The sequence below is a fragment of the Sminthopsis crassicaudata genome, chromosome 2 (assembly GCF_048593235.1).
Source record: "Sminthopsis crassicaudata isolate SCR6 chromosome 2, ASM4859323v1, whole genome shotgun sequence".
NCBI classification, from domain to species: Eukaryota; Metazoa; Chordata; class Mammalia; order Dasyuromorphia; family Dasyuridae; genus Sminthopsis; species Sminthopsis crassicaudata.
The window spans coordinates 494,121,450-494,193,538 of NC_133618.1; the positions used below are offsets into that span (position 1 = coordinate 494,121,450).

Below are 72,089 nucleotides of genomic sequence, written 5' to 3' on the forward strand. Positions count from 1 at the left end.
TTTCGTTTATCACATTTCTTTGATTCTCATAAGGAAAAAGGCAGGATCATGGCTTAATATCCCCATTTAATAGATGAAAAAATTGAGGCCAAGTGATTTCCCTAGGTCACACAACAAGCTTGTAGCCAAACCAGGGATCTATCCTAACTTTCATGTCTCCCTTTCTAGTACTAAACCAAGCTGTATCAAGTATTGACGATAGTGTCAGGGTGCAGAAAAATCTTGACAGGTTAGGGTGCTAGATGCAATCTAGTTAAGGCAACATTTAATAGGCAGAGATATAATAGGCATGTAGATAAATTATCTATAGTTAGATATAAAATAGGCATTTTACTTGGTTCAAAAAATCAACATCTCAAGTTGGAGGCAGATGGAGGAAATATGGTTAAATAGCAGTCCACTTGAAAAAAAAATCTATATTTATTAGTAAACTGCAACTTCACAGGAGAGGGGAGGGAAGGGATGATCAATTATGTGATGGGGAAGGCAAGGAAATAAGCATTTATATAGCATTAACTATGTGCCAGACACTGCGCTAAAAACTTTACATGTTGTTATCTCATTTGATCTTTATAACCCTGGGAAAATGAGGGCAAAGGACAAGTGACAGTCCTTTGGGAACCATTCCATGGAGCATTCCTGGTTCTAGATTTTAGGAATGGCTTCTAGCCACTGGTGAAAGGATTTTGTCTTTGGAGAGGACATAACCAATTCTGGGTAATTCCTTGGTTCCTTGCCCTATGACAGTAGCAAGAGGATGGAACACTTTGTCAGTTAAAAGACAACTTCCCCCTTCTTTGTTATGACTGGCACTTTCTATTGTAACTTACTTGTGGCAAGAAGGGCCACCCATTAGTTTTGTGGCTATGAGCAAGTCATTTCACCTTTGCCTCAGCTATCTATAAATGACGATAATTATATGATTTACATCCCAGGGTTGTGATGGAGATAAAGTGAGTTAATATTTGTAAAGCATTTTGCAAACTTTAAAATGCTATAGACATGCTAATTTTTCTGTTATTTATTATTAGTACACTGTTTTTAAGAAGGTATGTGACACTCCTTCCCTCCATTCCTTAATTGCTTTCCACTGGAGGATAGACTCAATTAAACAAGTTTGTGTCTAATGTCTTTTTCTATTTTTCCATTTTATGTTTTCTTTCCTGACTCAATGTGATTCTCAAGGTATGAATGTTCAGGCTTGGAAGCAACTTTGTGAATCTGAAAAACCCAGAGGTCCTGGTCCAATGAGAACTGTTGGTTTGGGCAGGAGTGACAGATATTCGGGAGAAGAAAGACACTCAGAAAATTGATCCAAGTCTGACCTAAACCAGGTCTGGTTTGATGCTAGGATGTGCCTGGTAATAAATACTCAATTAACAGTCATACAAACTGCTTTACATTTTGATGAGATTTAAATATCAGCTTCCTAGCAGTTTGTAACAACAATTATAATTGAAAGTGACTATACTATTTAATTCCTTCTATTAATGTGTGCTAGGAATAAATTACTGTCCCATCCCTCATTCATAATGTACATTGACTATCTCCTTCCCTCCCTCTCTTCTTGGGGAGACCTTAGATGTGAACTAGAAGTAAAATAGCATCCATGATACCCAGGTTGGGATTTTAAGGAATGAAAGAGGCTTCCACAAAGGAGTTTTAATTTTCTTTTAGAGTCTTAGCTCTCTAGGTCTGAACTTTATCCAAACTACACGGCTAAGTATAGAACAGGGAGTGGAACAGTATCCTTACCCCACCCCACCTTCCACTCCGTGCCGTGAGCTCAACACCTATTGTTCAAGGTTAGAAATGTCTTTATCTAGATCTCAGGGATAGGTGTATGTGTATACACTTCAGTTCTCTGAAATCTGCAATACAGTAGACCTATCCTTCCCCACTGTACACAAAGTTTGAAATCCCATTGTTGTGTACTCAGCTAAAAAAGCCTCGTTGTGAAATGAAAGTTGTCTTTAGACTGCCCCCTAAAATGTTTCTGGGAAAAGCCAGAGACCACATTGCACTTTGGACCTGTCCAGTTCTAGCTCACACGGAAAGATTTAAAAAGCCATTTCCCCACAAAAACCCAGAGAGGGAGGGAGTGCAGAGCTCTGCTCATTACCCCCCTTTTTTTTATAGGAACTGAAGCTCAGGCAGGTAAAGGAAAGTCATTCAGCTACTAAGTGGGTTGCTCTGGCCCTCAGACTTGGGTGGTTCTGGGTGGATTGATGGGGAAATATGGGGTAGGGGCTGGGGGCAATGGAAAGGGTGAGAAAGAAAATTCTCTTCTGGATATACCCACCTCTGGGATTCAGAAAGATGTTGCAGGGACTTTAATGTTATTTCAGATCAGATTGTCTCACCTGAAATTGGGATTAATGCAAATGGCTCTCCCTACAGCCCCTGTTTCACTTGGACTGTTTGCTCATTTTAAAATTTTTTTTTAAGCTTTGCTTTTCCACAGCTGGGGACTGAAAATCTACCAGCTTCCTGGTTCTTTCTGCAGTCACACCTGGCCCTCAGCTCCCATCTCTCCCTCTGACTTAAAGCCTGAGCTACCCCTCTCACTCACACAGACACAGGCTCAGACCTGAACTCTACCAGCCCTAGGGGACCTCTCCTGTACGAAATCTTGAGCAGGAGCTGGACTTTCCCAGGGGTCTACTGGGAAATTTGAGATCTCCCTCCCCCCTTCCAACATCCCCACCCTAATCTCACTTCTTTGCCTACTTTCCTGTACAACTTGAAAATCCACTTTTCCTAGAAACATTGTTTTAGGAGGTGGGGGGGGGGGGCTGCTTCTAACATTGGACCAATAAAATTTCCCTTTAAAATTTCCATGCTGTGATTTTGAAATTGAGTCTGCAGTGTATCATGTAGTGCCAGGGCCATTATGCTAGGATGAAGGATTGGGAGGAGGGGAGGAAGCTTTAGGAAAATGAATCATATTTCCTCCAAATGAGGTTGCATAAATTCTTGCTTTTATTGTCCTGCAACTAGTGCCAATGGATGAATCATAAGGAAGCTTGGGAAAGTCAGCTGAAGATCAGTGAGATGGAGAAGATAAAGGTGGGGAGCAAGGGGAGCAGTGAAGCTAACAGGAAGAGTCACAGGAAGACTGGACTCCCCTGGATAGTTCTTACTTCTAAATACGTCTTTATAATTAAATGTAATAAATGTAATTCCCATCTTTCCCCCTTCCTACTCCCTATCAGTGTAACCTTTTTCCAGTTAATAAAATGAATGAAACTAACATTCTCTGAAGCTACCTGAAACTCCAGGGAAAGGGTAATATCAAGACAAATGCAATATTTTTGTGTGCTTGTTTTGAAGACAAGGAGTGAAGGAGATGATTCTAGAGGGATCCTAGTTGACTTTCCCAACTCTGAGTTTCTTTTTCTTTTCTTTTCTTTCTTTTTTTTTTTAATTTCCAAAACATAAGCAAAGATAGTTTTCAACATTCATCCCTGCAAAATCTTGTCTTCCAAATTTTCTCCCTTTCTTTTCCCAACCCCTTCCTCTAGAACACAAGTAATCTGATATATGTTAAACATGTGCAATTCTTCTATCCACATTTGTACATTTATCATGCTACACAAGAAAAATCAGATCAAAAAGGAAAAAATGAGAAAGAAAAAAAATCAAACAGTAAAAAAGGTGAAAATACTATGTTGTGATTCACATTCAGTCCCTATAGTCCTCTCTCTGGATGCAAATGACTTTTTCCATCACAAGCCTATTAGAACTGGTCTGAATCACCTCATTATTGAAGAGAGCCCCATCCATCAGAGTTGATTATCACATAATTTTCTTGTTGCTGTGTACAAGATTCTCTTGATTTTACTTACTTCACTCAGCATCAGTTCATGCAAGCCTTTCCAGGATTTTCTTTAATCAGCTTGCTCATCATTTCTTATAGAACAGTAATATTTCATTACATTCATAACTTATTAATTTATCTAGTCATTCCCTAATTGATGGACCTCACTCAGTTCCTAGTTCCTTACTACAAAAAGGGCTGCTACAAACATTTTTGCACATGTAGGTTTTTTTCTCTTTTTAATGATTTCTTTGGATATAAACCCAGTAGAGACACTATTGGATCAAAGGGTATGCACAGTTTGATAGCCCTTTGGGCATAGTTCCAAATTGCTCTCCAGAATGGCTGGACCTGTTTACAACTCCACCAACTATGTATTAGTGTCCCAGTTTTTCCATATCCCTTCCAACAGTTATCATTATCTTTTTCCTGAGCCAATCTGAGAGGTGTGAAGAGGTACTGCAGAATTGTCTTAATTTGTATCTCTCTAATCAATAGTGATTTAGAGCATTTTTTTTATTTGACTAGAAATGTAATATGGTCTGAAAATTATCTATTCATATCCTTTGGCCATTTATCATTTGGAGAATGGCTTGTATTCTTACAAATTTGAGTCAATTCTCTATATATTTTAGAAATGGAGCCTTTAGAACTAATGAAAAAAAAAAGTCAGAGGAAGGTGGTCTAAGTGTACCTGATCTAAAGCTATATTATATAGCAGCAGTCACCAAAACCATTTGGTATTGGCTAAGAAATAGACCGGTAGATCAGTGGAACAGATTAGATACAAAGGACAAAAAAGGGTACATCTGTAGCAATCTAATCTTTGACAAACCCAAAGATTCCAACATTAGGGATAAAAATTCATTATTTGGAAAAAACTGTTGGGAAAACTGGAAATTAGTATGGCAGAAATTAGATATGGATCCACACTTAACACCATATACCAAGATAAGATCAAAATGGGTCCATGATTTAAGCATAAAGAATGAGACCATAAATAGATTAGAGGAACAGAGAATAGTCTACCTCTCAGACCTGTGGAGGAGGAAGGAATTTATGACCAGAGGAGAACTAGAGATCATTATTGATCACAAAATAGAAGATTTTGATTACATCAAACTAAAAAGTTTCTGTACAAACAATACTAATGCAAACAAGATTAGAAGGGAAGTAACAAATTGGGAAAATATTTTTACAGTTAAAGGTTCTGATAAAGGTCTCATCTCCAAAATATATAGAGAACTGACCTTAATTTATAAGAAATCAAACCATTCTCCAATTGATAAATGATCAAAGGATATGAACAGACAATTCTCAGATGATGAAATTGAAACTATATCCACTCATATGAAAGAGAGTTCCAAATCACTACTGATCAGAGAAATGCAAATTAAGACAACTCTGAGATACCACTACACACTTGTCAGATTGGCTAAGATGACAGGAACAAATAATGATGAATGTTGGAGGGGATGTGGGAAAACTGGGACACTGATACATTGTTGGTGGAGTTGTGAAAGAATCCGGCCATTCTGGAGAGCAATCTGGAACTATGTCCAAAAAGTTATCAAACTGTGCATACCCTTTGACCCATCATTGCTGCTATTGGGCTTATATCCCAAAGAAATACTAAAGAAGGGAAAGGGACCTGTATGTGCCAAGATGTTTGTGGCAGCTCTTTTTGTTGTAGCTAGAAACTGGAAGTTGAATGGATGTCCATCAATTGGAGAATGGTTGGGTAAATTGTGGTATATGAAGGTTATGGAATATTATTGCTCTGTAAGAAATGACCAGCAGGAGGAATATAGAGAGGCTTGGAGAGACTTACATCAACTGATGCTGAGTGAAATGAACAGAACCAGAAGATCGCTGTACACTTCAACAACAATACTGTATGAGGATGTATTCTGATGGAAGTGGATATCTTCAACATAAAGAAGATCAATGATGGACAGAAACAACTACACCCAGAGAAGGAACACTGGGAAGTGAATGTAAATTGTTAGCACTACTATCTATCTACCCAGGTTACTTATACCTTCGGAATCTAATACTTAACGTTCAACAAGAAAATGGTATTTACACACATATATTGTATCTAGGTTTTATTGTAACACATATAAAATGTATGGGATTGCCTGTCATCGGGGGGAGGGAGTGAAGGGGGGGATAATTTGGAAAAATGAATACAAGGGATAATATTATTTTAAAAAAAATTACTCATGCATATATACTGTGGAAAAAAAAATCTAAATTAAAAAAAAAAAAAGAAAAAAAAAAGAAATGGGGCTTTTAGCACCCTTGGATATAAAATCTGAGTTTCTTCAATGTGAGTACTATGTTCTACCTAGAAGAGAAGGGATTAACTCATTCCAAGCTGGTCTTTTTCTGTAATCCTCTTTCTGGAGAATTTTCCCATCTTTTCAAGGGACTAGTGCCAGGAATTTCAGGGTATGATGGTGACTTGGCTACCACACAACTCCAACACTTTAATCTTTCTTGGATTTTCCTGAGCTGTGAGATGAAAAAACCAAAGAGAAGGACAATAGAGTTGTGGATTATAAATTGTTCTGGTGGTGGGTTTTTTTTTCTTCTTTTTCATTCCAGTGGAAACCAAATACCACAGAAAGGGGATGGAAGCAAATAGGATTTGGTCACAGGGACCTTCCACATGTGCTACTGAGCAGATGTGGTATTAACCAGAGTAACATGGACTGAGTGAGCAGAGGAGGGGAAAAAAAACCCTAGATTATTTTATAATCCTGGTTTTCCCCCCAATTCTTGGTGTGACTTGACAAATTAGACCTCGAAAAGGTATTTCCCCTTAATTTTCCTTGAAAGACTGTTTTTTTATTATTAATTATAGTTTTTATTTACCAGATATATGCATGGGTAATTTTATAGCATTGACAATTGCCAAATCTTTTGTTCCAATTTTTCCCCTCCTTCCCCCGCCCCCAGATGGCAGGTTGACCAATACATGTTAAATATGTTAAAATATAAATTAAATACAATATATGTATACATGTCCAAACAGTTATTTTGATGTACAAAAAGAATTGGACTTTGAAATAGTGTACATTTATCCTGTGAAGGAAATAAAAAATGCAGGAGGACAAAATTAGAGGGATTGGGAATTCTATGTAGTGCACTGTTCATAGTCATCTCCCAGAGTTCTGAAAGACTGTTTTTGAGTCTTATTTTATAGTATGATCATCCAGGAGTACAATTCTGATGTTCTTAACTGTGATTTCATAAAAACTGCTCCTATTATTTACATAAATCTGGAAAATCACAGTGTATGATCATTGAGGGGAAGAATACAGGAGAGAGAAAAGGAGTAATAAGATCAGCTGAAGTTTTCTGCTGACCTTCTAATCCCTTTGATATGGAATTCACTCCTTATTGGGCACCAGGCCAATTCAGTTCAATTCAACAAACATGTGTTAAAGGCCTAGTACATACAAAGTATTGTGCTAGGGACTAGGGGAAATCCAAAGTTTACAAAAGAAAGACTTGCTCTCTTGAAGAAAAACTGCTAGGGAAAAAGGTACATCTCCACTAGTCATTCTAAATCTAAAGCTAATCAATAGAGGAATTCATTCAGCACACATTTGTTAAATTTGTACAGGCCTTAGTTGGGTTTTGTTTCTTCTCAGTGGATCTGTGATTTCACTAGTCTGGGTAATTCTACATCAGGAAAGTCCCTCTTCTGATGCAGATCACAAATGTTTTGTAATTTAGCATCTTAGGGGCTTACTTAGGGGTTCTGGGTGCCTAAGTAATTTGCCTGGGGCACAGACCAGTATGAAATATATGTCAGATTCCTACATCTTCTTGATTCCCCCAACCAGTGACCATGTGGACTTTGTCCTTGGGTCCCTGGGCTCTGATAAGTAAATTTTTCCTTTATCTTGCCCAGACTGATATACCACCCCTTTTCCTTGCTCATTTTTAGGCTCCCTTTTTATGGTCTTTCCCCTTATTAGAATGTAAGCTCCTTGAGGACAGGAACTGTCTTGCTTGCTTGTATTTGTATTCCCAGTCTTTAGAACTGCTCTAGCACATTGTGTTTGTTATTGAGTTTTTTCAGTCATGTCCCACTCTTTGTGACCCCATTTGGAATTTTCTTGGCAAAGATATCGAAGCGGGTTGGGCTCAAAGCTATTAAGTCTCTAAGGCCAGATTTGAACTCATAAGGGTAAGTCTTTCTGATTTCAAGCTCCATATCCACCTCACCATCTAACTGCCTTACTTGGCACATAGTCTGCCCTTAATAAAGGTCTCATCATCCTTTCTCTATTTTGCTATGCTGCCTCAGTCTTGTAAGAGATCCAAAAATAAATAGGACAATGACCTAACTCTGGAAGAATTTAATATATTATATTGGGGGAATTAAGACTATACTATAATATTAAATAGGTGGTAAAATACCTAGTTCCCTACTCTAGAGGAAGCATGATGGGCTGAAGAGGGGAAGAGGAAAAGGAATGGCACGATTTCAGAAAATAAATTAAACAAGGAAAAAACCTACATGAGGATTTATGAGAAGAAAATTAAGAGGCCGTGTCAGTCAGCTGAATGATGGAGAGGAAGAAAGTTCTAGACTCATGAACAATGCTCGAAGAGGATCAACATTCATACTTTCTTTGATTAATTGACTTATTTATTTGTTTTTTACCTTTCAAAGCACACAACTTTGGATTTTCCTAGAGTTGTTGAGTATTAGAATATCAGTGATCTCAGAACATTGAATGTCAGCACTGGGAAAGAGCTCAGGAAATAAATCTAAAAATCTAGAAGAGACCTAAGAACCCTGTCAGAGCTGGAAGAGACCCAAAAAAACCATTCATGTCAGATCTGAAAGGGATCAATTCCTTCATTTTAAAGAGGACGAAATAGAGGCCCAGAAAGGAAGTGATTTATCTAGACAGCACTTCAAATTAGTAAGAGGCTTGAGACCAGAACCAGGTCCCTCAGCTCCTGCATTATTCAGTTATTAGGGTTTCTCACACTATGCCATGCTACTGTTTCAGGAATAACATTTAAAAAAATCCAGTATTTCTGTAATGGCCAGTGGAGGGTCAATCCTGAGAGTACACATAATGTTCTTTTCCTACTGCCAACCCATGCAAGGGGCTTGTTGAACCTGCTTCTGGAATTATAAGATGATATATATTAAAAGGACATTCAGAGCATGCACAGACATTTTGTGACTTCCCTGCTTACATATTTGAGGGAAAGTAAAGCCTTTTAGTTGTTTTTTTGTGTTATTCAGTCATTTTCAGTCATGTCTGACTCTTTGTGACCCCATTTGGAGTTTTCTTGGCTAAGATACTGGAATAGTTTGCCATTTCTTTCTGCAGCTCATTTTATAGATGTAGAAACTGAGGAAAACAGGATTAAGTGACTTGCCCAGATCACAATAGGTAGTATGGGTCAGGGGTCAGTTTTGAACTCAGGTTCTCCTTACTCTAGGATTGGCACTCTATCTACTGAGCCATCTAGCTGCCCCTAGACAAAATTTAATTTAATTTAACTGGTTGCTGAGGAGGAATTGAGTGTTCATACTTGTGAAAGGCATGAATTGACTAAATCAATATCTGATAGCTTTATCAGCTATCTTTTTTCTTGATGAAGATCAGGGGAATAAACATGTAATACCAGAAAATATGAACATAAACAGATAAATCATGAGAGTGGCTATTCACTTAAAAAAAGGTTCACTTTAAAAAAATTTAATATTTAAAAAAAGTCCACTTTACAAAAAAATTCACCACAGCCTATCTTTACTTATGAAGCTCTCCTTATATATCTGATTAAGATTCATTCACACAATAATGACTATTTGATAGACAACAGAAAAAAGCCCATTTATAATTTGAAAAGTTACTCCATTCAGAAATTCAGAGAGTTATCCCAATCATATTTCTCAGATGAGATAATTGATGTCAATGGAAAAATAGAATTCTCTTTACACAGGACCTTGGAAATGGGATGGCAATATAAAGGATTCATTCAATCATTCAGCAAGCATTTCTTCAATGCTTATTTCATTCTAGTTACTGGTAATACAAAGGCAAAGAAAAACCCCATCAACATAGAAAGGTCTCTATGGGATGGCTACCTGGTCAGAGAATTTCCTTAATTTGGAAGGAAGTAGTGAGTTCCTCTTTCGAGATTTGTGTGTCAAAAATATTTTGGGCTCATTGATGACTAAAAACTTTAAAGTGGGCGGTGGGTGTAGTGGTCAGGCTAAGGGACAATAAATATCAGCCAGACCGTCTTCATTTCTTTAATGAGATCACTGGCTCAGGGAGAGGATAGACATCAGAGAAGATGCTCCACTTCCAGGCAGCCCTGCTGATGGCCCTGATCCTGGGCACAGCTCTTCCAAGCACTCGAGCAGGTAAAGAAGCATCTGGGATGCAGTGGGGAACTGGGTTCTTGGTCTTCAAATTCTCTGAACAAAGATTCCCCCTCTTCCTCCTTCTGGCAAAGGTTAGAAATAGGAGAAATGCTTTCACTGACTAGCAGTAAGAATTTATTTTTTATTTTTTATTTTTAATATTTGCATTGCAAGTCAGGAGATCTGGGTTCTGGTCCTGTTGCTGCTTCTGCTAGTCCTCTCCCTTTGATTAAAGTTCCTCCTGCTCATGAAGGAGTTGGACTGGAGGAGGACTCGAAGGACTTTCAGCCTGAATGTTTAGGAGAATATGATTTGTTTTCATGAGGGAGCATCAAGGAGGTCTGGATGGTATGGATCTTTAGCAATAGATTAGTCCTTTTCTTTTTCTTTTTTTGTTTGTTTCCCAAACTTCTCAAATTTGTTCATACACCAGAGAACAATAGAGCCATTGAATGATTCTTACCTTTACTTGTGTCTTCTCCTGTGAATATTTCCCTCCTTTTCTTCATATTGAGATCTCATTTGTTTTTCAATCCAAGTGTTCTCTCCTCTATGAAACTTTTCTGGACACCTACCCAAGAGTGACCTTTTTCTCCTCTGAGCTCCATCAGACCTGAGCTCTTAGTGTGTCCTGCCTTGTATCTACCACCATCTTATCCATCCTACCAGACCAAAGACTTTGAGGACTGTCCAGTACAAAACCAGACATCCCTAAAAGTGGAAGAGCATTATGGAATGACACATGACCACATAGAATTTCCTTGATTTGAGAAATAGTGAGCTCTTCTCTGGAAACTGATGGTTTCTTGTTCGTCTTTGAATCTCCAATATTTAAGCAAGGCAAGTAGATTAAGTATGAAGTAAATCCCACAATGACGATGATCATGATGATAGAATACAAGAAAAGTTTACCATCTTCAAATAAAGGAGGAGAAGAAAAAAAAAGAATGAGTCATAACATAGACAAAGTGCCAGATAAATGCCAGTAAAATTAACTTTAAGAAATTAAATGAGCTTCTCTGGAGTTTTTGTTCAGCCTCACCTAATTTCTCTCTCTTCCAGGCTTGTCACTGTTTCTTGCTTTTTCTGCAGTGGCACCCTGGTAAACTCATTGACTTAGGAGTCAAATCCTGGCCTGTACCACTTACCAGTTCATGTCATTTCACTTCTTTAAATCGTAGTTTCTTCATGTACAAAAAGGGGTTAATAACATCTGTTCCCAAGGTCATCAGGAGGAAAGCACTTTGTAAATCAGAAAATGACATAGAAATGAGCACTATTTTTTTTTTTTTTCCTGGCAGGCCCCTATGGAGTAAACATGGAAAGCACTATTTGCTGCAAAGACTTCGTTCGGTTTCCTCTGCCTTTGAAGGTCCTGAGTGATTTCTACTTCACCTCTAAAGACTGCCGGAAACCTGGAGTGATGTGAGTACTTCTTCTCCCAGGGGAAGTCGGGAGGCAATTGAGGACTGGGAGAAGCTCATGGCAGAGGTGACCTTGGCCACAGGCTAGGGACCGCTGTAGCTGGCAAATGGCCAAAATGTTTCTCTCTTGACTGGACTTGGAACAACCCCTGAGGGATTGGGGTAGGAATGCAGCCCAGGCCAGCTCTGCAAGTTTCCATTTTTTTAGATAGAAGAACTGAGATATAGAGGGAGAATTGATTCACTCACAGCAACACAGCTGGATTTCAAGAACAGACTAGTACCCAGACCTCCTCACCATCTTTTCATTTTCAGTCTTGTTCCCCCATCCTTTTCTTCCTTGTCATGGAGTGACCAACCACTGGAATCACTCAGCTAGGCTAGCGCTGATGGCCCTGGCCCTATACTCAAACCCGCTCTCAGGCAAAGATCAGATTTGCACAGATATATCAAGGAATGAAAATGACTTAATTTGATAATAAAAACTGTAGGACCTCTTCCTAAGGGAAATTTGCAAGTTTAAAAAGGCAGAAATGTCTCGATACAAAGGAACAAAATCCTTAATGGAGAAGAAGCAGGATATTCTAATTCTGCTCTGCCACTATGTAGGTGATAGTGAGCAAGATTTCCTGGGCCTCCGCTATGAAGAAATAAGTTTGATGAGGTATCCCTGAGATTCCTTCAGCACTAGGATGGAGAATCTTAGGACCCAGCTTAAAATTCAGACTCTCTCGAGGGCCGGGCTCGCCTTCCCTTGCCTGAAGCCTGACAAGCACAAGGAAGCCCAGTCCCAGCTGGCTTGGTCCGAATTCCCTCCCTGGGGTGCAGGTGCTGTGTGCTTGCTTGCCAGCCCACAGGTGTCCCAGCCAGTGATGAAGGCGCCTTCTTGGGTAGAAGGCTCCTCTGGGCCACCAGCTGAGCTGTAAGAAGTGGGGGGGGGGGGGCAAAGGGATGCAGCTTAATAAGCAATTTGAAGCATGTGCAGGGCATTGTTCTGGGTAGAGCCAGATAAGGGAGGAGGAAGAATACAAAGATGGAAAGTAGCCCAGTTCTTGTTCTGGAGAGCTTCTGTATGCTTTAGTGAGTTCTCTTCCCTCACTATATAGTCAGGACACGATCGCCTGATTTATTTGTATTTGTATCAGCGCTCACCACAGCGCCTGGAATATAACAATATTATATTATCATTACATTTATAATGTAATATAATAACATAATTATATATAATAATTAATAATAATTGGATTAATAGTTTAGTGTAATAATTAATAAATATTTGTTGACTGAAAAATTATTCCAGTGGGTAGGTTATGATAAGCAGACAGATAAGTAGGGAGTGGCTCATGATTAACATGGAAATATGTTTTACATGATTGTACTTGTATGACCAATATCAATCAGAATCCTTGCCTTCTCAATGAGAGGGGGAGGGAATGTAGAAGAAGAATTTGGAACTCATTTGGTAAATAGTATTTTATTTTTTCCAATTGCACCTAAAGATAGTTTTCAACATTCATTTTTATAAGGTTTTAAGTTTCAAATTATTCTCCCTCCTTTTCCCTCCCCCCTTCCCAAGAGGGCAAGCAATCTGCTATAGGTTTATACATGTGTTATCATGTCAAGCCGATTTTCACATTAGTCATGTCATGAAAAAAGAAACAGAACAAAAGGGGAAAACCATGGGGGAAAAACCCAGAACAAAAAAAAGTGAAAACAGTATGCTTCATTCAATCTGAAGTCATATTCCAGAGTTCTTTTTCTGGATGTGGATAGCATTTTCCATCACGAGTCTTTTGGAATTATCTCAAATCATTGTACTGCTAAGAAGAGCTCAGTCTGTCAGTTGATCACCTGTTATTTGCTGTTGTAGTTTGCTCACTTCACTCAACATCAGTCCATCTGAGTCTTTTCAGATTTTTCTGAAATCTGCCTGCTCAATATTTCTTAGAGCACAATAGTACTCCATTACATTCCTCCTGTATGAATAGCCATTCCCCATTTGATAGGAATCACCTCAGTTTCCAATTGAACAGTTTAAAGTAAAAAATAAATTGATGAATCTATGACCTGAGGAGACAAGAGGGTTTGGTCACTGAGGCAACAAATTCTAGGAATCCCTATCTCCTTCTCAGAATCAATTTATTCTAAAAGTGGGTATTGTCAGGCTTTGAAGTGATCTCCTCCAGAAAGCCTTCCCAGATTATCCCTGACCTGCTCTGGATGGCTCCTTTATCTGATGGCCACTCAGTACTTCTTTATCTAGTTTGCTTCTATGCCCTCCTACAGGTATGAAGACTGCCTCAAGGCTTCTCTCATGCTTATTGTATCATTGATAATACTTCTTCAAATCATGCCCTAAGACTTCTGTTTTTGTAAAATCACAGAAGGTCAGAACTAGAAGGGACCTTAGAACGTGAAAAAAGATCTTAGAATATGAAACAGAAAAAAAAAAAACAGAGCTGAAAGCAACCTTAGCCTATAAAATTAAGAGCATTATGAAAAGATTGTGACTATTTTAAAACAAATATTGCACTTTGGTCTATTGTATGTATATATTACATTGTAAATAAAAAATAAAAGTGACTCAGTTATTTATTTAAGACATAAAATAAAGAAGAGACCTAAGAACATCAGACTGAGCAGAAATTTGTCTTGCTTGACTATGTGTATTTGTAATAGTTTTGTTTTTCTTGCTTTCTCAATGGAAGAGAGGAAGAGAATGAGGCCTTGGGAAAAAAAAAAAAAAAAAAAAACAACACACAGTTCAACCTAGAACATGAGATAAAAGTGATCTAAGATGTGGAATGATGCAATGGAGAGATAGAGACGGAGAGAAAAAGAAACAGAGCAAGGGCTGGATTTGGAGAAAGAGAATTGGGTCTACCATTTAGTAGCGATGTGATCTTGGGCACATAAGTTACTAATATTCTCTGACCCTCAATTTCTTCATCTGTAAAGTGGGGAGAATAATACTTATGCTACCTGCCTCCTAGGATTGTTGTGAGGAAAATGCTTGGTAAGCCCCCAAGGTGCTGTGGACACGTGCACATTTGTACAAGCTACTGTCATTTGCATGGCCTCCCTCATTAGACCATAAGCTCCTTGAGAGCAGGGACTTCCTCACCTTTCTTTGTATCTTTATTTCTGAGGACACAGTGCCTGATGCATGGTGAGCATTTAAAAAGTGCTGACTGACTGACTACTGCTCAGAATTTAGATGGAACATAAAATATAGAATTTTAGAATGAAAAAATACCTTACAACTTCAAATGTTAGTAGCCTCGTTTTACAGATGGAGAAACTGAGGGAGAGAAGGGGGGGGAGCTACAAAGTCACTTTGTTTTTATTTTCTCTTTTTGAAAGTCATTTTTATTTTTCAAATAATAAGTATTTAAAAAATTAACTCCCAATGTTCCCTCTACTGCACTTTGTATCTAGGAGACACCAGAATACTATGCATACAACAGGGACTTAATAAATGCTGAATTCGGGACAAGCTGAGATCTCACTCACTGATGACATTTCTTTAACTCTTCTTTTTTCTAGCCTGCTAACACTAAGAAATCGTGAGATTTGTGCAAATCCTCAGAAGGCCTGGGTGAAACATGCCATCAAGACTATGAAAAGGAAAAAAGCATGAGGATTCCAGCTCTGCTGTGGAAGTACCGAAGGCCTCTTTTTCCAGATGTTGTTCCTAGATGTTGCCTCCTTGACCTCCATCCTATATGGAAGAATCCAAATAGTTGCTGTGTACAGGGTTGGACCATGCCCAGAAGAAATAGGCTAAGGTCAACCAGTGTGACCTCTGTTTTAAAGTCTGGCAATTATATCTGCCATTTCCCATTTCTCTTTCTCTCTTTTTTACTCCACTTCCTCTTGACTTCCCCTAATCTGAAGGTCCAGTGTCCTTATAACTGCTATCCTTTTCCTCCTACAAGCCACTTCCAGCCTTGCTTTCTCCTCCAATGTCCTGTAGCAAAGGTTCTTAATTTTTGTCATGGAATTCATCTCAGAATAGTGGCTTTAAATACATAAAATAGAATACATAGGATTACAAAGGAAACCGATTATATTGAAAGAATTATCCAAAAACATTTTTTTTTTTAAATTCACAAACCCTTGTAGTATAAAATGATTCCTTCCTTCCTCTCCAAAAACATTTCCTTGGTTAGTTAAGGCCTGGAACAGATGATTGAATAATTAGTGCATGAGTGTGAATTACTTAATAATGGCTTTATATGTTTACAGGACTGTCACCTCACCCCTCCTGTCACCTCCAGCCAAGACTTGCATTTTAAAAGAGGACACAACTAACCCAAAGAAGAAAATCTCTAATGACCAATTTATTTTAAGCACCTTAGACACCTGAATGGAAGAGATTTTCATTTTCTTAGGGTGAGAGTGGGATTTGAGTGGGAACTTTTTTGGTCCCAGGGTACAAATCCTAGTACCTTCTGAGAGGTTCCTAGAAATCCTCCTATGAGGGAAGAGAGGATTAAGAGAAATCTCCAGGTTCCTCCAGGACATCATGGTCGGAAAGAGAAATTAAATTTGCTGCCCAATCCTCTAAAGAGGACCAGTACTGAGATCCTGACTGCCCTCTGAAAATAACTAATAGAATTATTCAGAAGGGAGAGATCTCCTTTCATAGGTTTATAGAATTTAGATCAGAAAAAAACTGGAGATTAGTCAGTCCATTTTATAGGTAAAGCTATTGATTTCTAGAGAAGTGAAATGATTTTCCCTAGATCACACAGGTAATTAGAAGTGAAGGGGTTAGCCACCAAATGATGGGATGTGGGGTGCAGAAGCACTGACTCCCCCAAATATATGGGGGTTTCAGGCTCTCCCCATACACTCCATCAATGTTAGGTAGAGGAGGTTTTGGATCCCAAAAATATTTTGGGATTTCAGGCTGGTGTCTCGAGATATTGCAAAAGAATATGTAGGTTTGGACCATGTCCAAATCAAAAGGCAAAGATTTTATTATTATGTCATTTTTTAGCATGCTAAGTTCCAAAAGGGAGTTAACCATTAACAAAGGAAACTCCTGAGCTAAGTTCTCTAGCAGAACTCACAATTAACCAAGGGCAAGATACCTAAGGCAGGTAAAGGGAACTTGCTGCCATAAGATGGGCATTTCCTGATGAACATGTAAAGAATTGTGGGATTACTCCATTGACTGGCAGGCTAACAAGTTAACTATAACTAGGAGAAAGACATGGGGCCGGGGGGGGGGGGGAGAGAGGGGGGAGAGTCTCCTAATGAACCTACCATGCCATAAGGTGGGCTAGATTCCTATCTCAGGAGTTTAGCAGGAGGTCATAGGAGTAGGCAGCAAATCTAATTTCCCTTTCTGGCCACCATGACATTTTTTAATCACTCTTTTCAGTCATAGGATCCCTAGGAACCTCTCAGAAGAACCTCTCTGGGTGACATGATAACTTGGCTATTCAGTACCTGTGGAGTTATGATGGTTGTCTCAAGGACTCTAGGAGAGGAATTCCACATGGACTTGCCGCAATAAAGGCCAACTTAGCAAAACAAAAGGTCTAATCAAAATCTAAAGGTTCATTTAAAGAGATAATTACATCACTGCTCCTCTCCATTTGCCCCGGAAAGTAGCTGGGCTTCCCAATTGTTTACAGTAATTCATACTCTGTCTACAGCCAGCTAGCAACCAGGGATCTAATGCAGGGGGAGGGCTAGGGTTCAAATCCAGACCCTCGGAATCTATGCAATGGGCCAAGGTTCTGAGCTGACAGGGGCAGTGGGGATCTCATACCCTGCCTCTCCTTGCATGGGTGCTTGTGTATCCCACAGTCTCCGACCACCTTCCTCCTTCCTCCCAGACTACCTCCCGTAGGTCAAAAGCACTGCAGCTGGGCTCATTAGCTATATGGCCAGGAGCCAATTCTGTTGTCCCTCCAAATCCTACATTTCCTCATCTGTGGAAGTGGGGATAATGAAGCTGGCTCTCCCATCCCCATGCTTTTGGAAAGCTTATCCCTCCTCCTTTAAATGGTTTCCCTCCCTCCCACACCCACACCCACCTTTTGAAATCCATCCCCTCTTTAGGACCTAGTTCAGCTTCCATTTCCTTCATGAGGCATAGGATCTCCCCAGCAAAAAGATTCTTTTTTTGAATCTCCCATAGCTTTCTTGACTGACTTAATAATACATTTATAATGTTATAGTTCATATTAGAATGTTCCGTGTTTTTGTCTTCTCACCTTGTTTCCCTTCCCTAATCCCACCTGTTCCAGACCGATTGTACCCGCCCTACAGAGACTGAAGTAAAAAGCCTATGAATACTGTTATGTTCCTTACTTGTGTTCTGTGAATTGTATTTTAGGGAAAGGTGGGGAAATTAGAATCACAGAATTTCTGGACTGGAAGAGATTTCAAAGATCATCTAATACAACTGCTTCATTTTCTAGATGAGGAAACCAAGGTCTGAGTGATGAAGTGATCTATCCAAAGTCACACAGACCATGAAGCGCAGAATCTTCTCACTTCAAATCCAACATTCTCTCAACTCTCTTTTGATTTACAGATGAGGAAATTGAAACCCACAAAGGCTAAATTACTTCCTCAACATCAAATAGGAGGTAAGTGATAAAGCTGGGATTTGAATCTGAGTACTCCATATAATAAAAAGAATGCTGAATTTGGAATCTGAAAGTCCCAAATTCAAATCCTGCCTTTAACACTTACTGGCCATATGACTCTGGGCAGAAAATTTTTCTTAAAAATTCAATTTTTAGAAAAATTTCAATTTCAAATTTTCTTCCTCCCATTTCTTTCACTCTCACTGAAAAAACAAGATTAACATAACATATATAGTCAAGCAAAACAAATTTGTGCATGAGCTATGTCCAAATATATACACAGACATATATAACTAGATATACATATATACATACATATTCACATATGTTTGTGAGTATGTAATAGACTTTGAGTCTATTACCCCTCCATCTGAGGGGAGCATCATGCTTCATCATCAGTCCTTTGGAATTGTAGTTGATCATTATGTTGAGATTGGAAAGGAGATCCCAAAAGGTTGAGGACCCATTTCCTGGTCAAGGGGCAAAGTTTATTGCAATTATAATGCCATTACAAGTGATCTAAATTCCGAGAGAATTTAGCAAACAAACAGAAGCAAAGAAACACATTTATCTACTTCTTCATGTTATAGACGTGCTAATTTTATGGTCCAGAGATAGGACCAAGGTTGTCAGTTATATTATATATGATATAATATGCTACATAATACATATTACATGATATATGTTATATTAGTTCACATAATTCTTCCCAGGTTTTTCTTAAACCCTTCCTGAGGAAGACATTTAACTTCTCTGCACCTTAATTTTCTCATATGTAAAATAAAGCCATTTATTTGACTTCTAATATCCTTTTCAACTGTTTTTCTATGATCTTCTGGTCCTTAGCACTGTGATTTGATCTCAAGCTCAAGGCTCTTTTAAAGAGGAAATATTAAAAATTGGAGGAGATATATATAAATTAAAATAATAATTTAGTGAGTGAATTCAACAAATCAATCTATTTATAATTGGAATTCATTCTACCATATATTATTTCAACATGAGATCAAGAATGTGAGTATTTATATTAATTATTGCACCCACCCATGGATTTTTATCTTGTGAAATCCTGGTTATATCTATCAGCCAAATCTCCATAGCCTTTTTTGCCAAGTAATATAACTCAGCTCACTCACACAGAGATGTTGAAGACCTAGTGCTTCACCACAATAAAGAGGAGTTTCAATTGACCTTAAAATAAAAGTTATCAGATCTAGTAGGGAGCTTAGAACATAGAATACTACAGTTAAATGGAACTTTAGAATTTAGATTATAAATTCCCATGTACAGGAACTTGTCCCTCGTCTCCAAAGCTACAGTTTCCTCACTTGAGCTTTTGACCCCACTAATTTTAGGAATCTTGAAGTCCCAATTATTCCTTCTTTAGCCTTTTCAGTCTCCCTCTTCCCTTCCTTGCCATTAAAATTCAGCTTAAATACGCTATCTTCCATAAAGCAATTCAGATACGGAAGAATGCATACTTTTAATAGGTTGAGAAATCAACTCTTTCCCCCTGTGGGTCCCATCCTATTTCATCACCTCTCCATGTACCTCCTCCTAGAGAGTCATATATTTTTCTTGCCCTCACTTAGAATGGTATCATATTTGAAGCAGCAATTTCCTTTCTGGCAGAAAAACAAGACAAAGGTCACCAGTACCATTGATGTGTTTGGACCAAGACCAATTAGGACTTCACCATCCCAAAACTCAAATCCCTTCTTGTAAATGGCCAAGGGGGTCAGCAAATGCTCCATGAGGTGACAGCTCTTACACAGAATACAGAATTTCAGAGTTGAAAGAGATATTGTAACATGGAATATCAGATTTAGATGGGACCTTATGCCAAAGGATGTTGAGATGAAAGGGACCTTAGAATGTAAAACACATGATGTCAGAGTTGAAAAAGACCTTAGAACATAGAACATAGGAGCTGAAAGGGATATTATAATTTAGGATACCAAACTTGGAAAAAATCTTAGGCTGAAGGATATAGAGATGAAAGGGACATTAGACTATATAGAACACAATGTCAGAGCTGAAAGGTACCTTAGAACATAAGACATAGAATTCCAGAGCTGCAATGACCCTAGACATCATCCTAATCCAATCCCCTTATCTTAACAGAGAAGGAAAATGGACCATCCAAGGTCTTATTACCAATAGGTTTTTGTCCCCTTTCCCCAAAATCAAATCATAGGGTATTTTTTACTCTAAATGACATTATATTTTTCTCTTCAAGATTGTTTTTTCTTTTATTTTTTACAATTTGATAAGGATGGTTGTGGAATGAAAGGGGTACAATGCCCTGTTATTCCTCCATCACCCCCACCCCAAGACTACAGTCTGAACCTGTCAGTGCCAAGTGGAAGAAAACATGTGATTTCCTCTGAAACCTCTCCCTTTTTTCTGTGTCAACAAAGGAGTGTCAGGTTCAGTGAAGCATTTTCTTCAGGCTCTAGTCTGGAGGCCTTAGGAGTCTTTCTGCTTCTTGAACACTGAAAAGTCAGGCGGTAGGGACATGGGGGAAAGAATATCGAAATCACCTTATTTATGAACAGCCACTCAACATCCTTTACCTCTACCCCACCCATTTCCCAAGCCCTTGGCTTCTGCCCCAAGTAATTTTTTTCCCCTCTGGGAATCCTAATAGCTCTGAACCTGGTTGGGGTTGGAGTGGAGTGGATGCACATTCACCAAACCCTCATGTGCTAAGACCAGAGGGCTTCCTTTCAAGTTTGAGAAAGTAAGTTCAGGAGCAAAAAGGAAACTAATTAACGTCTGACTTAGAATCACAGAATTTTACATCTGGAAGAGACCTCAAGATCACCTTGTTTTTATTGTTGTTTAACCATTTTAGTGGTGTCCAGTTCTTCATGGACCCATTTGGGGTTTTCTTGGAAAAGATATAGAATGGCTCTCCATTTCCTTCTCCAGCTCATTTTACAGATGAGAAACTAAGGCAAACAGGGTAAAGTGACTTGCCCAGAGTCACACAGCTAATGAGTGTCTGAGGCCAGATTTGAAGTTAGATCCTCCTGACTCTAGGTCCAGCGCTCTATCCACTGTGCTCCCCAGCTGCCCTCATTTAATCCACCCCTCTCATTTATAGAGAAGCTGGTTTCCTCATTCATAAAATAAAGGAATTGTCTCTAAAATCTGTTTCATCCCTAGCAATCTATAAACCTGAGGCTCAGCCAGATAAGGGGAATTGTCTAAAGTCATGCAGTTAAAGTGGTTAAACTGAGATTAGAATCCAGAGCTCCTGACTCATAGGATTCTTAAAGACTCTAGTTCAACCCCTCCTCTAGAGATTGAGGCAAGTGACTTGTCCAAGTGGTATCCCATACATGGAGAACATTAGCTTTAGAATTCAAACCTAGGATGTTTGAGCCTAAGTCTACTTTCCCCATAACACACCACTGACTCCCAGTGCAATTGTTTTCCCATCAAGGATGTAATGTAAGCAATCTCCATTCCCAAGAGATGGACGAGTCTACAGCATAAATACAGATGGGAGTCAATACAGAATCTATGCATCATCTCCAAACACTTAATTTCAGAATTGTAAGCAAAAATATGGCTATCCTTGGGAGACAAAAACCATAAGTACCATATATTCACACATCAAACCTTGGACTCTTGAGGAGAGGAACCCTTAATGATCAACTAATCCAAAATTCTCAAATTATACATGAGGGAACATAAGCCCAGTACTGATGATCTATAATAAACTCTTATACTGTAAATTTAAAGTGTCAATTAAAATTGAAAATCTTCTTATTTATGACCTTGATGCCTAAAGACAAGACAAAACAAAACAAAACAAAACAAAAAAACCCAACCCCCCCCCAAAAAAAACCCCAAATCTCCCTGTGTGTTCCAGCTAGAAAAGATTGGGAGGTAGAATGGCAGAGGGGACCCATCACTGGATTTGAAATCAGAGGCCCAGGATTCCAGCTCTCCCATAAGTCATTTACCCTCTGTGGATTCCAGTTTGCTCATCTGAATCTGAAGTTATTTTAGGTGAACCATAAGATCCCTTCCTGACTGAAAGCTATAATCCTGTAGTTTTGAACGAAGTAAGGATCTCAGAATCCAGTCTGCTCCTGCTCCACGTTTGTTGTTCAATAGTGTCTAATTCTTTGTGACGCCATTTTGGGGTTTTCTTGGCAAAGATGCTGAAAGTTTGCCATTTGTTTCTCCAGCTCACTTTACAGATGAGGAACTGGGGTAGAGAACAGAGTTAAGTGACTTGCCCCATGTTCCAACTGGTAAGTATCTGGGACTAGATGAAGATAAGTCTTCTTGATTCCAAGCCCAGTGCTCCGTCCACTGCATCACCCAGCTGTCTGCCCTCCATGCAGGGGGACTTTCATGAAGGTTGACAGTCATACGGTGGGTCACCCTAGGATTGTAAGGATTTACTGTGTTTCTTCTCACTTTACAATTTCTGTCTGTGATGCTTCCATTAATCCAGTCTACCATGTTTATAACTTCAGGGTTTTGTTTATCTTTGCCATTTTTCTTATGTCTCATTAAATCTATGACCAAATCTTGTCAATTCTACCCTTGCAATGTCTTTACCCATTCGTCCTCTCTCTACTATTCCTTTCCAGGACTAAATTGTAATAGTTACCTCCTACTCCTTACATCCTTCTCTTGCTAATCTGGTCTATCCTTAATACACTGCCTTTAATTTCTAAAATGTTTTATTCTTCTAGTCTTTAATGGGCTCCCTCTTATCTATTAAGAGTCAAATTCCTTTGGTATTCATGACTCTAACCTGCTTCTTAAGAAATGTCTTCATGTTTCCATAATAACAGAGTAAAAAGAAAGATAAGGGTTCAGTGAAATACTGCCTGCTACCTCTTTGCTGAGTAGAAGCCAGACCTGTAAGGATCTGAGAAAAGAGTCTAAGTCTCTAGACAAAAGAAATCTCTTAGACTCCTTCCTTTACTACTTGCTAGATGCTCATGAGTCCTGAAAGTTTCTCCTAAATTGTAATCTGCGTTGGCTCTCTCGATACAGAGAAACAAAGGGATACAGAGAAAAATTTAGGCATGAAGAAAAGAAAAGGTATCAGGTAAAAATATTATTTAAAAAAAAAAGCAATGTAGAACTAGAAAAACATGAAGGAAGGCATTTTGCTATCTATTGTTATTTCCTTTGGAATAACCTCTCTTTGGTTACAGACACAAGGGTAGAGATAAACTATACTCACAAAATAACAGCAAACAATCCTCTTTATTTTTTCTTCCCTCATAGGTACCAGCCTTAATATAATTCAGTTCAATAAGCATTTGTAAAACATCAATACCTTAAAAGCCAATGTGATAAATGGGGGGACTGGTGGAAAGAGAGACAGAGACAGAGACTAAAAGAGAGAGAGAGTGAGAGAATTTAGGTAAGGAATAATCTTTTTCCTATCCCAATCTTTCCTGCCGTCCTCACTTCCTGGAGCACACAATTTATTATGGGATCCTGCCATACACACAAATAATAATAAGACAAAATAACACACAGGGGCATTTCTCAAGCATTTTTTCAATTCGTTTCAGTGATGTCTGTTAAGAATACCCTTTAGCTGGGATCTTGAGGACTCAGGAGAAATGTAGAAAAGTTGCTCTGTTTGGGAATCTGAGAGACCTGCCTTCTGATTCCACCTCAGACATTAAGAAACGGTGTGATCTTGGGCAAGTAAAACCTCTCTCAGCTCAGTTTTTCTCATCTATAAAATGAGGATAATAATACCTAATAATGATAATCAATAAATAGCATTTACCTTATAGTGTTACAAGGACTAAATGAGAACATAAAATGTCAAAACTGGAAGGGATGCTAGAGATCAGCCAATCCACTTCCCTGCCTTTAACAAAGGAAAAGAAACTATTAAACATCCTATTGTACTCAGCTTTCATTGCTATAAACTACTTTGCAAATTCTGAAGTAGTATATAAATATTATTATTCTCATCATCATCATTATTATTAATTACCAGTAGCATGAGCCCTATTTACTTTTTCTACATAGAAGTGAGAGACTCATTAGCTGATTTCATAAGCACTCATCCTTCCTTGTTCTGTACCCGGTATGCAGCTCCTGAGGAGCCTGTTCTCTGGTGACAAGGGGCTACCTTTTTTCACCTTTTTTTCTTTGAGTTTCTTACTCCAATCCCCAGAGATAAAACACATAAGGACTAGAACTAGATTATGCTTATGTCTAAATTTCCCCAAATGGGTAAGCAAGAGAAATACTCAATGTACCATATGAATCAGATTATGAGACAAGTAATTTATTCTCCCTATACAAAGGAATGATAAAGGCAAAAGAATCACAGAACACATTAGTGCGATTATTAGAACATAGTTCAGTAACAACAAAACTACTGCTATAACTGTTAGGACAAAGCAGTTTGCTAGACTGCTAGTTAAATATTTTACATCTCACCTCTACTCAGCACTATCCTAATAATTCCCAATGCACATCTTAATCCCACAATCCACCTAGAATAGAAGTAAATCACATATCCACACAACCCTGCTGCCTGAGGCCACTATAAATGTATGTTATATAGTATGAGCTCACTGCAGCAAGGCAATTAATTCCCTTATCTCTTCCTAACTGACTATCCCATTCTTCTCAAAGTTCATTTTAACCTTGTCTCTCCTCAAACTTTCACCCTTCCCCAACCCACCTTCTCAGTTGAGTTCCTCTATTTATACTCTTTAACAAGTAGTCTAATTTTCTAGTAAAGTAGGGAGGGAAAAACTAAATCTGGTGAGATTAACCCACAAATAGGGAGGAACTACTTCCCCCAATGACCAGGGAAAGTGGTTTTTATCCTGAACTTCCAAAAGGAATCATACTCCTAGATGTAGAATACCTAAAGTGGAATAAGAATTGGAATAAGTCCAATACACTCTTGGCAATAGGACAGCTAAGGAATAATTATCCAGGTCTTCCTAATGTCTTCCTAATGGCCACAAAAGAGAGAAACTCCAATCTCCCTAAGATTGGGACAGAACATTCCAGTTCTATCCAAAAGTCCATTTTATACCTAGATCATGACAACCAATTGCTCTTAGATGTGTAAGGCCTCTTTCAAAAGCCTCTTCTACAGAAAACATAGAAACCGTTATTGTATATTTATGAGAATTAAAGGTAGGAATTAAGGGTAGGGCCATCATTTTATGAGATGTTTCTCCTTCCTATGGAATCAGGGAGAATGTGTTTAAATTTGGCTCTGATTTATGAAAATTTGTAGATAAACTAAGAATATAGGTATTAGAGACAAAAGATCTAATTTCTCTGATAAATACCTGAATTAAAAACTAGCCTCAGATACTTAATCTCTAATTGCCTCAAGTTTCCTCATCTTTAAAATGGAAATAACAATAACAGTATCTCTCAGAGTTGTGAGGATACAATGAGATAATATTTGTAAAGCTTTTTGCAAACTTTAAAGTATATATAAAAGCTAACTGTTATTATAGAAAAAAAGAAAGTAAGTGAAACTTCTTTCTTGTTAGAACTGTCTCAAATGTTATTTTCTTAAGGAATATGAACTATGGTAGGACTATGCTTTTAGAAGTGATGAGAAGTCACTGGTCATTACAGTGAGAGTTTGAGGTGAAGGGATATGATCATTCTCACAGTTAAAATATTATGAATAATTATCCACATATTTATTTTATTATTGCTTTCATTGTTAATAAATTATATACTTAGTAACTTTTTATTTTAGCTTTTTATTGACCAAACATATGCATGGGTAATTTTTCAACATTAACTTTTGCAAAAACTGTCCCAACTTTTCCCCTCCTTCCCCCCACCCCCTCCCCTAGATGACAGGTGGTTCCATACATGTTAAATATGTTAAACTATATGTTAAATACACTATACGTATACATATTTCTACAGTTATTTGCTACACAAGAAAAATCAGATTTAGAAAGAAGGTTAAAAAGAATATGCTCACTAACTTTAATACATATTTATTTCTAGGGGATTAAAGAATTTAATGTATAGAATTGTATAAGAAACTACTAGTAAGAAAGGCAATTTCTTTTTTTTTTTTTATTTTAAAACCCCAGCCTCAAAAAAAACCAAACAAAAAAAGAAAGAAAGAAAGAAAGAAAGAAAGAAAGAAAGAAAGAAAGAAAGAAAGAAAGAAAGAAAGAAAGAAAGAAAGAAAGAAAGAAAAAAGAAATAGTGAACAATTAGCCTGTGAAGGAAATCCAAAATGCAGGCGGACAAAATTAGAGGGATTGGGAATTCCATGTAGTGGTTCATAATCATCTCCCAGAGTTCTTTCGCTCGGTGTAGCTGGTTCTCTTCATTACTGCTCTATTGGAACTGATTTGGTTCATCTCATTGTTGAAGATGGCCACACGTCCATCAGAATTGATCATCATATAGTATTGTTGTTGAAGTATATAATGATCTTCCGGTCCTGCTCATTTCACTCAGCATCAGTTGATGTAAGTCTCTCCAGGCCTTTCTGAAATCATCCTGTTGGTCATTTCTTACAGAACAATAATATTCCATAATATTCATGTACCACAATTGATTCAGCCATTCTCCAATTGATGGACATCCACTCAGTTTCCACCACAAAGAGGGCTGCCACAAACATTGTTGCACATGAGGATTCCTTTCCCTTCTTTAAGATTTCTTTGGGATATAAGCCCAGTAGTAGTACTGTCGGGTCAAAGGGTATGCAGTTTGATAACTTTTGGGCATAGTTCCAAATTGCTCTGCACAATGGTTGGATTCTTTCACAACTCCACCAACAATGTATCAGTGTTCCAGTTTTCCCACATCTCCAACATTCTGCATTATCTTTCCCTGTCATTCTAGCCAATCTGACAGGTGTGTGTGTAGTGGTATCTCAGAGTTGTCTTAATTTGCATTTCACTGATTAATAATGACTTGGAGCATCTTTTCATATGGCTAGAAATAGTTTCAATTTCTTCATCCGAGAATTGTCTGTTCATGTCCTTTGACCATTTATCAATTGGAGAATGGCTTGAATTCTTATAAATTAGAGTAAATTCTCTATATATTTTGGAAACAAGGCCAAGAAAGGCAGTTTCTCTGGTTCGTTCACTAATTTCCTAAGATAAGGGTCCTGAGCTTATTGGATTAGTTGAGAGATGTTGGGATGTTATTAATCAATGATCAAATATATAAACTTGTCTCTGGTTTATCCTAGAGCCAGAACGATAAGATTAAATATAGAAATGAGCCAAGTAGCAAAGGCCCGACCTTTAAGGGCTGTTGATGCTGTGTGCAGCTCCGTTACAAGGAAGAGCAATCCTATCCCCCCCACACACCTGGAGCATTTGGGGTTCAGTGACTTGTCCCCGCTGGATGACAGCCGAGTGTCTGAGGCCGAGTTTGACCTCGGGCCCTCCGGACTCCAACCCCGCGCCCCATCTGGCTGCCCCTACAGTAAGAGGTTGTCCCCTTGTACAAAAGAACCTGCACGCTTCTGCTCCTCCCCGACGTCAGCCCCCCACGGGCAGGGCCTGCCTTGTCAGTCATGAATACATATCTGTGATTGATTTCCTTCTCTGTAAAATGGAGGTAAAAGGGGTGAGTAGTTGGATCTGACGGCTTAAGATCGCTCCCATGACTGGTCAGTATCTTGTCTCCCCCCCACAACCTCAGACGCACTGCCGAGCGGGGATTTTGTTGGGGTTTTGTTTTGTTTTGTTTTGTTTTGTTTTGTTTTGTTTTGTTTTTTGGGGCTTCAGACCTGGAAATCTGAATCGAATCATCAGTGCCGGGAATTCGCCACCTGCACATGGGCAGTTCCATTGTAAAATTAGTTTTACAGAATTTTCTAGACGTATTCAGAGTACGTGGCCGGAAGCCTCTGACCCCCAGAAGCTAACAGTTACATGCACGTGCGCAGTGTCTTCACCTGAGAAGTCCAGTCCTTCATAAAGCGCATACCGCCCTTCTTTGCACATCCCCCCCAGGCTCCTTCCTCACTGCAAACTGTCCCTGTGAGGCGAGGACACAGCTCCTTCCCCCAGCGGTTTCCGTCCTCCGTCTGAGCCGGGGAACCCCCTCTCTGCCCTGCAGCAGAGCTTGAGGTTGGCAGCTCTTGTGGGAAGCTCTAGCCTCAAGAAGACCTGAGACGGGTTCCTGGCCGCCAGCCAGCCCAGCGGGGCTGTGCACATGGCCGCCATCGAGGAACACCTGCTGGCGGTCCCACAAGCGCGCTCCCGCACAGCTTCTGCCCGGCCCTCCTTCCATCTCCAGCAGAGCTCCCATGCGGGCCGATTTTGACAGCGAGAGTTCGCACCATGTGGTTTCCACCTCACAGCCCATAGTGGGGGCTTTCACACCCATCAATCATCTCAGGAGATGTTGCAACAGACAGGGCAGAGGCCATTGTCCCCTGTTGTGGGTCGGGTCTGATCCGGATTCATTGTTCAAGTTCGGAGTTGTGATGGAATAAAACACTCAAAGGCCGCCTAACCCCTCCCAGGCTGCATGAAAGGCCTACTCAATTAGGAGGTAACGCTGAGATGCTTCTCTGCCTTCAGTTCACCCCGTGCCCTTCTTATCAGAATCTCTGTGGAACTCTTGGAAAAGAGTTCCAGCGCTGCAATGTGTGGGGAGGGAGGGAAGGGTTGTGGGGCTCCGGCATTAATGTGCTAACTTCTAGGTGGGAGGGGGGATCCTCATAATGAAAGGGATGGGCTGTTATGTTATGACTTCCAGGAAACTTGTTCCAGGGTAAGGGGATGAAAAGTTTCCACAGAATATAACAGGAGAAACATCCTCTCTGAATTCACGAGGTGAGTAACTGCTACCAAAATACATTTCCAGAACGTAGAAATGACAAAGGCGTTATTCTTGTGCTCAAACACAAGGCAAAGTTCTAGAGAAAAAGTATTCTGACAAAGCTTCTTATAAGCAATGTCAGTGACAAAGAAATCATTCTTTTGCGTATTGCTGTCTTGTGCAGTCTTAGTCTATAAAAGTTAAGGAGAATATAGATCCATCATCCCAAGCTTCCTTCAACGTCATAAAAGTTCAATAAACTTAGTCATGATCTTATATATCCCTAAGGAAATAAACTTCATCAAATAAATTCACAGGTAAAACTAATTCACGTTACATATTAAGCTATAAATAGGAGTTTGACAAACAGGCTGATTGAGGAGGAAGACACCAAGGAGTCAGGATCCATCAGCCAGGAAGCACAGTGGATAAAGCACTGGGCCTAGAGCTCAGTTTGTTCAATTTGGCCTCAGATTTAATCCTGCTTGCCTTAGTTTCCTCAGCTGTAACTTGAGCTAGAAAAAGAAATGGCAACTCTTTCCAATTCTTTCCTAAGAAAGCACATGACGTCACTAAAAGTGGAACATAACTGAAAAATGACTGAACAAAAGGAATTAAGGACAGATGAGATTCTTCTTTTAGCTTCTTATCTAAGGAATATTTAAAACTTTAAGTAAAATTTTAAATTCCATTGCTTTGGCCAACTACAGTTAATATTAGCCAAAAGTTACCAGAGGAATTTTAAAAACTGCCATAACTACAGTTAATCCGTAAGGAGAGTTTGATTGTGATCAAAGTGAAGTAGTTCAGTGCAGAGGTGAGTGACCTCATTAGCGTGGTTAGAGGCCTTTGAACTGGAAATGTCTCCGTTGATTGGATAGGGGGCAAAAAGGAAGTTAAAGCAGTACTCCCGAAAAAAGGAGGAAAAGAAAGGAATGGGAAGGTTTGAGAAAAGGAAACAGAAAAGGAAGAAATGTGGTCACTAGAAAAGGGTTGGGAGAGGGCCAAAAACAATAATGGGCTTAGAGGCCCCTCTGTAAGACCGAGGCAGTGGGTGACCTTCGCCCTCACAAACCTGGAAAGTCACTGAAGTCTATCTTTAGCCCCTTCCATCTTCCTTTCTGAGCCCTTTCTTCCCTTCCCGAGGGTCCTATCTGAAATGTTTCCACACAGTACAATGTGGTATGATGAAAAGAACAGTGCCGGGGAGGTCCAGCTCCCCTCTCAGCTACTCCTACTAGTAGTCTATGTGTATATAGCTCCTACTCTGCGCCAGGCACTGTGCTTGCTCCAAACACAAGTTATTAAGAGTCTGAGGTCACACTGGAACTCGGACCCTACGCTCTGTGCCACTTGGCGGCCTACAAAGGATGTCTTTTCCTTTTCCCAGACCTCAGTTTCCCTAAAGGTAAAATAAGAGGCTAGCCCAGACCAGGCGAACTTTGAAGCCGCTTCCCTCTTTTTACGATTCCAGCTCTGCCATTCCGTGTTCTAGGGTCCTTGCCGCCTCTGACACTGTTCCATGTTTTAGGGCCCCTTGCAGCTTTGACATTCCAAGCTCTGGGGTCGTTTCCAGGTCTGACTTTCCCTGTTCTGTAAATTGAATCGGAAACCTCTGGGATGAAGTCCACTTGAGACTGACTCCCTCACAGACGCAATGAATGGAACATCCCCGAAGAGCCAAGGAACAGGAAAAGGAAAGAAATCACTCCGTTGGTGAGAAGGAAGGAGCACGTGGTTGGAATTCACTCTTGACAGCAGGGAATGTTTATTTAAAGAACCCATGGACTGGGAGGGGTGAGCGGGAGGGGGAGCGCAGTGGGCTGGGAATGATCCCCGCTTTCACCTTCGGCTCCCTCCTCCGATGCTGCGGGAGCTGAGCTGAAGCTCTCCTCCCGAGTGTTACTTGGCAACATCCTGATAAATCTCTGGCAAGAGGGGCGCTCTGTTTCGCTGCCTTTCTCCTCCCACCAGGCTGGGGGGCGAGGAGGGAGAGGGGGAGAGACTCCAGTGACAGGATCACAAAAGTCGGAGGCAGCTGGGGAGCCCGGGATTCGGGGAGCGGCTGCGCCACAGGCCCGGGGGCGGCATTGGAGCTGCGGGAGAGGAGAAGACGGACGTGGCCCGAGCGCGCTGCTAGCTCGCCCTCCCCGGCAGCCTCCGCGTCCGCAGTGCTGGGTACCATGGGGTCCCGGCTCCCCGCGATGCTGCTCCGCCTGATGGTGCTCGGACACCTGACGTCCCTGCTGGCAGGTGAGTGGGGGCCCTCCCAGAGGCCGGGAGCCGCGCACCCGGCCCCGTCCTCCTTCCCCGGAGGCTGCGCCCCCCGCGGGGCTCTTTCCCCGGAGGAGGGACCCAGGCTCCTGACCGTCTCCCACAGCGTCAGTAACTTTGCGGTCCCAAGCCGTTTATCGCTAAGCTGGCACTGCTGGGACCGGGGCGAGCTCGGCATCCTCCCCCTCCGCCGAATAGCCCCTGCGGACGCGGAGGCATTTTACCGGGAAGCCCGCAAGCAGGGAAGCAAGGCGATGCGCTACTGCCCTAATTCTAGAAGTGTGCATTCGGGAGCAGCCGAGAGGGGCCTAGCTGCGCAGAGCGGAGGCTCGTTAGCGTGAGCCTTTGCGGATGTCGCTCTCAGAATGGCATTTGTGAGGGACCTCAGGGAGCATCCTCAATTCAGAGAGGAGACAGACCCCGAGGAGGGGGAGGAAGTCACGGGCACAGGGAAGGCAGGCAGGGGTGACTAGAACTCGGATCTCCGGATCTCCAAGCAGGAAGCTCTCCATCCCCACCGCTCTGTCTCAGCGGAACGGCAGACTAAGGGTGGGGGGAGTGCAGATAAAGGACAATGCCGTGCTTATTAGACTAGGTGGGGGTTCAAGGTGGCCCACCCTAGCTGTCTGAATACTTTGGGGCAGGTAGTTCTGAGAGGTGACCAACACCTGCAAAGAAGAAGGGCAATGGCTCCTGCATCGCGAGGTAGCCGGGGGCGGGCGGGGGAGGGGCAGCTCCTTGGAGGACTAGTCTGAGTGAGGGCTGGGAGAGGGAGGGATTTCTTGTAAAATAGCATTCACTGGGAAGTCCAGAGAGGTTAACTGGGTTAATATCTAACCGATCCTGCTTAAGTTTTCCTGAAAAATGTGTAATTTTGAGGTTTGGTGCTTTGGAACTAGACAGCTCTTGGCTTTGATATGGTGCCCATTCCATTTTTAGGCCTTTGCAACAAAAAATAACCAGGGCCAGGAATCCATCAGTTGGAGTAGGCCCGTCCCCTCACCAACCTCTGACCTTCTAGGATGCCACTGGCTCCATTCTCCACAGCTGCCTAGGGAAGCACTCGAGCAGATGTCCCTCCTCAGGCCAGGACAGAGTGGCCCTGTCTTCGGAGCAGAAGACCCGAGTTCTAATATGAACACTGCCACTTACTGTCTTTGTGATCTCAAGCAAGTGACTTCTCCACTCTGGAGCTCCTTTTGTTCCACTCTTAAGGTCCTTCCAGCTCTAAATCTTGTAAATTATGCTTCTGTGATTGACCTCCCTCAATTACATAGTGCCATTGCTTTCAGTACTTTAGTCTTCAAAATCAGTGTCCCCTGCAAGTAGACAGAGGCTCACCCAAAAGGCCTTCCGAGGGATCCAGGCTTAAATGGGCAAGCTGCAGCATACCCATCCAGCACTGCCTCCTTCCGAAAACACAACATCCAGGTACTTCCTTACAAAGGAAGAGGCTGAGATGGAAAGGACTAGAAAGCTAGAGGGAATCTCTAGTCTGCTCTACTCTCAGTCAGGGTCTTTTTTTTTTTCCTTTTCCTTTTATTTTTTTTTTTGAAGAGGGAGGAAGTTGCTGGTAATTGGAGCTTAAAAGGATTCATTTCAATGAAAGGCTGGTTTTTCTTCCCGGTTGTAGAATGAGTTTTGGCCCTAGTAAAAATAATAATAATAATTTTTTAAAAATAATAATTTCTGGTATCAGAATCTTTCAGATTACCTTGGGGCTTTTTTTTTTTTTTAACTTGCTGAGGGGGTGGGAGAGATCTGTGTGAGTAGAGATGGAAGAAACCCAGAAAATCCAGCCTGAGGATAATTCTGGACCAATTCTCCTCTATGGAAACATGGAGAAAATGTAATATGGAAAGAGGCTAAGCCAGAGAGTTAGAAGATGTGAGTTTTCATCACAGGTTCATAAATTCAAAGCTGGAAAGGATATTAGAGGCCCTTGAGGTCAGCCCCCTCATTTCACAGTTGAGGAAGCAGACGTTCAGACAGCTGACCTGTGGTTATACATTTTCAGAGGCAGGATTGGAAGTCATGGCTCTGCCATTCACTCCTTGTTCCATCTGGGGCAAAGCCCTGTCTCTCTTTGACCCTCAGCTCCCCTTTCTCTAAAATGGGAATAAATTATCAAAGCCTCTCATCAAATTCAAGTGGAGGTGCCATGAAAAACTGGGGAGTTTTATTATTGTTGTAGATAAGAGCAAGAGGGTATCGACCCTACATGGCAAAAGATACATAATTTTCTTCCTATGTTTCAAAGTAAGGAGGAGTCAAGTCCCTCAGGGCTCTCTTTCCTGTCTCTTGGTAGAGGTAAGGATTCCCCCCCCCCCCCCAGATCTAAGGCTAAGGGTAGCTGGATGGAGAATGAAGCTGACTCCGAGCATCAGCCAGGATTGGGGGGGGCTGCATTGAGACCCTCAGAATCCATTTCTTTAAATTCACAGCTGGGTTCCTTAACCCAATGTGATCATTTGGACAGAAGGAGTCTGGGAAAGCTGGTGTTTTCATGTGATGGCAGGTGAGTAGGAGTCAGGATTGTGCTGCCAATTCAATCAGTGCCCACGAGGTGAATAAAGCTGGACCTCAGCTTTCCTCCTGGGTAAATTAAGGACCATAGATTTTGCCATCATAACCACAGGTGACCATAGAGGTCATCTAATAGTCCATCCCCCATCCCCCTTTAATAGTACAGGGAATTAAAAACCAGAGTCACAATCAACCCCCAATCAGACCTGGCTCCAAATCCTGGCACTTTTTACCCACGACCACACATTGAGAAGACTGAACTAGATGGTCCTGAGGGTGTTTATAGCATTTGTTCTGTGAATCTTTTCTCTGGGGCAGCCAGAGCCTCTGAGGAAAACCTGAAACCACAGAGACCTGGCAGTGAGAGGCTCAGGTTCAGAAGGAGAGGCTGGGGTGGGTGAGGGGAGGGGTGGGGGTGGTCTTCCACTCTGGGCTCTGGGCCTGTCATATCCTGCTTATGCAAGTGAGAGTCTTCAGTTCCCCGAAATGGTTGCTTTTCCTTCTCTATGGTAGAGCAAGAGGCTCAATTGCATTATATAACAAACCTGCAGAAACAAGTCCAGAACAGAGGTTCTTTTTTTTTCCCAAGCACTGACGCATTCACTCCCACTCACTCCCCTGGAAAGAAAGGGAAAAAAGTCTTGGTTTCTTTCTCTTTCTCTTTTTTTGTAAGCTCTTCTTGTCTGTTTCCAAGAAGGGGGGATATCACAATGGAGAGATGGTGGGGATGATGCAGAGACCTGGCTGTCCTGGAGTGGTCTGAGATTACCTTGGGGTCACAACACTCCTAAAGTCTCCAGGAATGTGGACTACTAAAGCTGAGATGAACCTTAGGGGGGCCATTGATCCACTCTCTTCCATTGTACAGATGGAGGAAATAAAGCCCAGAAATATTAAGGGGTGAGTTAGTGGCAGAGGTTCTTTACCACAGGAAGTTCATAGAACTAGTTAGTGGTCTTTACAGCCCCCTATGACGGAAGAAAGAATAACAGAGAAAGAAAAGGAAAGGAAAAGAAAGGAAAGGAAAGGAAAGGAAAGGAAAGGAAAGGAAAGGAAAGGAAAGGAAAGGAAAGGAAAGGAAAGGAAAGGAAAGGAAAGGAAAGGAAAGGAAAGGAAAGGAAAGGAAAGGAAAGGAAAGGAAAGGAAAGGAAAGGAAAGGAAAGGAAAGGAAAAGGGAAAGGGAAAGGGAAAGGGAAAGGGAAAGGGAAAGGGAAAGGGAAAGGGAAAGGGAAAGGGAAAGGGAAAGGGACAAATGGAAAAGCATATAATATGTATCTACTGTGTGTTGAGTCTTTTACAATTTATCTCTTTTGATCTTCAGTACAACCTTAGGAGATAGGTACTATTATTAAACTAATTTTACGATTGACCAAACTGAGGTAGACAGAGGTTAGTTATTTATCCAGAGTCACATAGCTAGCAAATGTCTGAGACTGGATTTGAACTCAGGGCTCCCTGATTCAAGTCCAGAGAGGAAGACAATTATGGTGCCTTCAGATCCAACTCAAAGCTTTTGGAAACCTTTAAGAAAAGGGTGGGGATATCAGGATGGCCTGGAGGGAAAATGGGAACATATTTTCTAAGGATGCCACTGGGTATGAATTTTCTGCCTTGACCAGAGGCAAAGATGATGGTTTGGGTACCCAGGTTTCAGAATTGTAGATTTAGAGTTGAAAGAATCCTTAGAGATCATAAGTTCAAACTTCTCATTTTATACAAGAGCTGAAGATCAAAGAGATCAAATGACCTCATATAACTTAGTTGGTATCTATGGCAGGTTTTGAGTCCAGGTTTCCCCAACTTCAGATCCAGCACTCTCTCTGGTGACTCATGACAACTCTGAAGGATTATAGGAAATTCTCTTTCCCATGGGAATCTTTGTTGTCACTAGACAGAATAATCAAGAGCACTGGCTTAACTCTCCACAAATATCTTATTTAATAATCTATTTGTTCCAATCACGACGCCAGAGCAGGTGGTCTGGGGGAGCCCCTGGCATTCCACTAGGCCCCAGAGGACAGACTGGGAACCATTAATGAATGGAGCTGTAGGGAGACAGATTTTGTCTTCCTTCTCAAGCGTTAGAAGCATCCCAAAGGGAAACGGCCTGCCTCAGTGGGCTGTGAATCTCCTTTCAGAGGAAATATCTAAGGAGAGGCTGAGTAGCCAGTTAAGGCTGGTGTAGAGGGGATTTCCTTGCAGGAACAAGTTACCCTCCCATCTCTCACCCAGCCCTAGAACTTTGTACCTCTCCTTTGGCCCTCAGCCACACCCCACTGGCTCCTTTCCCTGTGATAGAGTGGACAGAGTGCTGCACACTGGATTGGGAAGATAAGAACTTAAACACTACTGCAGACATTTCTTTACTAACTACGTGCCCCAAAACAAATCATTGAGCAGTTTTTGCCCTCGGTTTCATCTTTGTAAAGCTAGATGGTCTCTAAGGCCTCTCCCAGACCTGGGATCCATGACTCTGGACACTCCTATTCCCTTCAGGAGACTTTTGAGGACTAAGCTAGTGGTTGAAATAAAGGCACTGAGGTGGATGGGTAAGGATTTAAGGGAGAATGTTCATGAACAGGCTTGGACATGTGAGTCATCACCTATTAGCATATCTTTATATTTGCTTGTATGTTCAGGTATATGTTTACAGATGCACATAGATGTATACACGAACACATCCAGCACTGGCTGGGCCAATGGCCGTAACATCTGTGTCCCATTGTCCGGTGGAAGAATCCTCTCTGCAAGTTTCTAGGCCACCACAAGATCCCACTTTGATCCCTTTCACAATGTAGCAGTAGCCCTTGGTTCTTCAAGGTTATGCAACAGACTTCTTAAAGCAAAGATCAAAGTGTACAAAGCTGAAACACTAAAAATGGAGTGAACTTAAAATAAGTTCAGGTTGGCCTATTTAAACCAATTGTTGATAATAAAAAGATAGAAGGCCCTAGAGATAGAGGACTTTGAACCTGAGCGATGCAGATGGGCTTAACCCTAGGAGATGGGAGTAGCTACAGAAACCCCAGTGACCCAGGTTCACCTAGCAGGGCTGACCCTACTTCATCTCCTCCTCCAAAAGCCTTGGTCCAGGCACAGAGCCCCCTAGTGGGGGCGAGACATAATTTTCTTGGATGGATTCCTACCCTCCACTTCCTCTTCTCTTCTTTATTTTCTTTGGAGGAGAGGTAGCTCTTGGGAGACAGGGAATTTTAATAATCATAATACCAAAAAAAAAAAAAAAAAAAAAAAGGTCATTGAAACATGTTTTCTCCTTTTAAAAAATAATTTTTTTTTTCAAAATATATGTAAAGATAGTTTTCAACATGCACTCTTACAAAACCTTGTGTTCCAAATCTTCTCTCTCTCCCTTCCTCCCATCCCTTCCCCTGGACAGCAGGTAATTCAATGTTTCAAATGTGTGCAATTCTTTTATATGTATTTCCACAAATATCATGCCGCACAAGAAAAATCAGATCAAAAAGGGAAAAAATGAGAAAGAAAACAAAATGCAAGCAAACAACAAAAAAGGTGAAACTGCTATATTGTGACCCACATGCAGTCCTCATAGTCTCTCTCTGGGTACAGATGGCTCTCTCCATCCATCACAAGACCATTAGAACTGGCCTAAATCATCTCATTGTTGAAAAGATCTACAACTATCAGAAATGATCATTATATAATCTTCTTGTTGCTATGTACAATGTTCTCTTGGTTCTATTCACTTCACAACATCTGTTCATGGCAAGTCTTTCCAAACCTTTCTGAAATCATCCTGCTGGTTGTTCATTGGAACATTTTTTTTAATTTATAGAAATGAATGAAAGTTCAGAAAGAAACATAGAACTACGGGCATCTTTTAAAGTGTAGAATTTGTTGTATGCTTTTAATTTTTTTAAAAAAGTAAATGACATGAAACAGATTCATGCATGGTTTCACATACCTCTTTGTATTTGAAAATGCTCTTTTGGGGTGTTTAAGTTCAGAATTAAAAAAAAAAAAAAGTATAAAACAGTTGCCATAATGAGACTAATAGTCTCTAGAAATTGCTTCAGCAAGTAAGTATCTTGATCTCTTTGCCAAGCAGAGAAATATTGTAGTCAAGGATAACACCAGTTTAGAAAATCAATTTGTTTGTAAAATCTTGCACTGTTTCATAGTGGAAGATTCTGAGCAGAATTATTTTATAAAATAATGAGAATCAGTAAAGGGAAAAAGAACAAATTTAAAGAAAGCTTGACAAAAGACTCAAATAAAATCTTCTCAAGGGCATTTAAAGATTAAATTGGAAGAACAACAAATAAAAGGGGGGGGGGAATGAAAAATGTGTGTGTGTGTGTGTGTGTGTGTGTTGGTGTTTTTTTTTTATAATTTTTATCGCCAAGTTAGAACTATCACACTTGACCTCTCACACTAGCCATGGATGTATTATGTGAGAAAGAAGAAATGATATTGGAGATACCCAAATTAGACCAAATATACCAGAAGCCTGTGCTATAGGGATTAAGAGATAGATTATTAGAATAGAGGTAAAAGAGGGAGGGAATCAAAAAATGAAAAAAATCTGTAGCCTAATTATTACCACCTCTACCCCTCAAAAAAAGTCAACTGAGAGAATATTCATAAATATAAACCAAATTATTACTTTCTCATTTCCATAAATTTAATTTTTTGCTATCAAGTTAACAAATATGAATATTTGAATTTCAAAAAAGGAACAAAAGATAATTGCATACAATTCTATAAAATTTTACGAACACAATCCATATGCATGCCTAGAGCATCCTTGATGAAGGTATGGCACAAATTGTTCTTTATTTTCGAAGAGGACTATATCGGGGAGGTGATGCCATGACATGCAAGTGAACTAGACTTGAGGAAAGGAGGGCTGAGCAAGGTCACCTGCTTCACTTTTCCCTATAGAGCCACCTGGATCCAGGGGCCAGACATAGATCAGGATGACTGGACATGGCCCCAGATGCTGGGGGAGTCCTTGCCTTTTTTAAGCTGAGGTCTTCAACAGGTCTCAGGATGACTAAGGTCACACCTATTCAGTGACTAAGGTAGCAACTGAAAATACAGAGAACCAGACAGAATTCTTCCTGTCTTCAAGGAGTTGCAGTATTGCAGGAGGGAGGAAGCATAGCTACCATTTATAGAGTCTTGAAGCTTTCAAAGTACTTTATATATATGATCTCATTTGATATTCCCAATAGCTCAAAGAGGTAGGTGCAATAATTGTCCCCATCTCAGGAAACAGGCTGAGCGATTTAAATGACTTATCAGGGTTTAATCCCAGGGCTAGCAACTGTCAGAAGCAGAATTAGAAACTACAGCTTCCTGACTTTGAAAAATGGAACAAATAAGCTCTGCCACTGACAGTCTGGAGCAAACTGCATCTTTGCAATCCCACAATTGTTTGAAAGCTACAGAAAATATGAGATCCCATGACTCTTATTATTTATTGGCTATAATTAAGCCTTTGATTCAGGAAACAAAATGCCTCCATAAATGGCTCTTCAACAATTGTCTCCCATTCTTATGTTAAAATCATGCAAAAATCCTCAAAAGACATAATGACAGATAACTCTACATATTGTTATTATTCAGTTGTTTTAGTCATGTCCTACACTTGATGACTCCATTTGGGGTTTTCTTGGCAGAGACACTGGAGTAGTTTGCCATTTCCTTCCCCAGCTCATTTTACAGATGAGGAAACTGAGGCAAGCAAGTTGAAGTGATTTTCCCAGATTCGCATACCTAGTAAGGTTTGAGACCCAATTTGACTCAAAATGGCCAAAGTGGTTGTATTTTAAATACTGTCATTGGAAAAGTGGGTGCACATGATGGAGTATACATGATTGGTTAACAAGCAATAAGAGAAGGAACATTAGAGGAGGAGGGCTTATTCTAATAAGGGTCTAGGGGACAGACATGACTGTCGACTCAGTCTTGATCAGAGACTTATTTATAACCATATTACCCCATCTAGGGTAATCTAGACAAAAGGGGAAATCCTTTTTTTTTTTTTTTTTTTTTTTTTTTTTTACTTTATTTAGCCCTTTCTGAGTAAAACACAAATCCATCAATTTGCCTACACTAAAATTTCTTTACCTTTTGAAGAAATATGAGTTTTCCAGTTGGATCTGCTTTGCCCAAGATTTCATCTCATTATGAACCTTACACTTCAAAGGCTGCCTGAATAATCTATGGGGCTGATTTCTAAATGAGGAAAAGGAAGGGGGTCCTGAGTCAATAATTGGCTATTAATATAAGAGAGAAACAATTATTTTTCTCAAAACTGAAGCTGATAATCAGTTAAAGGCACTTGAAAATTTTCTAATCAAGTGTATCTGATCAGCTAATGAGAAACTGGGCTATCTTCACAGATACCCAGCAGTATTCTGGCCATCTGTGTCCCTGTGTTCTCCCTAACCGGGAAAGGTCCAGTCTGACCGGCCGGCATTTTCCTGACCAGCCATTCCTTTTGTCCCGAGGGTCTAGGGAGGATGATGCAGCGTGGTACAGTTAGAAAGTGTAGGGCCTGGAATCAGGACAGGAATCAGGTTTGAGTCCTTTCTCCAACACTTCCTGTGGCCCAGGCTGAGTCATTTAGCCTCTCTAACCCTTGGTTTCCTAATCTGTAAAGGGAGGATAATAATAGTTGGCTCGCACGAGAAAGTGGCTCTAAATTGCTTTATAAGCCATGGAATACTATGTAAACGGCACTTATCATGAAGTATTGGAGTTTCAGAGGCTCTCTAATTAATACACAAGCTTGGTGACCTTTGTCCTGGGCTCATGTGCTTCGTGGAATTCCTATCTCTAGAATATAGGGATCGAAACCCAGAGTCTGGGACTGGGCAGGGAGCCAGCATGAAGGCCAGCATCTGGCACAGAGTTTAAAATGTTTATTTAAAAAATACTAAGGAATGAAACATCAGGATTTACGCTGTGAGGCTCAGAGAATAAGAAAGGAGCTCTCTAGGTGAATCTTGCCAAAGGCCTTTTGAGCCAGGGTAAGAACTGATCTCCCAGTGTAAGAAGGGACTTGGACAGGTGGTGGTGAGTGAACTGGCTTATCTGAACGGAGTTCAGAAAGAAGGGCAGAGACCAGGGGAGTTCCAGGAGGAGAGAAGGATCCAGAGGGTGGGAGTAAGAGGCTAGAAGCAGGAGGGCATTTTGAATATTCGGCTAACCTATGGACTCTCAACACTGTGATTAATGACACTATCAAGAAGAGGGGGAAGGGAATGGAAATAAGATCACAGGATGTAGAAAGAGGGCCTTAGACACCCAGTTCTAGGTTTCTTTTTCTACTCTCAACTCTTTTTTGCCTGAGAAATTTTTACCCGACTCTGAATATATAGCTATATAAAATAGGCACACAAACCAAACATTTACTGATAATAAATCATAATTCTGCAACCCTTATATTCAGTTGTGAGACTCTATGAGGTCATGAGCCACAATTTAAGAAGCTGGGAAATTAGATGAAGAAAGAGAAGCGTCTAGAAGTGAAATGGCTTGCCCAGTGTCAGTCATACAGGTGGTTATAGCTGAGCTAGGTTTTAAGCTGGGATCGATCTCCTCCTAACTGTTGCTGTTGTTCATCCTTCATTCTTGAAAAGGGCAGTGTCTTCCTTACACATAAATTGGATTTACAAGCTGGGCAAAGTCATCCTCTCTCCTCCAGTCATCAAAGTCCAGTGGCAAGACAAAGGTCAAGAGGACTGGTGATGGCCCAGGACACAGGGGGTGACTTTGACCTTTCTAAATATGTGTCTTCCCCAAGTCTCTGTTTGCCAGAGGGCTGGCTGTTCTATGACTAAGGGCTAAATAAAAGATGAGATAAAGGTGGCTCCATTTATCATCAGAAAGATATCCATCTGGGAAGGCAAGATCCGCAGAGCTTCTGCCAGAACAGAAAAACAATATCTATTTATGCTCCTTCTAAGCCATCCAAACAATGTGCCGCAGAGGCTAGGGTTGGGGCCATTCAGTGAAAGCCAAATTGATTTGGGTTTAAAGGCACAGTCAAGTAGCTTCATCTGAAACACAATGGGCTTTTTGAAACTCTCTCTTCAGAGCTATATTTCAAGAAATCAAAAATAAAAACTTTCACTAGACAAAAAGTAAACAGTTAGTAGAGGGGGAAGAACCTGAAATCAGGGAAAGTGGGTGGAAATCCTGGCCTTCTCTCTATCCTATTTGTGACTGAGCTGCAAGCCTCTTTGGGTCTCTTTTCTCACCTAGTAAACAGGGGGTGACAGGCTGACCTAGCTGTTCTCTAAAGTGTCTTCCAAGTCTGGGACTCCAAGCCTAGTGCTGGGGGAGGAGAAGGGTGCTGGAGGAGAGGTGAGCTGGGAAATGGGTTGGAATCTGAAAAGGAAACACCAGATAGATGTATGAGCAAACTGTGCTGATTCTGGTTACTCTCATTGCCCTAGGACAACATTTTAGCATGAATAAGTGTACCCACGAGTGCCCCCCACTGAGAAGCACACGCCAGTTACAAAATCGCTTGTTAAAAAACTATAAGGAGACAGAGCCGTCCTGCCACGTACAAGCAATCATGTAAGTACCTCTCGTCCCCTTAGGGATACCTGATAAAAGATCGCCTCTTACCAAAGTGAAAATGGAGCAGCCGGATTGGAGAGTACTCCAAGAACCTCCCCAGGGTCAGCTGATTAATCTCTGGGGTGTCCCTGAGTCTCCCAGCATGCTCTTCTGTCAGGGCCCTGTGATTTTGTCCCAAGACATTTTGGGAGAAGCTAGAAGTCATCCTCTTGTAAAAAGAGTAAGAGATGAGGGTTTAAATTCTGCCTCTGCTGTCTCTGTCTGTGAGCTTGGAGAAATGTATGCAGTGTGGACGGCTTAAAATCAGAGGTCTGGTCGCTTCTGCGTGGAACCCTGGGCTGCACGTGCGTGCCAGAGTGGCCCGAGCCCCAGGGCCCAGCGTGAGCTCTGACTCCTCAGCGGTCTGGGGTTGGTGTCAGCCACAAACTCTCCCAAGTTTCTGTCCCACCACAGAACTGACGGAGATATTTGTCTTGTACAAGACACCTGGGAGTAAGCAGTCAAGTGACACAGCCCTCATACACAAGGAAATTGCACCTTCTCTCCCATCTGCTCCCCACCCGCCTTTTAAAAAGCATTTCATTTTTTCAATTAGAAAGCATTTATTTTGTCTTCTTTCTACTCCCACTCCCCTCATTTTGGAAAAAGAAAAAAGAAAACCCTTGTAACAAATATTCCTAATCAAGCAAAACAAATTCCCACATTGGCCAAGAACAAAAAGTGTATATATTCATCCTGATCCCTCACTAGTGTAAGAAGTGACCCACTTTGTTTTCACTGGAAGAGGCTTTCACTGGGTGTGGGAAGGCCTTACAGGCCTGGGAAAAGGAAAAGAATCACAACCTTCCTTTCATTGTTATTATCATTAACCCGGAGGGTGTTGAGAGAAAGTTAAGGCAAACTACATAAAAGTGAGTGTTAAACTTTCCACTGACTTTTGTGTATCTCCCCCCATCCCATAATATTGCTTCTCTCTACTCCCACCAAAATTGTTTTTTAAATTTTTTCCCCCACCAAATCTCCCCAAATCATTCATTGTTGGAGTGGGAGAAGGCAATGAGGGTTGAGTGACATGCCTAGGGTCAGATTGTATTCAGGTTCTCCTGACTCCAGAATCACTAATCTATCCACTGTGCCAAATGTCTCCCCCACCAAAAAAAAAGTCACTCTTAAAAAAGAGAGTATGGGGCAGCTAAGTAGCTCAGTGGGTAGAGCACCAGCCCTAAAATCAGGAGGACCTGAATTCAAATCCGATCTCAAACACTTAACACTTCCTAGCTGTGTGACCCCAAGTCACTTAACCTCAATTGCATCAGAAAGAGAGAAAAAGAGAGAGAGAGAGAGAGAGAGAGAGAGAGAGAGAGAGACAGAGAGAGACAGAGAGAGACAGAGAGAGACAGAGAGACAGAGACAGAGGAGAGAGAGAGACAGAGAGAGAGAGAGAGAGAGAGAGAGAGAGAGAGAGAGAGAGAGAGAGAGAGACAGAGACAGAGACAGAGAGAGACAATGAGAGACAGAGAGAGACAGAGACAGAAAGAGAGAGAGAGAGAGACAGAGAGACAGAGAGAGAGAGAGAGACAATGAGAGAGAGAGAGACAGAGACAGAAAGAGAGGAGAGAGAGAGAGAGAGAGAGAGAGAGAGAGAGAGAGAGAGAGAGAGAGAGAGAGAGAGAGTATGAGAGAGAGGAGAGAGAGAGAGAGAAAGAGAGAGAGAGACAGAGAGACAGAGACAGAAAGAGAGAGAGAGAGAGAGAGAGAGAGAGAGAATGAGAGACACAGAGAGAGAGACAATGAGAGAGAGAGACAGAGACAGAAAGAGAGAGAGACAGAGAGAGAGAGACAGAGAGAGAGAGAGAGACAGAGACAGAAAGAGAGGAGAGAGAGAGAGAGAGAGAGAGAGAGAGAGAGAGAGAGAGAGAGAGAGAGATGATGAGAGACAGAGAGAGACAATGAGAGACAGAGAGAGACAGAGACAGAAAGAGAGGAGAGAGAGAGAGACAGAGACAGAGACAGAGAGACAGAGGGACAGAGAGAGACCTGAAAGTATGTACCAGCAAAACACCAGAGACTAGAAAAGGACAGAATGAATAAAACAGAATCTACTAAGAGCTTACTATGTGCAAAGCACCATACTAAGTGCAGTGGCTGCAATAGCAAAACAAAGTCTAGTCTCCAGAAGCTCATGTTTAATAGGAGACGACACTTATAGGAGGTTTCAGTGTCAGGGTTTATGGGTTTGAGTCACAGGGCCTTGAGCTATTTCCAGCTCATTCCCATTTTACCTACCAGTGTTCCCTAACAAATCTCCTGGGGCCAAACCTTACAGCCTGTAGTTGCTTTAGACCTTCCTCCCACACCCATTTTTAAAAAAAATCTCAAGTAAGTGTTTAATAGTTTGAACAAAAATATTCTACTGTTCCTGTCTCATCTAAAGTGACAAAGATCCTTTATTCTGGGCCCAATGCCAGGCAGAACATCACACTAAAATTATGTTCATAAATCAAATAAAAGCCAGGGATAGGGACTAGATTTAATTGAGATAGAGAACTCCCAGGTAAGGAAACTGCTGCCAGTGCAAGTGAACACCAGAAGTGCAACATATAATTTTTTCTTAAAAATTATTATTTTTATTTATTTCATTCGATATTTTCCAATTACGTGAGGAAAAAAAAACCTTAACAATAATTTTTTTTAAAATTCTGAGTTCCAGATTCTCTCTTTCTGTCCCACCTCTACCCCGTCTTGCAAAGGTAAATAATTTGATGTTAATTATACTTATGAATCATATTAGCCATGAATAATATAGTCAGAATAAGGATTCTTGAACAGTTTGGGGGAGGGGTACCCCCTATTTAGCAGTCTGGTGAAGCTGACGGTCTCCTCACAATCTTGCTTTTAAATAACATATTTAGGGTTATAAAGAAAACCGATAATGTTGAAATAGTTATTATTTTTAAATTTTTTTAATTAATTTTTTTTCTAAATCTCAGCTTTAGAATGTCTCCCTTAAACCAAATGTAGGTTAAAAAAAGCCCAACTGTAGGAAGTAGTCTGGGGATTCTCGGGACAGTAGTTTTATCGTTAGGAAGTTCTCGTTAAGACGAACACCTTAGCGCGTCTCCGTGGCCATTCCGGGGTTTGGCGATGCCCAGCTCCCTCTCTTTATGACCAAGGCCCGCGGCCCGGGAGGAACAAAAGCTCTGAGACCCCGAGGCCCAAGGAGAGGTCCTGCCGGATCCCCTGGGGAAAGCGCAGGCCGGGCAGACTCCCAGCTTTGGCAACTACGTTATTTTCCTGGTCTGGCATGGGCCCCCCCCTCCCCCAGCACATGCACACACACATAGGTAACAAGGTTCATGTCAGTGTCAGCAGGCAATCACTCCGGAGACTTCCGTGAGAAATGAACACACGCGGGGGTCCCGGAGGGGTCTTTTCAGATGTTTACATTTACAACAGCAGGCAAAGGGGGCAGGGGGAAAGACCAGACCGCCCCTCCCCCCAGAGGAGCGGGGTGGGCCCGGGAAGAGGAGGGCCCGCTGCCCCAGCGCTCTCCCAGCCCGGCGCGGGTGCAACGAGGGCTGGGTCTGCAGGGGCCTTCCCTGTCCCAGGACGCAGCTGTTCCGGGAGAGCGGCGGCTGAGAGTGCAGGAGGAAGCTAGGTGGCGCTGCAGGGCACAGAGCGCGCCCGAGCGCAGGTGCAGACACTTAGCTACTCTGGCTGCCTCAGTTTCCTCAGCTGTAAACCATGGGGGACGGCGGCCCCTCCCTCCCAAACCCGCGCTTCCCCAGCGCTGGGCCTCCAGCGCCCTTCAGACCGGCCCCACTCTCTTCTCACTGCCCCGCCCTGCTCCCGCTCCCGGAAAGCCCCGGAAACCAGGGCGGGACGGCGGGAGCCTCGCGCGCACCAAGCTTTCCCGATAAGGCTCCGTAAGCGCCTCCGCAGCGCTTGAGAAGATGGCACGTAACTCTAAAAGCCGGGCGGCGCTGCCAGGGGGCTGGGGGAGGGCCGCGGGCCTTCCGGGCGGGCTGTTATTCCCAGAGAACCAGCCACCGCGGGGTCGGGGCCGCCCCCTCCGTTTCTCAGACGGGGAGGGAAGGAGACAGGATCACTGGAAGCAGCCTGGCACCCAGCGCACCCCCCTTTCTTTAGAAGCTCGCGCCCCGCCCGGGCTCCCTCCCTGCGCGCGGGCGGCTCTCCCCCCCAGCGGCGGCGGGCGGGCCAGTCACCCTCACACTTCCCTCCGCACTCCTTACGCCCCGGAGCCCGCACTTGGGATTGCGCTGGGGGAGGTTAAAGGGACCGCCTGGTCCCGGGCCTCAAACTTCGGGTCCCAAGGGTCTGAGCCACTCCAACGTCAAGGCAGCCGTTACAGTAACGAAAATAACTAGTGGCGATTCCTTGTTCTAGGATGCACAAGCCTTTCCTCAGTCCTGAAAGAGATCCCATTTTACAGATGGGAAAGCAGGTTCAAAGAGGGGAAGTGATTTGCCCAGAGCCACACAGCCAACAAGTACCTTTTTTTTTTTTTTTTTTTTTTGCACAAGAGCGATGATGTCATTACTATAACAAAGTCCTGTGGAGGTTACTTCTTGAACCAACGCAGACAGGAATTTCTCTATTCAGTCTTTGGTTTGCTAGGGCCCTGCCGGGGGACCGTCATTTTGTGTCAAAGGCAGGACGGAACCGAGGCTGGGCCCTGTCCTCACTAAGAGTACCAGAAGCCGGAGGTGGCCCCGACCTCCTGTATCGGGCCATGCTGCATAATTTATAATGAACGTGGGATGTCTGTGCTCCAAGGTCAGGGCCTTCCTCAAACGCTGGCATCCCGGAAATCAACATGGCCGTCTTTTTCTCTTTCAGATTCATTACTATAAAAAACAGAACCTTATGTGCTGATCCAAACGAAAAATGGGTCCGGGAGGCCGTACAGTACCTGAACGACGTTTCTGCCGCCGCCGCCGCTCAGAAACAAGCCCCGGGAAAGGAGACTGGCGGCATGTTTGAAAAGCTCACGGGAGAGAACGGGCCTCCAACCACCCAGGGCCCTGGTGGGGGGAGCACTGGTCCCGCCACCCTCCGGGTTCCCAGTGCCCCAGTCCCGACGAGCGCCGGGCCCAGCCCAAGCCCAACTCCCGGCGTCCCCGAGGAAGAGGCGGCCCTGGAGACCTCCGCAGGGCTGCCCACCAGCCCCCTTCCGGAGGGGTCCACCTCGCCCGTGGCGGGGGGAAGCGGCCCGGATCCGCTGCTGGCCTCCCAGGGCCCCGAGACTTCCACAGTGACTCCACCCGGTGGGAGCTCTGACTCGGGCTCCCCGGCTGCGGGGAGGCCGTCCGAGGAGACCCCGGCTCTTTCTCACCCCCGGGAGGAGGGCTCGGGAAGGCTGAAGGACCCCTCCGAGCCAGGGGAGGAAAGGGATTTTTCCACCGAGAATCCCATTATCGGGGAGGAGATGAGTACTGTTTTCACTCTCACAAACCCCTTCTCCAAGCTGGCTGCGGACGGCCACTCCCCTGCCTCTCTCCCGGCCTCAGAAAGCCCGAGCTCAGGGTGGGTTGGGAGAACCGACCTACCTCCCAAAGCCGAGGCGCTTCCCCACGTCACAGCTGACCCCCAAAGGCTAGAACTGTCCATCACGCCCATGCCGGACTCTCCGCAGGCAGCCACCCGGAGGCAGGCTTTCGGCCTGCTGGCCTTCCTGGGCTTCCTTTTTTGCCTCGGGGTGGCCATGTTTGCCTACCAGAGCCTCCAGAGCTGCCCCCGTAGGATGGCTGGAGAAGTGGTGGAGGGGCTCCGTTATATCCCCCGGAGCTGCGGGAGTAACTCTTATGTCCTGGTCCCCGTGTGAGCCCGAGTCCCTCCGTGAGCCTTTTCTGTCTGTGTCCAGACGCCCATCTTTGATTGAGTCAGCCACCCCATTGCTGCTCTGGCCCTGGCTGGGAGTGCCAATGGCCCTGCCTCAACCCCGAGGCAGGAGCCCGGAATGCCCTGGAAACCACCAAAGGGCACTGGGGCACTCCCAGTCCTAGCTCCATTATAGGAGGCATGTCTCTGCCCTGGAAGGTGCCCTGCAGCTGGAAAACCCCTCCTGTGCCGCTGGCCGGCCGGGGTTCCCGTTCCAGATTCTTTCCTCCATGATAGCTATTTATTGAATGCCTCCCTCTCTCCCACCCAGCTCCGCCTCACACTGGTCCAGCTCTGGGCTCTCGGGTTGGCTGATTTGCTCTCAGATTTTGCCATTTCTCTGTACTCCTTTGGCTATGTGTATCCCATGTCACCCATCCCACCGCCCTGGCTAGCCGAGGTGCTATTCGACTCAGTCACCTGTACAGAAACCAAATGCCCTAGCCCGGGTTCTCATTTCTTTGCATGAGGCAAATGTGGTATTTCCTGAGGGAGCTTCGGCCCCTCAAAGCCAGTGGGACATACTTTGGAAAGGAAAGAAGATTTCTGTGGAATTGGGACTTTTGTTGTTGTCTGTGGGGGGTGGGGGGTTATTTGTTGTTGGTGTTGATTTTATTTTATTTGCTTCTCTGAAATAATTTGGTCTCTGATTTTGAAATCCTTGCTAGCCCTAGGGGCTGGCTCTTCTCCAACTCAAAGAGGAATTTGGTCATGATTCTGGGGAAGGGAGAGAGGTGAGCAGATGCTTCAGCTACTCGTGACCTTGATTTGAGAGGACCTCCATATGTTTTGGAACTGTCCCAATGGTCAGAGTCCGGGACACCCACTTCCCTGGCCTGTTCATCGACTTCCAGAAGTCTTCCCCCCTCAATCTCATACCCAGCATTTGCAGTCTCCCTGCTTCCTCTGAGCCGTTCAAACCACTGATGTGAAGAGGGTAGAGAAATATACAGGTCTGGCCTTTGCCGCTTCCTCACCAGCTAGGTATAGTGCCCTGGGAAAGGTGAGGGCAATGACCTCTCCACCTTTCAGTGCTGCTAGACCTGGACAGGTATGCCTTTGGTGAATATTCTGATTACCCCAGAGAATTATAGGTCTGGCAATACCACATTTCTTGAGGGGTCTGCCCCAGCTCAATACTGAAAAATAGCTGACCAATGGCCTAATGAAAGGGATGAAAAGGGTGTCAAGGATCAACATTTTTAATTTGTCTTCCAAAGTGAGAGTGACTCCACCTAACCCTGCTCCCTGATCATCATTAAGCCCTAAAATCTCTAATCTCTCTCCCAAACAAGGTTGTTGGAAGAACCAAAGCACGTGGTTATGTAGTTAGATGGTCAAAGGTCGGAACTAATTGGGTTTTTTGTTGTTTTCCTTTTTCCCCAGAATCTCCTTTGCCCAAGTAGAGACAGACAAACAGATGTAGGAAAAGCCCTAGGCAAAAAACTAACTTTCCAAGACAGTAACTGAGAGATGCCTAAATGTACACACAACACACACATATGTATATATATGTAATATATACTATATTTCTTAAACTGGCCCAGTCCTGGTCAGTTTTCATCTTTTGAAAGACAGGGAATGGAACTATGACCCTCTTTCACAGCGGTCCCTAATAATAATTCCATTGAATTTCTTTGCCTGTAGCTCTTACCCTGTGTTTGTCCTCCAAGAAGGCCCTCAGTCCTCCCTTCTTGGGCTTCAGAGGCTGTCATCTTACCCTAAGCTCGGAGACAAAGCTCTCCTATTTAGAACACAATTTAATTCTCAGAAGATGAAACATGTCGGGCTTAAGTCTGATTTGGGTGGTCGCATGGTTCTACAGCCAGTGAACAACCCTAACTGATCCTCCTGGTTTTAGCCTCATGAAAGTCTTCCAGGGAAAAGCAAGTAAGGAAGATGGGGAATTTATTTGGGGAAGGGGGTAGAAAAGGAGCGTTAGAAGTCATTTTTAATGGATTTACTGCAGATTCTTGGAAAGCAGCTTTGTGGGAAGCATGCAGAGACCTGGGAAGTGAGGTCTCCTCCCTTTTAAGAGGGTGGGAGAAGTTGGGATTAGAAGGAGATTCTAAGGGCAGCTAATCCCCTCTCTGGGGACCATCCATACACAACTACCCTGGACCAATAAGCACTGGATAAAGATTCGGTCCATTCCAGAGGGAAGAAGCACTTGAAGGGCACTGACTCCTTTCCTCTCCTCATTACTCATTGCCAGTATCTGTAACATTTTGTATTTTAGTAAGAAAAAGAAGCATTAAAAGTCCTGTGAAACAAATGTTGTTTTGTTTTTTGTCTTTTTTAATTTTAGCAAAAGTCGCCGAGAGTAACCTTACCTCATTACTTCATCCCAACTGGTCATACTAGATTTGCAGGGAGAGGCTAATATCCTGGATGAAGGAGGAGAATCCTCACAAGAACTCCAAACTTCCCTTACCTCCTTGCATTCTTACCTTGGCTCTGCTTTCATCTTGCTATCTGACCTAGGGAACATCCTTCTCCTCTCTGGATCTTAGCTTCTGTCTCTGAAAACGGAAGAGGTGATCTCTAAGGTCTCTCCAGCTATGACCAGCTCACTCTGGTCTTTTACATTAAAAAGGGTTTGTTTTTTTTTTTTTAAATATATATATATATTGATATAGTTTGTTTTTAGATCACTTTTGTTTCCCATTGCATTTCTCTCCTCTCTCCCTTTCAGAGAATCATTCCCTATCAAACATAATAATGATAATAGACAAAAAAGACTAGTTCAGCCAAACTAACCAACATATGGAAAAAGTTTGATCAGAGTATTCCCTCTTTGCTGCACTCTAAAAAGAAGGTGAGGGATGTGCCTTCTAATCTCTCTTCTTGGAGATTAAGCTTAGTCATCATAATTTTGCAATATTCAGCTTTAATTTCTCCCTCAGATTTTACTAATTGCTCATTTGTCTTTAGAAAAAACCCTTCTCTGCACATTGAGGGAAAGCATCAAAGCTGGGGGTACAATAGCAGAGTTTCTGAGGAGGTGAGACCCCTCCAGAAGAGAGTGTAGAGTCTTAGATGACAAAATTTCTTGGGTCCCTGGCCACTCCAATAGGCATTCTTTCCCTTCGTAACTTCCAGCCTGACCCCTGGGACTGTCACTTCCTGATTTGTGTCTCCTCAGCTTCCTCCTCTCCAAGCTGCTAGAGACTATTTGGGCAGTAGCTACAACAATGAACATCCCATCCTCTACTTCTCTGTACATTCCCAGAAGCAGTCCGGAGAAACTATTCATAAATTCAGGAAGACACAATTAAAGGGAATTTCTAACTTGGTTTAAATAATATAAATCACGAGCAAACTCTCCCTCCTCGGTCTTTCCAAAACAGACATACTTTTAGAACAGAACCTCCTTTCCCTCCTCCAACAAAGTAGGAGTTCAGTCTCATGCTTTCCCAAGTAAATAATGATACACAGCTGCAGAGACTCATGAAAAGAGCAACTGAGTCATGCAAACCCATTTTGGCAGGATCTAACCCTGGCAGCCTGTGCCAGCCTTCAGTATCCAGAGCACGGAGGCAGCAGACCTTTTTAACTCCTTCCAGGCAAACCTCACTAATCTCAGCTAGCTGACAGGAGGCTGATGTGAATTAAGGAAAAATCTGAATTAAAGAACATTTGCAAAGAAAATCTGAGTCTGTACTTTCAAGGCCAGGGTAGCACTATGGGAGAGAAATATGAACATGTTCTGTTGCCTCCTTAAGCAGGTAAGACTCATTTGGAGTTGTTATGCAAAGGCATATTGCTAAAGTCCTTCAAAGTTTGTTGTTTATTTAGTTAACAGAATCATAGCACTGGAAGGGATCTCAGAGAATGTCTCATCTATACCTATCAGAGAGACTATTTTATAACATCCCCAACAAATGATTATCCAGTCTTTACTTAAAGGCTAAGAAATAGTTAAGTTAATAGTTTTGTAGTTAGCTACAAAAAGACCTGAGTTCCACTTCTGCCTCTGACACATACAGAATGTAGGATTGTAGAATGAATTACCTCATTTCTTAGTACTCAAGGACAATAGTGTCAAATAGAAACAAATTTTCCAAAAACACATACTGATTTAGAAAACTGCCTTGTTGTATTGTGTTTTTATTTACTTTATTAATCATTTCCTAATTACATCTTAAGCTGGTTCTGTGCACCTGAGAATTTTGTGGGATGTTGAGTCAGAGAGCTCTGCTCCAGGCAATTCTAAGACTATAAATTCAGGAAAAAAGGAACTATCCTGAGTTGGTAGAGGGAATTTCTTCACATGGAATCTTCCCAAACTTGGAGTCTTCTCCTATCAAAAATCTGGTGTTCCATCCTCATCCATGGCAGGAATTTCAATGGAAGGGGGCAAGGGCATTAGGAGCAAGATCCAGCTTAAGCTAAAAGATAAAATCTCAGGATGGGGATTTCAGGTGTGGTCCAGCTCAATCTAATGGAGAACAAATATCTGAAGAGCAGGAATGTATGACATTATTAGACTTCTAATATTACAAGGATTTTTAAGAAAAGTGGCATGCAGTAGGTATTTACAATATCTGTCTCATGTTCTCTCTGTCTATTGTTAACTCTCAAGTCCTTCATCTAATCCCTGAATGGAACACAGCTTTGAAGTCTCTGGATGACTTCAAGTTATGATTTGCTTTCTCCGTAGAAAGCAGCTTACTTCTTCAATTAGAGAAGTCTGAATTAATGAGTGTCTAGCTATGTTAGACACTGCTTTATCAAATGACTTGGAAGGGATAATGATCTTTTTAGACAAATAAATAAGTTGATATATCCTATGATTTTTGTTACCGGATCATCCCAGCAGCCATGGGGACTTTGTCCAACTGTATGTGGTTCCACATCATTTTGTGTGCCATTATTTCTGATTTGTGATTGGGCAACTAAACAGGACAGAGATTATAATCCCTATTTTCCAAATAAGTAACTGAGGTTCAGGATAGGGAAAGCACTTTTTCATTGTCCCTTGATTAGTTAATAGTACAATCTAAAATCCAGGTCCCCATTATACCATGCTTTAAGGGAGTGTCTGATCCCTTTCCAGAGTTCTATGATACTATGATCAGGTATGGGAAGTATTAACAATGAGAAATATTATAGATTGAAAGTTGAAAGTAACCTTAGAGAACATCTATTCCAAATCTTTCATTTTACAGATGAGAAAACTAAATCTTAGAGTTATGAAAACACTTGCCCAAAGACATACAAGTAGCAAATAGTAGTCATGAGATTTGAATCTGGTTCCTTTGATTCTAAGGTCAATGCTCTTTCCCCTTTAATACAGCATACTATATCCTGAGGGAGAAAAAGGGTTTGGGATGGGACTGAATTGAAAAGAGATAAAGTAAAACAGAAGAAGAAAGGATAAGATGGAATGATATGGGGAAAGGTGAATTTCCAGTTACTTTAGAAGAGCAAAAAATGGGAGCAATGGAGACTGAAGGAAAAGGATATTCCCCCTTAATAGCATCTTCCTTCTGTTTAATTGTGAATTCTTCTTAACTCTTGTCTTTCCCCTTGTTAATTGCTAAGTTAGAATAGCTGGGTTAGAGAGAAGAGTCAGAAAAAGATTAAGAAGAAAGATTAATCTCTAGGACTAAAAATTCTGGCAACACAGAACCTACACTGCTTCCTATCCCACTCTATCACACATGAAAAGCCAGCATTGCTGTCTATCTTGTCTCATATCACAATAGGATGCTGAAGGAAGCTGATTTCCTATTCAAGAAGGAACAGATAATTTGTTCTTCAGTCTCTCCCTGGAGTTCAGACTTCCCTATATAAGCAGCTTCCTTTACCTGTACCCCAATGTCCCTGAATCCCCCTACTTCAAGTCATAACTTTTGTCCCTGAAATCTGAGACCTAAATCATTTCCATTTATGCAACATCCCAGACCAAAGGCTCTATTGCATTTTCTCATTACAGCCCCAACAAACTATCTCTTTTCCACACCCCACCCAAGCACAGATAATCTTGCAAGCCCAAAGGTCCTTATGGATGCTCTCAGTTAAAGAGTTAGGAGTAATTTTCATCCTCTTTTCTGGAAAGTCTCTTCGGACACATTCTAGCTGCTTTCTTTGTGATTAATGGGGATTTTTCTCATTTCTCCATTCCTTAAACTTGTTCTTCTGAATCTATGACATTCAAGGAAACTTCTCTACAAAATCACAGAGAATTTTAGAGCTGGAAACACCTCCAGAGGTCATAGAGTATGTTGGACTCCACAAAAATCCTGTTTACCACACATTGTGTCCTGTTTCTAGAGCCCCCACGTTGGGGTGATTAAAATATACGGTCTTAGTGGAGGAGTGATGAGGAGAGACTCCAGAGGATAGTGGAAAAATAGAGTCCATTTATTCCCAGTTCTTTCACCCTTATATACCCTAATACCTCTTATATAACCAAAGCAATACTGGGCACCACATAAACAACTTGCTAATTGTATGCAGTTTGCCATCTGGTATCACTCTGCTTCAATCACAACATAGGTTGTCGAAGCCCCCTGACTTCTCAGGAAGGCTGAGATCCCTTAGAGGAGACGGGAAGACAAACCAGACATTGTCAGCAGGTTCCCTTTGGCCTGAAGGGTCTTATACCTCACCCAGAGTTCACCCCTGTCTGTGACCCTTTACAACTCCATATTTAGTCATCTAGTCTTCATCTAAAGTCTTCTACTGAATGGGAACCCACCACTTCCGAACTCATTCTACTTTTGGATAGCTTTAATTATTTGGAAGTACTTCTTGCCATTATGCACAAATCTGTTTCTTAGCAACTTTTATCCATTTCTTCTACTTCTGACCCAAACAGAGCAAATCTAATCTTCCTTTTTCATGACAGCCCATCAAATATTTGAAGAAGATAACATGGCCCTTTTTAATCTTAGATTAAGCATTCTTTTATGGCATGGCCTGTATCCATCAGCATCCTGAATGCCTTCTTCCCATTGTTCTTAAATTTGTCATATCCTATTAAAGGTGTGGCCCTCAGAATTTAGAGTATCATAGGAGCTCAAATATAGAGCTGGAAGGGACTTAGAGGCCACTGAGTGTAATCTTCTCATTTTAAAGAGGACAGAACTCAGAAACAAAGAGCTTAAGTGACTTGTCCAGGATCTAAAAGTCTTTTTTTTTTTTTTTTAAATAATATTTTATTTTTCTCCAATTATTTGTAAAAATAATTTTTAACATTTGTTTTTGCCTTTTTTTTTTAAGTTTCGAGTTCCAAATTCTATTCCTCCTTCCTCTCTTCCCTTCTCTTTCCTTTCCCTTCTCCCTGAGACAGTAAGCAATCTGATATAGGTTATACTTTTATAATCACGTAAACACATTTCCATGATAATCTGTTTTGTAAAAGAAGACTTTTAAAAAAAGACAGAAAGAGAAAGAGAGAAATAATATTCTTCAGGTTGTATTCAGACAACATCAAGCTTCCAGTAGTCTTTGGAAAGCCAATTACATAAGTCTTAAATGCAGTGACATGTTCATATTTTAGACATGTCCTCATCACTCAAAACTATTATGTACTTATTATATTTGAATTATCCATGGCATGATGGGAAGATTACTTAAATTAGTCTGGACTAGAGTCCAGTCCCTGTTCTATCACCAATTCTCTGTGTAATATTAGGCCAAAAGTTCTAGTCCCAGGGTTCCGTGAACTTGGTTTTTGTTGTTGTTGTTGTTTATTTGTTTGTTTGTTTGTTTTTAACATTTTTTTAAGTTCTAGCTTTTTATATACAAAACATATGCATGGGTAATTTTTCAACATTGATCCTTGAAAAAACTTCTCTTTCAATTTTTCCCCTTCTTCCTTCCATTCCCTTCCCTAGATGGCAGGTAGTCCCATACATGTTAAACATGTTAAAATATATGTTAAATACAATATATGTATACATATCCATAGTTATTTTGCTGCACAAGAAAAATTGGATTTAGAAAGAAGGTAAAAATAACCTGAGAAGAAAAAACAAAAATGCAAGCAAACAATAACAGTAAGAGTGTAAATGCTACATTGTGGTCCACACTCATTTCTCAGTGTTCTTTCTCTGGGTGTAGCTGGTTTTGTTCATTACTGATAAATTGGAACTGGTTTGGTTCCTCTCATTGTTGAAGATAGCCACTTCCATCAGAATACATCCTCATACAGTATTGTTGTTGCTGTGTATAGTGATCTCCTGGTTCTGCTCATTTCACTCAGCATCAGTTGATGTAAGTCTCTCCAGGCCTCTCTGTACTCCTCCTGCTGGTCATTTCTTACAGAACAATAATATTCCATAACATTCATATACCACAATTTATCCAGCCATTCTCCAAATGATGGGCATCCACTCATTTTCCAGTTTCTGGCCACTACAAAGAAGGCTGCCATAAACATTTTTGCATATGTGAGTCCCTTTCCCTTCTTTAAGATCTCTTTCGAATATAATCCCAGTAGAAACACTGTTAGGTCAAAGGGTATGCACAATTTGATAGCTTTTTGAACATAGTTCCAAACTGCTTTCCAGAATGGTTGGATTTGTTCACAACTCCACTAACAATGCATCAGTGTCCCAGTTTTCCCACATCCCCTCCAACATTTGTCACTAATTTTTTCTGTCATCTTGGCCAATCTGAGAGGTGTCTAGTGATATGTCAGAGTTGTCTTAATTTGCATTTCTCTGATCAATAGTGATTTGGAACACTCTTTCATATGATTATAAATATTTTCAGTTTCTTCATCTGAAAATTGTCTGTTCATATCCCTTGACCATTTATCAACTGGAGAATGGCTTGATTTCTTATAAATTAAAGTCAATTCTCTACATATTTTGGAAATGAGGCCTTTATCAGAACCTTTAGTTGCAAAAATGTTTTCCCAGTTTGTTGCTTCCCTTCTAATCCTGTCCACATTAGTTTTATTTGTACAAAAGCTTTTTAACTTAATATAATTGAAATTTTATATTTTGTGATTAATAATGACTTCTAGTCCTTTTTTGGTCACAAATTCCTTCCTCCTCCACAAGTCTGAGAGGTAAACTATCCTATGTTCTTCTAATATATTTATAATCTCATTCTTTATGCCTAGATCATGAACTCATTTTGATCTTATCTTGGTGTGGGTCAATGCCTAGTTTCTGCTATAATAAGTTCCAATTTTCCCAGCAGTTTTTGTCAAATAGTGAATTCTTATCCCAAATGGTTTTGGTGACCACTGCTTTTTAATATAGTTTTACATCAGGTACAGCTAGGCTACCTTCGTTTGATTTTTTTTTTCACTAATTCCCTTGAAATTCTTGACCTTTTGTTCTTCCAGATGAATTTTGTTATTTTTTTTCTAGGTCATTAAAATAGTTCATGAAGTTGTTTTAAAGATATTTTGAAATTCTTGATTTTTACAGAACAATAATATTCCATAACATTCATATACCACAATATATATATATTTTATTTTATGCATTTAAAAATATGATTCTGAGAAGGGGTCCTTCATGACTCAAAAAAGGTTAAGACCCCTGCTTTAGGCAAAACACTTTTCAACTCTGTATCTTAATTTTCTTTTCTATTAGAAGTAGATGTGATATAGTCATTGTTGTCCCCACTGGATCTCCCAATGTTGTAAGGAATAACTTGTCTAATACAAGTAGAAATAGTTTGTATAATGTCACAGCATCTAGAATGGAGAGGCTAGAAGTCTTTTAACAGTGAACCTTTTTTGGTCATTTAGTCCAAATTCCTCACTTTATAGAGAAGGAAATAGATATTCAGAGCATGTTATTAGTTTTGTTCCATTGCGAATGGAATAAGACAGGTTGTGAATTCTAGGCTCCCTTCTATCCTTGACATTCTCACACTATACAAGAGCAGCTAGGGCCAGCTATCTTCAGGAAAGTGTTTAAGCAACCCTTTGGATGCAATGAGGTATCCATGTTCTAAATAAATGCTGGGCACTTAAGACTCCCTGGGGTTGTCAGAATATGAAACTGGAGGGGGGGGGTGGATGAGTATAATATCTAACTCTCTCCACTGAGCACCCTCCAACTGCCTTCTCTTGATCTCCCCTCCCCTCTCCTTACCAATATTTGATTGGCACAGAGATGGATCCAAATTCCTCTACATAATATGCTTTAGTTGTAGGGACCCATTCCAGACTTCACTACCATGCACACAAAGAACAGTAAAAAAGGAAAGTAAAAGATACGAGTTTTCATCCTCAAAATTCACAACTTTAGAGCTCAAAGATTCAGAGAATTGAAATAAATTGCCCAATAATATAGTAAATCTACAGTAAGTGTTTTGAACTCAAGTCCTAGACTGAATAAACATGCATAAAACACCTCATAGAATCACAGATTCACTAGAGTAAGAGCTAAAAGGGAGCTCAGAGATTTTGTAGTCCAATCCCTTCATTCAACAGATGGGGAAATGGAGAGAGAGGGGCAGTGTCTTACCCAAACTCACACAACTAGTAGAGTGGGGACCCAATTCCAGGCCAGCGTTTCTTCCACAGCTGTGTTTTATAGATTCTAACTATGGCAAAAGCTCAGACAAGTCAAAGCTGTCAGGGACAGCTTTTTATAAATGGAGGGTGGTGGTGAGGAGAGGAGAGAAGGATGAAAATGCACAGTAGGAACTAGAAGATTGTCTTCATTAGCATTTCTTCTTTTATCTCCAGTTACTTCCAAAAAACTACTTCCTTTTCGGCTATTTTTTTTTCTATTTTTTTTCCTGTTAACTATAAATGGAATTTCCGCTTTTGTTTCTTCCTGATGAGTTTTGTTGATAATATATAAAAATGCTGATGTTTTATGTGGATTTGTTTGACGTCTTGAAATTTTGATAAATTATTTTAAATAACTTTTAGTTGAATTTTTAAGGTTAAATACACCATCACGTCATCTGCATACAATGATCTTTTTATTTCTTTGTTACCTTCCCTTGATCCTTCAATGTCTTTGTCTTGTCTTGTTGCTTTGTGTCAGCATTTCTAGCAACATATCAAATAATAGTAGTAACAATGGATAATTTTAATTTACCTACACTTATATTGGAAAGGTCACTAATTTAATCCCCTGATTTATTATGTTAGCTCTTAGTTTAGATAGACACTACTTAATATGTTAAAGAAACGTTCATTCATTCTGATGTTTTCCAGTATTTTTAACAGAAGTGTGTGTTTTGTTTTGTCAAACATCTTTTGGTGTAATCATATGATTATTGATGCTCTTGATGGGGTACATGGGGTGCAGCTTCTAAGGGGAAATATAGCAGTAATCCTGAAGTCTCCTGGTTTTAGGAATATAATAATATAGTTATATATTTTTTTCCTAGATTTTAGGGAAAATACAGCAGTAATCCTGAAGTCCCCTGGTTTTAGGAGTGCTATTGTTCTAACAATCTGTCTTCCAGTGATTCTAACGTCTCCTGGCCTTAGGAATACTATGGTACAGTCTTACAAACATTGCTGACTGTCAGATGGACAATTTGTTGGTCAGTGATAACCAAGTTCCTGAGACAATAGTGAATAGGCCACCCCTTAAATCTACTTGTAAGCCAAAAAATTAGCAAATAAGTAACATGAAATTCTGGTCTTTCTAACTTTGTCCTATACATTTCTCTTCTTGCTCCTGGTTCTTTGCTAAGTCCTTTTGGAACTTAGCCCACGTCAACTGGCATTACAATCATGATAAACTTTGTCCCTTGACATGGAGATGGCTTTAAGCCTGAAAATTCTTTTTTTTTTCTTTTATTATTATTATTATTTTTTATTATAACTTTTTACTGACAGTACATATGCATGGCTAATTTTTACAGCATTATACCTTGTACTCACTTCTGTTCTGACTTTTTCCTTCCCTCCCTCCCTACCTCCCCTAGATGGCAAGCAGTCTTATACATGTTAATTGTGTTATAGTATACCCTAGATACAATATATGTGTGCAGATCCTTGGCAGAGCTGCCTGCAAGGACCCCTGCCTACTGAGAGGATAGCCTTTTCTCAGCGTTAACCCTCTATCTCTCTGCCAGGATTTCTTTTCTAGTCCTTTCCTTCTCTGTCGGGACCTTGCCACTGAGGAAGTCAGTCCAGGTCCTAGCAAAAGCTGACTTCTCAGTGCCAGTAAACTTCTTTTACAAAGGGTCTGCGCCAACCAGAAGGGGGTCCCACAACTCTCTGCCCTGCACTGAACCTCCACAAAGGGACACCACAGTCCTATTGCATCAAGCCGCCCTCTCATTTCTGGTATCAGTCTAACCAGTCATTATGTATTCTCTTTGTGATAAGTTATTATAGCCTCTTTGCTAATATAGCCGTGTGGACATCCTTCCCAATTTACTAATCAGAGACATCTTCAAGTACAAAGAGAAAGCATTTATTTAGTCCCTGCAGGGAGAGGCCCAGACACACCTGGGAGCATCTCAACTCTGCCATGTGCTCCTGGAACCTGGCCAGCTCCCACCTTGTCCAGGACTTAAAAGGAAAAGACTCGAGCCTTCTCATTGGATAGATTAAAAGGATGTAACCATCTTTGACCAATGGTCACCAATGTTGTCTGCTTCCCTTAGGTCACTCATTTCCTGCAAGTTTACTAACTTTCTGTATCCCTCCAGAGATCACATGGCTCCCCCCCCACCAGGGTCCCAGCTCTGGGAACAAGGATCATGTAGCTCAATACTGAGAAATACTTCATCCAATCAGTCCCATTCATAGCTAAAACTTTTGCAACAGTATTCATTAGGGACACTGCTTTAGAGATTTGTATTATGTATAGTTTTCTCTTTTTAAAAATTTTCCCTGATTCAAATATTCAAAAAAAATTTTTATACCATAGAAAGAATTTGGTAGCATCTCTTTTCATATTTTTGCAAAAAGTTTGTGTAATAGTGGAATCAATTGTTCCTTGAATGTTTGAAAGAATTCATTTGCAAATCTATATGCTCATATATATTTTTTTGCTTTGGGAATGCAAAAATTTTTTTTTTCTGGAACTGAGTTGTTTAAATTTTCTATTTCTTTTTCTGTTAAACTGAATATTTTGTATTTTTGTAAATATTCTTCCATTTCATTTAAGTTTGTCAGTTTTATTGGCTGATTTGATTAAGACAAGATAGTTTCTAATAATACTTCTTATTTCTTCATTTTAAAATTTCTTTTCTATTTTGACACTGATAATTTGGCTTTTCTCTTTTAAAAAATCAGCTAATTGTTTACATATATATTTCAAACAGCTTAGTTTTATTTATGAATTCCATTTTTAAAAAACTTTTTAATCTCTTCTTTGAATCTCAGGATTTCTATTTTCATGTATGGAGTTTTCAATTTGTTGGGTTTTGTTTTTTTTTAAGTTGCATGCTCAATTTGTTGATATATTATCATTCTCTTTTGTTAATGAAAGAATTTAGAGATATAAAATTTCCTCAAAGGACTGCTTTAATTGTACTCCCTAAATTTTGTCCTGTTGTCTAATAGTTGTCATTAGTTCTAGGGAAATTATCTTCTTTTAATTTTGGGTGAGTCTTTTTATTTCAGATATGTTTTTTTTTTTTTAAACAACATATCATTAGATTCTATTTTCTAATCCATTCTGCTACTCCCTCCCATTTTAGAAGCAAATACATCCCAGTTGTATTCACAATTATGATCATTAAATATGAATTTCCTTCTATTTTATTTTTTTCTACCTTTTCCTTTTTTTATTCTTTTACAAAAATGAGGATCACAAACAGAATAGGAACTTGTTCACCCATTCTCTGTACTTAAAACAATCAACTTCTGTCCCTGGACCTCTTCTGTTTCCCTCACTCAGGTTATAATTACAGGTTCTAAGTCCTTTTATCTTTCTTGCTGAAAAATCCATTTTAATTTTTTCCCCTCTGAATTTAGGTTTTGTTTTGCTTATAACCAATCCATCCCTAAATCTATCCTCTCTCTTTTCCCTTCCTATCCTCTTGCCCCATTCCCTCCTGTTTCTCTATTGAGTTGGATATATTTTTACACCAAATTTTGTATGTAAGTGTGTATGTGTGTGTGTGTGTGTGTATGTATGTGTGTGTGTTTTATCCACCTTTGATCAATTCAGAGGAAAGTGAGTTGCCAGTGTTACCTAAACCTCCCACCCCCTTCCTTGTTTGTAAAGATTTCTAATTGCACCTCTCAATTCCATGAGGTGATTCTCCAATCTTCCCCTTTTCTTCCCTAGTATATCCAAAACAATTGGGAATTTTCAAGAGATCTGAGTCAACTTTGCCTCCTTATCTTCAACTTCAGGGTCTGATGGATTCCAGTGAGAAACGATGGATGCTATAAGGGGAAGTGTCATAGAACTTTCCATCTTTGATTCTAAATTCTCCCCCCCCCAATAAATAATCCTTTGTCTTTGGACTTTCCATTAAGGGGGTAGGAGAGAGGTTGGTTTGTTTTATTTATTCTGGGAACGAAGTCTGTAACCTGGTGGGAACATAAGCCACAAGGATTCAGGCAGATATTGCCTCTAGCCCAGCATAATGCACTAAGGGAAAAGGAATAATCTTTAGAACTCAGGGCATCAAAAGATGAAGTTAGAAATCATCTGGTAGCAATGCTATCCATGGGAATGAACTTAGTGGGACCAACATTATATAGGAACTGGGCTATGGTTTTTTTTTTTTTTTTTATTCATTTTTCCAAATTATCCCCTCCCTCCCTCCAGTCCCTCCCCCCGATGACAGGCAATCCCATACATTTTACATGTGTTACAGTATAACCTAGATACAATATATGTGTGTAAATACCATTTTCTTGTTGCACATTAATTATTAGCTTCCGAAGGTATAAGTAACCTGGGTACATAGACAGTAGTGCTAACAATTTACATTCGCTTCCCAGTGTTCCTTCTCTGGGTGTAGTTATTTCTGTCCATCATTGATTAACTGGAAGTGAGTTGGCTTTTCTTTATGTTGAAGATATCCACTTCCATCAGCATACATCCTCATACAGTATCATTGTTGAAGTGTATAGTGATCTTCTGGTTCTGCTCATTTCACTCAGCATCAGTTGATTTAAGTCTCTCCAGGCCTCTCTGTATTCCTCCTGCTGGTCATTTCTTACAGAGCAATAATATTCCATAACCTTCATATACCACAATTTACCCAACCATTCTCCAACTGATGGACATCCATTCATCTTCCAAGAACTGGGCTATGTTTTGAGCCTACTCCCCCAGGGAGGGAAATAGAAGACAGAGAGTATTCTCAAGAGGTACTGGTATATGTTGTGTGTGAATGAATTTTTAAACATTTTTCTTGTTATATACTGTCAAAGTAAATAATCACTTTAAAAAGTTGTCTGATCTTAAGTGGTTAAATGGAACCAATATGCACCAGGATACTAATAACTGCCACTTAATAAGTGATAGGGTGGGGAATGGGAATGCAACTATTAGTCTTGAGCCAATGACAGAGAAAAGAGATATTGCCCAATACTTTATAGAACTTTAGAATTCAATGGGAAAGATGCTCTAGAAGACAGAGAAAGATAGTACATATTAGAATTAAAAAGCCACACCTAGAGATTTACATGAACTGATGCTTAATAGAGTAGAACCAAGAGAACATCAGACACAGCAACCAGTGGCCCAGAACCAATAGGGAGAATGTCTTTATGGCCAGGCAAGATCTACTCCTACATGAACCCCTCACAGACCCTCTGGGATTCATCCTCATTCCAAAAGGAAGACTGCTGTACATCATGACATCTGATGTCAAGGGAAAGCCTTAGCCGAATTGCTCAAAAAAAAAAAAAAAAAAAAAAAAAAAAAAAAAAAAAAGGAGAAAAGAATTAATGTCAAAACACCCACAAGGACTTTGAAATCAGAAGAGCAAATGCAAAGCCCCGAGGAAGGGATTCTCTGGAGCTCTTCCAAACCACCAATCTGTAGCTGCAGGAAACCCCATAGCTGCGGCTTTGCCCACTGCAGCTGCTGCTACCAGCAAGAATCACCCTTTCCCCCAGAAACCACCTCAAAACCTTGGAGGGGAAAAGCTCAGGTTAAAACTCAGGAGAATCACAGTCACTGATAAGTCACTCCCAGAAAAGCCAAGCAGGACCACAATCAGAAGAAAAGAGAAAGCGAACAAATTGATTGGAAGTGGGAGGGAAGAAGGCAATATCATTGATGGAAAGACAGAAGAGTGATTGCATCAAACAGTTTACAGGAGGAAGATTACTGGCACGGAGACCTGCTCAGGATCACGGGCACCAAGAAGCACAAGCTTCTCGATGCTCAAGATTCTTTTGCAGACTGATAATGTATTATTTTCAGTGCTCACATTTTAGATGAGTAAAACTGAGTGAATATCACTCAAAACAGATTTTCTCAGGAGACCAATCAATCACTGCCAAGTGTGGTGATTGCCAAACCAAACTCCATTGACACTGACGATGACAGCCAGTCTCATCTCTTCCTCATTGCCTTGAGGGACATCACGAGCAATGAAGAACTGCTATATGACTATAGTCTGTATGATTATGGTTAGAGCTTCTCCAGAAGCTCACAGATTCTGGCTTCACTAGACAAAATCCCCTCAAAGGGGAATCAGGGATTTTTTGGGGGGAGAGGAGAGGAATTTTATAGCTAACCTTGGTAGATTGCTTCTGATATTTTAAAATCTATAAAAATGTCTTCACAGTGACATTTATTTGTTTTGGTGAGGCAATCAGAGTTAAGGGACTTGCACTGAGTCACATAGCTAATAAGTATCAAGTGCCTGAGGCTAAATTTGAACTCAGGGCCTTCTGACTCCAGTGCTGGTACTCTATCCAATATGCTACCTAAATGCCCCACGATAATAATATTTCTTAAAAAAAGAAATCTACTGCAGGTTCCCTTCCCAGCAGGCTTGTATAGGTAGCCTTAAATTACCAAAACTCTCTCTATTTCTGTATGTTTTTGCAAACAGACAAATCTGGGCTTCACAAGAATGTAGTCAAAGACGGTGCAGGTTTTACAGGGAGATGAAAATCTGAATTCTCAGTTTGCGTAGTCCCACTGCCTTTAGCTCCTTAGCAATGATTTCCTCATCCCACTTTTGGGAACAGATCAGAAAGAAATACACCTAACTTCTATCCTGTTCTCCAACTTTTCCTAATAATGACGTGACTGTATGTATATGACAGAGGCAGAAATACTTATTATTTACACATATACATATTATACATACATAATATACAATGTATATATGTATATATTTTATACACATATATTATGGGTGGGTATATATATCTATGTAGATCTAGATCTATGTATATATGTGTACATTTCAGTCATTATAGTCATGTCTGACTCCTTGTGATCCCATTTGGGATTTTCTTGGCAAAAAATACTGGAGTGGTTTGCCATTTCTTCCTTCAGCTCCTTTTATATATGTTAAAGTTAAAGAGATTCAGCATCCAGTCACACAGCTAATAAAGGTTTGAGACTAGATTTGAACTCAGGAAAATGCTTCCTAAACAATAATTTAATAACTCCCATCTTTAGGCCCAGCGCTCTATTCACTGCACCACCTGGTTGCCCATGCATATAGACACACATATACATAACATTTTAAAAAATAATTGCTTATTTTTTCTGGTTATACATGTATATTAACTTTTTTAAATATACATTTCTTTACGGATCATGTTGGGAGAGAAAAATCAGAACAAAAAGGAAAAAACATGAGATAAAAAACAACCACCACCAAAAAAAGTGAATTTCATGTGTTGATTTACATTCAATCTCCATAGTTCTCTTTCTGGATGCAGACGGCATTGTTTATCCAAAGTTTATTGGGATTGCCTTGGATCACTGAACTGCTAAGAACCAAGTCTTTCATAACTGGTCATTGCACAACTTGGCTGTTTCTGTGCACAATGTATTTCTGGTTCTACTTGTTTTGTTCAGCATCAATTCAACACAACATTTTTAATGTTTCCTAATGAACTGGTCCCTTCTTTTCTTCTCCCTTCTCCAACCTTTCACTTTTGAAAGTTTCTTTAAAGTTTCTCTCAGACTGCTCCCATTTGAGGGACCCTACCCATCTCCTACAATACAGCTGCTCACTTCCACCATCACTACCATCTTGTATATATTATATAGATAGATAAAAAATATGTCAATAATACACATCTATATCTCCCCACACTCATCTTCATCTCCCCCTATTTTCTGGTTCCTTCCCTACTTCTTAGAAATATGTTTATATCTTTTCCATCCTTAAAACTCCTTCTTTAATCCTACCATCCTACCTAGCTATCATCTTATACTTCTACTTCCCTTTCTGGCTAAACTCTATGAGAAAGCCAATTACAAAGGACTCATTCTGGAAAATGCTATCCGGTACTAGAACAAAAACTGATGAACTCTGAATGTTGATTGAAGCTTATTTTTTCACTTTCTTTACTTTTTAAAAAAATCAATATGGCTAATATGGGAATATGTTTGACATGACTTCCCATGTATAATGGGTATTATATTGCTTGCCTTCTCAGTGGAGGGGGAGGGGATGAAGGGAAGGAGAGAATTTGGAAGACAAAATTTTAAAAGAATGTTGAAAATAAAAAGATAAAAAAATGAAATTTGAGGGGAGGGAGTCAATTATGCCTATTGCCTACATATCCTCTCCTCTCATTCTCTTCTGGCTAATTTGGCTAACAATCTCATCATTCAACTGAAACTGCCCACTCCAAAGAATAACCTCCTATTTGCCAAATCTGATAACTTTCTTTTATCTTTAACTTTATACTCTTTGCACTATTTCACATTTTAAATCATCTTTTCTTCTTAGTGCTCCTTTTTAGGTTTTGTTGATATTATTCTTTCCTGGTTTTTCCCCTATTTATCCATCTATTCCTTCTAATCTCCTTTATTGGTTCTTAATCCATGTCATGCCCACTAAACATAGCTGTGCCCCAAGGTTCTATTCTGGGACTTCTTTTCTTCCCCTCCTTCTATGATATTTCATCTGGTAATCTTATCAGTTCCCATAGATTCAATGATCAACTCCATGTTAATGATTTATGTATCTCTATTTCCAACTCCAGTCTCTCTCCTGAGCTACAGTCATATTTTCCCAACTGCCTCTTAGATGTCTCCTATTATATAACAGCCTTCTCAAACCTAATGTCTAAAACAGAACTCATTTTCTCCTCTCTCATACCTTTACTCCTTCTGAATGTTTCCATATCTCAAAGTCACCTAGACTTGAAACTTTAGCTTTATTGTCTCTTCCTCACACTTATTTCACAATTGCAAAATCTTGTTTTCCCATCTTCACAAAATTGCTCATATACTTCTTTGGAGGGCCATGTCTGAAAATCTTTGAGTTCAGCTCAGATACAAGGAAAATTCAAGGTTTCTTTCCATAGATATAAGTCCTTAGGCTCTCTCCCTGATACACAGCAAATAATAATAACCAAAATTCAGAAGAACAGGTACATACATTGTGATCAAATAAAAGCCCCCTATTTGACCCTTCAAACTTTTTATTACCTATTACCTTCCTATCTTCCCAATCTTCTCAAACCTTATTCTTTTCCACACACTCTAGATTTCAGCAATTTGACTTACTTGCTGTTCCCACCAACATTCCATCTCTCATCTCTGTATCTTCTAATTGACGATCTATCCCCCATGTCAGGAACGTTCTGAATCCTCACTTCTTTCTCTTGGTTTTTCTAGCTTCTTTCAACACTTAGCTCCAAATTTACCTTCTGAGGCCTTTCATAGCTTTCCCCCAGCCCTAGCTCTGAATATCTCTTTTTTTATCATAGCTTTTTGTTTACAAGATATATGCACGGGTAATTTTCCAGCATTGATACTTGCAAAACGTTTTGTTCCAATTTTTCCCCTCCTTCCCCCCCCACCCCTTCCCCCAGATGGCAGGTGGACCAATACATGTTAAATATGTTAAAGTATAAGTTAAATACAATATATGTATACATGTCCAAACAGTTATTTTGCTGTTCAAAAAGAATCAGACTTTGAAATAGTGTACAATTTAGCCTGTGAAGGAAATCCAAAATGTAGGTGGACAAAAATAGAAGGATTGAGAACACTATGTAGTGGTTCATAGTCATTTCCCAGAGTTTTTTCCCTGGATGTAGCTGGTTCAGTTCATTTCTGCTCTATTGGAACTGATTTGGTTCATCTCATTATTGAAGAGGGCCACGTACATTAGAATTGATCATTATATAGTATTGTTGTTGAAGCATATAATGGTCTTCTGGTCCTGCTTATTTCACTCAGCATCAGTTCATGTAAGTCTCTCCAAGCCTCTCTGAAATCATCCTGTTGGTCATTTCTTACAGAACAGTAATATTCCATAACATTCATATATCACAACTTATTCAGCCATTCTCCAATTGATGGGCATCCACTCAGTTTCCAGTTTCTGGCCACCACAAAAAGGGCTGCCACAAACATTCTTGCACATACAGGTCCCTTTCTCTCCTTTAAGATCTCTTTGGGATATAAGCCCAGTAGAAACACTGCTGGATCAAAGGGTATTCACAGTTTGATAACTTTTTGAGCATAGTTCCAGATTGCTCTCCAGATTTCAGAATGGCTGAATTCACAATTCCACCAGTTTTCCCACATCCCCTCCAACATTCTGCATTATCTTTCCCTGTCATTCTAACCAATCTGACAGTGTGTATCTAGCTCTGAATATCTCTGAGATTACCTTCTATGTATTTTGTATATATTTTATATGTAGCTAGCTCTTTACATGGTTTTTCCCTTATTAGAATATATGCTCCTTGAGGGAAGAAGTTGGATTTTTTTCTGCCTTTCAACAGAGTTTAGCATAGTGCCTGGAATATACTAAGTATTTGATAAATGCTTTTTGACTGACTGAATAAAAAAATCTCTTTTCTGAGCTCCAGTTTCAAATCACCACTGTCCATTAGACAGCTTGAACTGGATATCCCTTAAGCATTTTAAATTCAACATGTCCCACACAGAGTTGATTATTTCTCCCCACCGAAACCTATTCCTCTTCTGAACTTGCTGTATACTATCAAGAGCATAATTATCACCCAGATCATAATGCTGGACTCTTCCTTAATTTCTCACTCACATTCACCCTACCTATCTAATCATTTGCCATTTATCTCTTTCTTGTGTCCTCTTTCCAATATTATATAGCTGTTAAACTGACTCAGACCTTTATTGTCTCGTCTACATTAATTCAGTAGTGTCCTATTGGTCTCCCTGTTTCAATCCTCTTACCTCTCCAATCTATCTTCCATCTTATAAACTGATGACTGGAAAATTTAATTTGGACTTTCCATCAGACATCCTTGAAGTGTCCCCAGGACAGCAGTGGCTGGGAGCAACATCTGCTCCCAGAGCCAAGGACAGGGAAGATGAAGACTTAAGGCTCTTCAAAAAATCCAGAAGTAAAAAACAAAACAAAACAAAAAAAAATAAAATAAAAAAAAATTATATCATACCTGAGGAATATCTTGAAGACTCCAGCAAAAAGACTTCTAGAAGATAAAGATTACCATTTTATACATATGTGCTCTAAGTTTGAGAATATTTTACTTTGTATTCTCTGTTTATTTGTGAGATAGTGTGTCATAGACTTCTGTAGGGATGTTTGTATCAACCATTCTTACTGTACCATCTTAGTAAATATCTCTAGCTAATTAATGATCAAGACATAATCACGGGGGAAGGCACACTGGTAGGGGCTCGTGAGCTAGAAAACTCATCCCCAACTCCTCAGAGCTATCTCTAGAATGGGTTTGGTATAGTAGTTGAGCCTTTAGGCCTGTCAAGGTCAATGAGGAGTTTCCAGAGTAGCTCCAGAACATGTGCTACAAATGTAATAGAATATTCCTGTGCTGAACAAAATGATGAACACACAAAAGCATGGAAAGACTTATATAAAGAAATGGTGTAAAAAGAAGTAATCAGAGGCAGGAAAACAATATGCACATTAACTACAACAATATAAATGGAAAGAACAACAACAAAATATTTGAAACTGAATGATGTGGAATTATAGTGACCAAGCTTTGCTTCAAGGAAGAGATATCAGAAGACAGAGATGGGCATCCATGAGTTTGGAAACTTGCATCTAACATCAATTTTTTTTCTATGTATTGTTTTGCTGAATACTTTTGTCTCTTTTTTCCTTGTCTTAAAAAGAAAAAAAAGCTTGTTATAAAGGTTGATCCTCTGGAAGGGAGGAAGAGAAGGGATACTGAGGGAAATATAGATGATGTAAACACAATAAAAGATCCCAATAAAAACCTGTTTTTTAATTTAAAAATTTTTTTATTATTATTACAGTTATTTTGCTGCACAAGGAAAATCGGATCTAGAAAGAAAGAAAAAAAAACCCGAGAAGAAAAACAAAAATGTAAACAAACAATAACAGAAAGAGTGGAAATGCTCTGTTGTAAAAACCTGTTTTTAAGAATGGGAGAAATTGAAAACAACTATGAGGTTGGGATCCTCGTTGATTGAAAGGTTGCTGTATTTTTGACAGAAATAATCAAATCAGGAAGGAGATTTAGAAGGTTTTAGGTTTAAAAGGGAAAAGTGTATTGATTCAATTTTAGACATTTAAGATTCAGAATCTGGTGGGAGATGCAGGTGGAGCTGTCCAGATGTGGAGCTGTAGTTGGGAAGGTGTTCATATTTGAAGATTCAGTCAAATCCAAGCAGGTGATGGTTGAAACAGTGAAAGAGAACAGTTAGGGATGTGTTCTTTGGACAGAGCTCTATATGGAAGAGGAACCCGGGTCAGAGCATTGAGGTATTCCCAAAAGGCAGGGCTGGTAGAAGAAGGAGCTGTCAGAGAGCTAGGAAGAGACTCAGGAAAGGACATCCAGTGTCACTGAAACAAGAAAGAAAAGAATTTCAAGAAAGGGTTTGAGTACTGTCAACTTGACAGAGCAGTCGGGGGCTCAAGGCAACCTTAGTGACCTTTGAGGGCACAATTTCGTAGAACAGTGGGGGTGGAAGTCAGTGTAGAAGATTAAGGTGTGGGTGGATGAAGAGGAAATGGAAGCAGTGGTTACAGACCACATTTTGAGGAGCTTGACTGCAAAAGGAAGAAAAGGAATAAGACAAGAACTGGTAGACCCAGCAGGGTCAAGTGAAGGTTATTTCAAAATAGGGCAATCTTATGTGCATCTGAAGGGTCAAAGGCTGTGAGAGGGCTTTGGTAGTCTTCTAGACAATGGAAGGGACTAGAGGTGTAAGGGCCCTTTAAATGGGCGGCGCCACAGTGCAACAGGAGATTCTAGTGGCCCAGAAGTAATCTCTGTGGATATAGGACTTCCATGTGGGTGGGATCTTGGCCACATTGAGATAGCTTCGTAATGGGTGACTCTCTCGCTGATTGGCTATGTGTGTGATCTCACAGGCCCTTTATAAGCCCACTGCAGGCAGCAGTCACTCTCTTTAACCTGGCGCTCTTTAACCTGGCTCCCTGAGCCAAGCGGATGGATACCCCAGAGAGGTAAGGATTTTGGTGGTGGTCTTCTGACCAAGTGTTCACTAGGGAACCAACAAGTCAGGGCATCAAGTCAGGGCATTATGTGAGTAGGTATAATAAAGACTTTTAAGATTACATGTGGCTGTTCTTGAGTGCGCTACTGGTTATTAAGCTATAGATTCAAGAGATTGTGGCCAGAGATCTTTGAAGGCCTCAGAGGAGGCGAGCCGGGTAAAGTTGAAAGGTCAGTGGTCAAGGGTACTCTGTTGGGCCTAGGA

General features: G+C 40.8%; 2 protein-coding genes across 2 annotated transcripts; both read left to right on the top strand.

The window, feature by feature from the left end:
- Window positions 1-10,130: 10,130 nt before the first annotated feature.
- CCL22 (C-C motif chemokine ligand 22) lies at window positions 10,131-16,892 on the top strand. Its single transcript, XM_074293513.1, has 3 exons — window positions 10,131-10,232; window positions 11,534-11,657; window positions 15,203-16,892. The coding sequence occupies exons 1-3, from the start codon at window positions 10,163-10,165 to the stop codon at window positions 15,294-15,296; spliced, it is 288 nt and encodes a 95-aa protein (XP_074149614.1). The 5' UTR covers window positions 10,131-10,162; the 3' UTR covers window positions 15,297-16,892.
- Window positions 16,893-30,861: 13,969 nt separating this feature from the next.
- CX3CL1 (C-X3-C motif chemokine ligand 1) lies at window positions 30,862-50,623 on the top strand. Its single transcript, XM_074293514.1, has 3 exons — window positions 30,862-31,320; window positions 42,318-42,444; window positions 47,308-50,623. Exons 1-3 carry the CDS (start codon window positions 31,251-31,253, stop codon window positions 48,290-48,292), a joined length of 1,182 nt encoding a protein of 393 aa, XP_074149615.1. The 5' UTR covers window positions 30,862-31,250; the 3' UTR covers window positions 48,293-50,623.
- The last annotated feature ends 21,466 nt before the right edge of the window (window positions 50,624-72,089 follow it).

Bases quoted from the DNA above. Each gene is read 5' to 3' on its own strand.
- CCL22 (XM_074293513.1), top strand. From the start codon at position 10,163: ATGCTCCACTTCCAGGCAGCCCTGCTGATGGCCCTGATCCTGGGCACA. The intron at 10,233-11,533 runs GTAAAGAAGCAT...TTTTCCTGGCAG, and splicing joins TCTTCCAAGCACTCGAGCAG to GCCCCTATGGAGTAAACATG. The intron at 11,658-15,202 runs GTGAGTACTTCT...TCTTTTTTCTAG, and splicing joins TGCCGGAAACCTGGAGTGAT to CCTGCTAACACTAAGAAATC.
- CX3CL1 (XM_074293514.1), top strand. From the start codon at position 31,251: ATGGGGTCCCGGCTCCCCGCGATGCTGCTCCGCCTGATGGTGCTCGGA. The intron at 31,321-42,317 runs GTGAGTGGGGGC...TCATTGCCCTAG, and splicing joins CCTGACGTCCCTGCTGGCAG to GACAACATTTTAGCATGAAT. The intron at 42,445-47,307 runs GTAAGTACCTCT...TTTCTCTTTCAG, and splicing joins TGCCACGTACAAGCAATCAT to ATTCATTACTATAAAAAACA.